The sequence below is a fragment of the Bos indicus genome, chromosome 3 (genome assembly GCF_029378745.1).
Source record: "Bos indicus isolate NIAB-ARS_2022 breed Sahiwal x Tharparkar chromosome 3, NIAB-ARS_B.indTharparkar_mat_pri_1.0, whole genome shotgun sequence".
NCBI classification, from domain to species: domain Eukaryota; kingdom Metazoa; phylum Chordata; class Mammalia; order Artiodactyla; family Bovidae; genus Bos; species Bos indicus.
This window is the reverse complement of record NC_091762.1, coordinates 56,838,712-56,910,800: the sequence shown is the minus strand read 5'-3', so window position 1 is coordinate 56,910,800 and position 72,089 is coordinate 56,838,712. Positions and strand designations below refer to the sequence as shown.

Below are 72,089 nucleotides of genomic sequence, written 5' to 3'. Positions count from 1 at the left end.
TCTAGACCACAGACTCGTTAGTGTGTCACACAGGCTTAGTTGACCTGCGGCATGTGGAATCCTCCTGGGCCAGGGGTTGAACCCGTGCCCCGTGCAATTGCAGGCAGATTCTTATCCACTGCGTTACCAGGGAAGTCTGTGACACATCTTAAGGAAGTAAAGAAAAAGGGCCTCTGACTCTAAAAAGAAACAAAAGGGCAAGAAGAATTGCTTCTATTAGGTAAAGCAGCTCTCAAAATAGAGCTAGAGACTTTGGTTATACAAATGGTCTTGCTACGGTCAGACCATCCTGGAGATTGAAGCGTCTTCTGATGCAGGGTTTTGGGTCTGGTATGCAGTGCTGTGGAGGGAGAATCCTGGAAGTTCTGCTTAGCAGTGTGGGAATTTTCAACCTGCCCCATGGAGACTCTCCAACTGAGGATGTGGGGTTTCTCCTGAGATATGTCAGGAGCTATGTAACAGGAGTGACTAGTCAGTTTTTGTAATGACTTATTAATGAGAAGGCAACCTGCTTCCTTTTTCCTCTTATTCCAATAGCTTCTCAAATCCCAAGGGAGCTTTGAATATCACTGAGTTACTCTGCAGCTTCATGTCAGGTCAAAATGACAAGAATTTGGTTTGGAAAGAGCAAGCTGTCTTCCTGGATGATAAGGAGTCCCTAGACACCAGTGCCTTCTCTTGAGAATGCAGCTGAAATCATACCCACCAAAATGCTTCTAACAGAGGGTATCCTGAGTCATTGAAAAGAGAAAGCAAAGGATGGAACTAACTGCTGATTCTGTTGGGCCCTGTAACTTGTTGTGAAATCTTGGTAGCAGTGAGATGGTAGACCATAAGATCCTTGAAGACAAGGACTGTGTCAGTAATTTTGTGTTGCCAGGGTCAAACCCAGAACTTGATATACAGGAGATGCTTAAGATATGATGTTATTCATGCCTTTTATAGTTAATTTTAGGGGGCAACTTGTTTAGGCCACTGTACCCGGATACTTGGTCAGATATGTCTGGATGCTGCTGCGGAAGTATTTTTAAAAGGATATTAACACTTATGGCTGTAAACTTTGAGTAAAGTAGATTACTGCTTAATCTGACGGGCTTTAGTGTGAGTAGGCATCATTCAATCAGTTGAAAGCCTTGGGAGGAAGATTGACCTCCCTTGAGAAAGGGAGAATTCTGCCAGTAGATGGCCTTCAGACTTCAACTGCAACATCAGTTCCTCCCTTGGTGTCCAGCCTGCCAACAGATCCTGCAGAACTTGAATTTGCCAGTCTCCATGATTTTGTGAGCTAATTCTAAATGAGTGAATGAAGGCCTCCCACATCTTTGCTTGACTCTGGGGCTCTTTTCCCCTTCAATTCCAGTGGGGAGAGACTACTTTGACAAGTTAAAACACCCAACCTTTGTCCTAAAATCCTAGTCTTTCCTCTAAATAGACAGTGAAAGCCCTAATACTGACAAGGATACCATGACAAGGGAAAGATGATTTGGGAACTCGAGGTGGTGGGGAAAGAAAGGAATTCAACAACCCTTCTCAGAATCCTTGATTTTCTATTTACTGCCAATGACCAGTGTAAAAATCGACTTGATTTAAGTGCCTTTGCTGGGTTCAAAGCCCCATCACCACTGCCACCAGTGGCTCACCCTGCTGTGGCCTGGAGAGGCTGAAGACCACTCTTCAGCCTGATGTGATTTCTAACAGCTGAGATATTAAAACACTGAAAAACGGGGTTTATAATGGAAATGCTGACAGACTATTAACTATAGCAGCACTGCTCTAATAAATGGAATGGCCTGTCATAATCTCTAGTTCATAAATATGCAAATACAAGACTGGGGATTTGCTCCAAAGGATGTCTCTATAATTTTAACTGACCTTTACTGATACCAAATGAGCCTGTTGCTTCTGTTTTTGTACACTGGATATAAAGTACAGGAAATCCAGCCGCCTGTCGGCTAAAGTATATAAAGTTGAAACTGCCAGCTACTAAACTCTGGGCTCCCATTCCATTTCTCTTTGCATTCGCACTCTTTATTGACATTTTCATTTTTCCCCCCCACCCAGGGGGTGGAAGCGAGTGGGGGTGATATCGAACATTGTTCATCCCTGCCCCCACCTCCCCCCACCCTATTACTTCCACATGTCATAGTGCCTGCCTGGCCAAAATTCATGGATCGCCTCAAGGACAAACAGGCCATCTACGCTGAATTATAAATTTGAGTTTTATCCAGTTTTCCGCTTTTTGGACCAAATGGGCAGCAAATCCAGTGACTTCATTTTTAATAACCTAGATGTCATTTGTCCCGTGTCTTTCAGCACAGAGTAAAGAGTTGGATGGCTAGCAGTTTTGCAGATTTTTTCCCCCTAATTATTTTAAGCTATTCAGCCTGGTATCCAAACTATTGATGCTGAGCCAAATTGCCAGCAGGGGAGAGATCTGTCCAATCCAGGAGCTAAATGAGTCACTGAGAGTCAATCTGTTTTTCCCTTGCTGCTGGGGTTTCCTCAGGCCCCCGGCCTCTCTGCTGAGGTCCCACACAGGGCCATAGGCTGGGCCTCAACAGCCTCCTAGCCTCCATCTCCTGCCTGGCTCACAGCAGCTGCAGATGCCGAGCTGGCCTTGAAAATCCAGGACCTCCATCACAGTGTAGCAGAGGCCTCGCTTTGGCAGAAAATGAAGACATCTCGACCTTGTTGTGTTTGTCACGCCAGTAGCAAGCATGTCGGATATCCAGAAAGGAAAAGGAGACTAAGAGACAGAATATGTCAGAGAGATGCCAAGCTAGCTCACTGCTTCCTGTGGCCCAGTTCTGCCAGAGTGCTCTTCTCCTTCCTAAGTGTCCAAATGGAATCCTCGGACACAGAATGCTTCAACTGGTGACCGAAAACAAAACAAAACAAAACAAGAATAGAGGTGGAACCAAAGGGGTGTGTGGTTCTGCTGGGGGTGGTGGCGGGAAGGAGAGCCACTAGCCTAAGCCAGAGACTACAGGAAAGGTAGTAGCACGTGAGAATTGGGGAGAAGACTCAGTGCCTAAAAAACGTTACTATTTTGTGTTCAATTGAGACATCTGATTTCTAACAGTATTTACTAAAAAGCGAAATCCTTGAATTCTTCCTAGTAGGGTCAGTATTCAATTGCACAAAAATATGCAGCCATTTAGGATTAAGATAACTGGTATTTCATGGTCAATGATTAAATTAGCTGACACAGCTCTATCCTGAACTTTGCAATCAGGACCGACATTTTTTGTGTGTTGTGCATTGAGGACTTGGGTTATCTAAACTGGGTTGAGCCTTTACTCTTTGAAAGTCAAATGCCATCAAGGAGTCATGTTCTCTGCAAATGTAGACAGGAGTTAATGTGGAATTCAGAAAACAATCACAGAACATTCTATTGTATAAGCTGAACTACCCTAGGAGTGTTCAGGAATTAGAGAACTCAGGAGTTCCCTGAGAAATAAGGGGACAGACAGAGAGTGAAAGAAAAGATTGATTGATTGATTTGCTATAATTTTCAGATAGAAGTATATCTGAGCTAAAAACCTTAAACCGAGTAAGTTGGTTTTTCTGTTTTGTTTCTGTTTTTTTTTTTCATTGTGAAGTCTCGGGAGACGGGGGAGGGGAGCTTTGTTTGTGATGGGGCAGTCAATTCTATTTCTGTAGTTCCAACAAAACTCACCTTTTTACATATTCATGTTGCTTTTTGATCTCCCTTTTCTCAGCTAGTAAGGTGACAAGGGCAGTTAGAGAAAAGAGATTTCTGAAACACAGAAAGATTTCTCACTGAAATCAGGCATGTACAATATTTGTGAATCGCTTTTCTTTTTTTTCCCCCTTCTGTCCCTCCTGTGATGGGGTCAATGGCTTCATTTAGGTTTTGTAGTGGGTTTCTGGATTCCAGTGATCCAGGAAGTTCTGGGAAGCGCTCTCACCATCTTAGTCAGAAGTAATTAACTAAAAAATAAAGGCCCCTCTTTTTCTTCACATTTTGAACCACAGATCATCGACTAATACCAAGCACGAAACACCAGTTTTCAGATCATTAGTACAAAGCATCTTCCGCAGGAGGCAATAAAATGTTACTTTATATAACTCAGCTACAGTTACACTGCTTTCAGAAAGCAAGAATCTCCCTGAAAAGAAATTTACATGGAAACAGTCCCATTGTTTGAGAACTTATGCAAATAATGTGCAAAAGGGTTTGATAGTGATTTAAAAAAATTAAATCTTTATCACTGCCTGAGAAACTTGGTTACCTATAAAGTACTCCATTGCACTTATTTTTTTAATGTGTACAATATAGAGTTTTAAATTTTTTTTTAAGCTTCAAACTTCTTCCTAAGCTTCAAAGTCTTCTATAATGACTGTTCTACAGAGAGTCTAGTGCTTTTTGGCTTAACATTTACGAGCATCACTCATTACTAGTTAAGAAAATTGAAGATAACAACCACAAAAACTGACATAGCTCTGAGTATTTTGAACAACGTAAAATGTTTCTCCCGTGGGTGTAGCTTTTAGGGACCACATGGGGATTCACACCCTTCAGTGCTCAATCAGCAGAAGATGAGACTCAATTCGTGTTGAGTGTCTCAATTCATGTTGATTGCCTCTCAACTCCCTGGTGTTAGGAATCTGGTTGGGTCCACTACGGCATGTTCAAACAATGGATTGCGTGTGCCAGGAATCTGATTTCCATAGAAGGACATGAAGGGGATGGGTGAAGAATAGGATGTTGGACCAAATGTTGTGACATTTCCCTTTGATTTTTACTTTCTGTGAATTCTTTTGCATTTACTACCTAGGGTTTGTCTGGCTTTGGTTCCTTCAGTTTCTTTTCCTTCTAATGCACTGTGGAAGATGATCAAAGTATGGAATTTCTTCTACCCCAGAGACTGGCATTTCTGCAGGCACAAATGAGATTGGTTTTCAGGCACCAGTGTCTGAACACCAAGAATTCCTTTAATGATCATGCCAGACAACATAGAGGTGGGAATCAGACACTTTGTTTCCAGTTCTGTCATTTACCAGCTATGACATTTTGGAGGAGTCATTTTAATGTTGTTATGCCTCAGTGTCCTCTTCTGTAAACAGAATCATCATCATCATCATCATCCTATCTCATCACTTAAAAAAAAAAAATAAGCAAACGATCATTCATGTACCTTTAACATATGTATACATTCATACATACTTCTTTTTTACACAAGTACCATTACATCATATGTTATGTAAAGTATGAAATACACAAACAAGGAAATTAAATAATGAAATTACAAAATAAACAGAAAGAAGTATTTTAATACTTCCTTGTCATCTTGCACAACTCGTGGGGTACATGACCCCACTTTGGAGAAGTAAAATACATATAACATGCTTAGTGAAGCTGAATCCCCCTTAAACCAAGTTTCCTTGCCTACTTTATGATTATCCTCTCTATCCAAAGCTTCATTCTCTTTCTTATTCCTCCTCTGTTTCCCTCAGGAGGAGGAGTGACAAAGAAAAGCAGGGATTGAAACAAATCAGGAAACTGCAGCATCCTCCCAGAAACAAAAGCCCCTCCATGTCTCCCATTTCTTTGTAGAGAAGGCTTTAGTATCCTAGACTTTCTCTGAGTTCCAAACAGCAGACTTAAGGAGTTACCAATTAGGGAAGTGAGAGAATGTGGAAACAAAGGAAAGACAGTTAAACAAGGTAGGTTGAATAATAGTTCAGCAAAAAAAGAGAGTCCTACTTCCTCCTCAAGGAATATACATAAATATCTGATGCATATATCTTTGAGCTGTTCTACAGAAATGAAACTCCCACCCAGGTGGAAGATGGTAACAACACGCTGAACACAAGCATGTAAATCCCAGACTGGTTGGAACCAGAAAGTTGGTGATTAAGTTTCCTGAACACCCTGTTACCTCACCACCAAAGGATCAGAAGAAAGTCATGAACTCTGTCCCCTCGCCCCCACTGTTCCCTGACAGCCATTGGGGAGTTTGGGTCTTTTGAGCGTGAGCTTCCTACTCTCCTTGTCTTGAGCCCTGAAAATAAACGCTGTACTTTACTTCACCACAACTGATGTCAGTAGATTGGCTTTGCTGTGTGGCAGGTGAGTGGACCCAAGTTTGGTTTGGTAACTTTAGAACACTGCCTTACATGAAGCAAAACTCACTATATACTATGTATGATTTATTTTTATGCCTAAGGTAAAGTCCAACTGAAATGAAGAATTTTCAACCTCATATTGGCTTCTTTTTCTGACATGACTACCATTTTATGTATGTAGCAGAGAATGGCTGAGTTGTAAGTCAAAGCTCTTCCAACATAGAAGAATCTTTTTGCACAATCCTGGCCAATATTTTCTTCTACCAAGAGAAGAATTACACAGTTATTTTCAACAACACCTTATTTCCAAGAAAGATTGGTGACTTCTCCCCTTCAGATGGGTACTGAAGACAGCACAGTTGTTTCTCTGGTGTGAAGCTGGCATGATATTACCTCCTTGATAAATGAAAACTATATCATAAGGATCTGTCCAAATGGGAAAGAGAATGGGGAGGGGGGAGATTCAAAATTGGAAGAAAACAGAAAAGTCCCTGTCTTTTCCCTAATCATCCTTTTACTATAATCAGCACTGTCCTTGACATTATTTATCATATACAATTGGTAAGACACACTGATTTTGAAATTTATTGTTTTGGCATTGAGTGTAAGTCTAGAAATTTGTATAAGTATATTCTTGGTATATTTTTTTCTATTTTCACACTCATTCTTTTGTTATTCCTAAGCATTGTTACATATATTGAGCATCCGCTCTAAGTCAGGTACTGTGCCAGGCATTATTTTGGGTATGAATTTGTCTTTTGAACAAAGAGAAGCAAATCATAGGATCTGATGGAAATAAATACTAAAGAGCCCAAATTCCCACTCAGGAACTTGGGACTTGCTGGGAATTTGATATGAAACACATGGTAACTGAACTTAAATTAGTGAGCATCAGTCTTTCTCTTTGGAAATTCTTTTATTGCCTAGAGTGTAAAACTTTGAAAAAAAAAAAAAATCTTACAACAAAGTATTGAAAAAAAAATCAGGGATCTAAAAGCAGAACATGAATTTGGATTCACCTTCCAATTGACAAGAGCACACAGGAAGTATTTTTAATTCTGTTTGGGTTATTCTGGATTCACTGGGTAGCCAGGCTTAGAGATTTGCTTTGTGTTCAAACTTTTTTGTTGGCTTCATTCTTCTTGTCTCAGTGTAGACAGTGGTAATATTTAGTGTGTATATGCTTGTGTTGGGGCTTCCCTGGTGGCTCAGTTGGTAAAGAACAGGCCTGCAATGCAGGAGACCTGGGTTCGATCCTTGGATCAGGGAGCTTCTCTGGAGAAGGAAATGGCAAACCACTCCAGTATTTTTGCCTGGGAAATACCATAGTCAGAGGAGCCTGGAGGGCTACAGTCCATGGGGTCCCAAAGAGTTGGACATGACTGAGTGACTAAACTACCACCAACCACCATGCTTGGTTTAGATATTTCTAGTTTCACCAATATCAGGTTCTCCTCTTATGTTTTGCACATAGAGAAGACCACATTTCCTGCAACTTAGGGGGATCTGTGACAAGTTCTAGCTAATGCATTGTAAACTGAAGCAGGATGGTGTCAGTTTTGAGTCAAGGCATAGAAAGGTGCCAGTGAGACACCCCTTGTCTCTTCTTCCTTCTGCTGTGGATGCCTGGCTAGGTTGGTGTAACCTCCTTCAACGTGGTCCCTGAGTAACCATATGAGTAGAGTTTCCCACTAACTTGTGATGAATATGAAATGGAACAAAAAGATAAAAGTTAGTCTTGATAATCCACTGGGAGTTCAGGGCTAATTTTGTTACCTCAGAATAACCTATTCTATCCTAACAGTTATAGGGTTTTAGGTTTGGGGGAGTTTTTGGAAGAAGAGGGGATACTTGGATCTTTCTCCAAAGATGTTCTACTCTGAGAAACTGTAAAAAAAGTACCAAGATTTGAAGACATCAGGTGACTGAAGTGAGAGTTACTTACTAAAACATCATGGAAAAGGACTTAAATATCCGGAATAAAGATAAATGTCTTGACCAAGTTTGTATCATCAGAACCGCATGGTGGTTCTTCAAGAGATTTATCCATGGAATTTGAATTGTGACAAGAATTTTCCTTTTTAAAGAGTGGTGAAGGTGTCCATTCAGGCTTTTAAAAGTGAGGGATTTTTTAAAAGTGAGGTGCTTTTCCATATGAGGTTTTTAAGATTTTACAAAATGAAGAGTTTGTACCATGAAAATTTCTAGGAATAATGACCACTTAGGTCTCTGAGAAAGACATTCAGAAGAAAGAACCACAAATGGAAGCAAACAGAACTTGTCACAAGCGGGTCCCAAGGGAAGAATAACATTTAGGGCAAGAGCTCTCATTAAAAGTATATTGAAAATCTCCTAGTATAACATTTTTCTTCATAGAGCTAATATGCCATTACACAAGGTGAAATAATCATCTTCAAATGCTAATGAAGAGACTTCATGCAATAAAACCCCTATGAGCAGAGTCTGTAATAAATATTCTGAGTTTGAAAGATAGTGACATTTCTTAGACCCCTAAAGGCCTGGGAGCAGCAGTAACATGGCAGAATCTCAAGCTGACTTGTTGATCTGTGAGGCTCTTTTAAATGTACTTTTAAGGCTGCTTTCTCCCTAATCCTAAACACTTGACCTTTCAGTCTGATATTCTTCTGTATTATTAGATTAGATGATTAGTTATTAAATATACTGTCTCCAGTAAATAGGTAATTGTATAATGCAATGGCCTTCAGCTTTTCCAGGCCATGTTCCCATGACATTTATAGTTAGAACACTAAGTCTTTTTGTAGTGGGAATGTTTAACCCTTTCTGTGGGTAGCAGACTGTACAGGATCTCGCATTCCTGTGGACTGAATGAAGGGCAGTCAAAAAATGTACAGCTTCACGTTTTTGAGAGCCGTAGGACTCAAAGATCACAGAATTCTTATACATTTATGTCCGCATAATAACAGTGAAAAAAAAGTACATAAGCCAACAATTTCCCTGTGATATGCTAGGTGTGAAGGACATGATGTAGTTAATTACCAGGCTTTAGGTTGGCTGCTTGAGAAAAGTTTATAGCTCTGTTCGGCAATCAAAATCACACAGGTGGAGAAGTTTTAAATGTCTCTATTGGTTTTTGGCAAATTTTGCTTGCTGAGAAAGAGTGGTGATAGAGGAGGAAGAATAGTGGGGAAGACAGGACCTAGCAGGTTTTGGTCCCTTATTACATGCCAAAGTACATTCACAGACTTATTTAACCATCCTGGAAACGGAAACAAGTTTGTATTATTAGTTCTCATTTTGCAATTCAGGAATGTAAGGCTCAGAAAAGTTAAACTAGCTTAAGATCAAACACGGAGTAGTTGAATTGGAATTTGAACTTGGATCTGTTTAATTTCAAAGTTCCTGTACTGTCTTATATCTCACTGTCTTCCTTTCATTGAGTGCTTACTATGTGTAGATGTGATATTACTTCTGTTAAGAAAGCAGGGGGAGGGAGGAGCGGAAATGGTCAGGAAAATCTAAGTATCAGTGATTCACCTGATGTCTTTTTAATTGTGTTTTTACTGTGTTCCTGGCAGAACACTATGAAGAATACAAGAGATGTATGCAGACACAGTTACAGACCCTCCAATTGGAAGTCAAACTTGATTTGAGAAGGCAAAGCAACACATACAAAACAACTTTTAAATTGGGTCCTATGAATGACAGTTCAATCTCTGCCTTAGGAAGATCCCCTGAAGAAGGAAATGGCAACCCACTCTAGTGTTCTTGCCTGGAGAATTCCATGGACAGAGGACCCTGGTGGGTTACAGCCCATGGACTCCAAAGAGTCGGACATGACTAAGTGACTGAGCGCACACACAATGATTAAGTCTCAAAGTTCACCAAGATTGAGATAAGTATGGTGTGCTGATGATTACTGGAACCCAAGGGCCTATGATCTCATAATGTAGCCAAGATTTGGATAAAAAGGACTTCAGGTGTGAAGTGTCAATGATGTGAGCCCAGGCTTGGTATTCATGTTGCAGAGGGGACATGAGCCTGGCGGAGGAGGAGAAGGTCTGATCACTTTCCTCTCCCTCTCTGGACCTCCAGAGCACTGGGGCTCCTCTCATAATACTTGTACCACACTGAAGTTATTGACCACACACACTGCGTACATATCCATCCACATTTTCACATGAGCTTCTTGAGAGTAGGGATATTTATTATCTATCTTCTTTTCCCCAATGCTTAAAGCAGTGCATGGTGCCCACAGATGCTCAATAAACACTTGTGAAATGGATGGATGGAAAGTGGTTGCTGGATGAAAGGTGGAATGATAGTAGGTAAAAGCTAGAGCCAGATTGGCACAGAGGGGAAAAAAAATGTAAAAAAGATCTTGATTAAGTTAATGAGATAATTGCAGTATTTCTGAAGGGGTTAGAATGGTGAGAAACAAGCAAAACCAAAGCAATTAGAGTCTGGAGCAGTAAAATTGAGAAAGGGGAAAATGAAGAATTAGAAGTCAAGGAGCAGTGAGCAACAATGGGCTTTGGTTAGAAGTCTGATGAAGAGAGAAGGGAAGGCAGGGATCCTACAGGAGGAAATGTGGGACGCAGGGGAATGATCTTGTTTTAGGTAATAGTGAGCTACTTTTAGACTCGCTATATTGCAGATTTTAAACATAAATAACTATATTGAATTTAGGGTGATTTTGGGTATTTGGACATGTTAGTATATATGAAAAGACTGTAGGGGTATGGATGAGGATGGATGCATAGGTTCAAGCCTCTACCTGTTGGAGGCAGAGTCCAAGTATGTCTGGGGGTGAATGATTGCCTCGTAAGCTCCCAGAGATTACAGTTTCTGCCTGGGAGCCACAGGCAGGATTTGAGGAATGAAGCGATCCACTTGATTTAGTTCACCATGAGATCTCCTAAGGCCTTGATGTGTGATTTCAATCTCCGATTAATCAAATTAAATTCATTTTTTTTGAAGCCTTTTGAACTGGTGGTTAGTGATCTGCAGACATTCTGATCGGCTCCCAGTGCATCGATTCCTATCCTGGTTGGTGGGACCTGCTTCCTGTATATCAATGGGGTGGGGCAGAGGAAGGTACACACACACACACACACACACACACACACACAACGTTCACACATCACCAGAGGATTCTGTGTACTCAGCACACGGCCAAGACATTGGTTAGTGTTCTTATCATACCACATCACACCTGTCTACAGACAAGGAATACAAACCACAAGACACTTGACTCTACTAACATCAGGAGCCAAGCCCAAACCATGACTCAGAACCTGAGACTTTAGTAACTTCTCCTGGTCATGAAGGCATTCCTTTTTTTTTTTTTTTTTTTGAGGGATGATTGACATAAAGTGATATTAGTTTCAGGTGTGTACAACATGATGCTTTGACAGTTGTATATATTGTGAAATGATCACTACAATAAGTCTAGTTAACATCTGTCACCATATTTAGTTATAAAAATCTTGTTTTCTGGGATGAGAACTTTTAAGACCTACTCTTTTAGCAACTTTCAAATATTTAATGCAGTGCTATTAACCACAGTCAGCATGCTGTACTTTACATGCCCCAGGGCAGCCCTTCTTCGAATTTGAAACAAACTCATAAATAAGAACCCCCTCCCTACCAACACCTCGAAACAATGTGGTGGACAGAGAGTTCTGTATTTCATAGGAGATGCCTGCAGAGATTGCAGTAAGTTTCCAAAAATAAAAGAACAAACAGTTCCCCTTACACTTATTTGTTATGATAGCTACAGGACCAAAAAGAAACTCATACCATCCTGGGGGGACAGAATGCACAAGGATTTGATTTTGCTCATTTTCATAAACATCATGGAGCATCGTTGGCTCTGAATCCTACAGAGTCATCTTGGCATATTTATAGGACTCAGACCCACATCGGTGCATCAGGAAGGTTTCAGGTTTGGAGAACAGGTTTCCCTACTGACAAATAGCATAATTAGGCATAATGTCTTAAGTGAACATATTAGCTTGGGCTTTTAACAGTGTGCAAGCCTTGGCTTCCGCAATAACCACCTAATCTTGTGTGGGAGCCATCCCAGGCTTCACTTGAACACAGGCGCTATGCGTACACCTGCAGACCAAGCTGGGAATGGGTTTATTTATATTGTCCTTGTTAGTCATGCAGCCTGTGTGCAAACAAAACAACATTATTCTTATCTCCTCAGAAAGTTTAATTCATTAATAATTAAAAGCTAGTGCAGAAAGAGGGCCAGACCTGGGGAGAGGTTCATCCTAGCACAGCAGCCCTGGTCAGAGATTTGCAGGGGCAACTCTCACAGATAACGGCACCGTGATGTTTGCTGGATTGTTTTTCATATAGACTTTACTCATGGAAGGATGATCTTCCTGTAACTTAATAAGATAATGTCGCCAACAATCTCTTCAAAAAACACCCTGTTGAAACTTGCTGTCCTTGGGCTCTTGCCAGAGCCCATTCCTGCCTCCTGCCTGCTGTCTGGCTTGTTTTTAGCAGTGGTTGCCTCTGGGCCGGGTTTGTGTTCTTGAAGAACTCAGTTCAGGATGGTCCTAGCAGCTGATGGAAGCCTCCAGAGCAAGTGAGTTCAATTTAAAACGGGTGGGCTTGAGCACATGCTCTGTCATCTGAAGGGCAGGGAACCAGAACTCCAAACCTGGATTGTTCTATCATAAGTCATAGTCAAGGCCACGTGTCATAACTGGGGAAACCGTGGAATAGAGGAGGGGCTGGGGAAGGGGACATGGGAACCGTTTGTTCTTTCTGCTCAGGTTTTCTGTAAACCTGAACCAGCTCTATGAAATTAAGTCCACTATTAAAAACAAACCAGGAGTCAGGCTCACCCATGGTTCTGGGCTGTGAGAGGCCAAGATTGATTTGAAAAGGATTTTTCTTCCTCACCATAGGTGCTAGAACAGGAAGAAGCCCAGAGATTCGCAGGGCTACACCCAGGACAGAGAATTAGCAATAAAAAATGCCCTCTCCTCTGAGTTTTGGAGGCCTCCATGGGTAGGATGGAAAGTGAGACTTTACCCGGCTGAGAGGGGTGACTGGGCTTAGTGCCACTTGAGTTTTGCCTGACCTTGGAGCAAACAATATATGCATTTATCTGTTTGGTATTGCATAGGTGGGTTTGACACTTGATTAAATGTTTTAGTTTTCAACTGCTTAGCTTTATATAGGTCAGCCTTTGTGCTGGAGAAAGAATTTGTACTAAAAACAATAAACAGCTTTGGAAATAGGTTGGATCTAAAATAAATTAGGTTAATATTGCAATATTATGTCTTAGGCTAAAGGGGACTTCAGTCATCATCTGGTGCAAACCTTGTCTGCTCTTAAATGGGCATGAAAGAGTTAAATAATAAAGCCCCAGCAGGGAGGGTAGTGGAACTTTTAATCCCAGCTGCTGCCCCTGGGGGTGAGAGGAGGAGATATTTGATAGTCCAAAGCAGAAAGTAAATATAGAGTAAATTACTTCCATGTAATTGGGGAGATTATTTCAAGTAGATTGCAACTTGGAAATGGATTGCTTCTTTTCAAAACCAAGGGTGACTTGTATATCTCCCACGGTGGCTTCAAGGTAGCACTGAAGGAGAGCACAATTCTCAGCTTTCAAGGGCAACTATAACTAGTATATTTTATAAAGTCAAAACAACACATCTTGGATCCTCGCATTACTCAGATCTGTGCAGTAGTTAAGAGGAACAGAAATATAGACACATATAGAAAAGTGGCCAACAGTAATATACCACCTTAAAAATCTGAACTATGAGTCTTACACAGAAAACAGAAAACTCTTTGCAATTAATATAATTGCCCTCGTTCAAGGAAATGGTCAATTTGACCTGAAATGGTGTGGAAAACCATGGGAGGGAATCTGTAGAGACACCTAAAAGAACTATTATACATTTTTTCATACATTGAGGCCAGTTTTCCTAGTAGTTTCCATGCTTTGGTTTCAGTGCTCTTTCTTGAAGCTAGTATGAATAGGTTCTAATTTTGTGTCCACGCAATAGTCTTTCCCATTTTTGTCTCCTCTTCTTAAATATGTAGACTCTAGAATCAGAGAAACCTTGTTGAGACTCAAGGCTGCCTTCATCTATTACCTGAGTTTGGGCAAACTGCCTGGCCTCTCTCAGCCTTTTCTTATTTGTAAGGGGGATAATACTGATATTTGCTTCACAGGCAAAATGTTGTGAGGATCTAACAAGAAAATTCATGTGAAGTGCTTGTCACCTAGTTCCTTTTATGATTATGATGATAAACCCATATTATTATTTCTCATATGATATCCTATTTAGCTTACTCACCATTCAATTTTTCTTTAACTTATTCAGTGTGTAGCATTCAGAATTGAACAAAATGCTCCAGATATGGGCTTATATCAAGAGTGCAAACCAGATGACCACCTTCTTCATTTTAGGTTCCTTACTTCTGTTGAATTATAATTGGTTATAACCCATTAGAGTATTAAATGTTTTTGTTTATGTTTTATCTTTTTTGTGGAGAGAGAGGATGGCTACCCCAGTCAAACTGCCTAGTAAACCCTCTCCTTTGCTGTTGTACTTCGGTAGCTTTAGACCCTGGTGCAGGACCTCACATTTATTTCATTACATGTGATCTATTATATGTTAGTTCTTCTTTTAAATCTATGCAATCCATTTGTTTATTCATTCATTTATTATTGAAACTTTAAAAAATATATTTATCATGGACCGGGCTCAGTACCAGTTTTTTTCCCTACTCTGTTATTTTTAAATTCATTGGAGTTTTAGTAGAGCACAGTTTTTATGTCTTCAGGCAAACTGTTGCATAACATGTTAGGCTAAGTGCTAGAGCACAGGCCTAAGGTATGTCTTAGAAACTCTCCTCAGGCTGACGGATGCTGTTAGGGTGCTGTAGTTTAACCATTATGAATCCATCTTACTGTGGTATCATTTGGCACAAATTACATTTCAACTTGACCAGCAGGAAATCTCGAGACCCTCTCAGAATTCTTGCTCAAGTCCAGATTCACTAGACCCACCTAGTAGACTCATTCAATACTCTTATCAAGATAAAAAGATTAATCTGATGTGATTTCCAAGTGAAATTAGTCTGGCTTGTATTCAAAAAGGGCTCAGAGGACATATTTTCACAACACATTCTAACATTTTGAAGAATTTAAATAAAATAGATCATAGTACCTAAAACATATGACAGCTATCTGTTTCAGATGCTCATCCTCACCAGCATAGAAAGTCGAGGATGTCAGTGAGAGAATTGGGCAGATAAACTAGGTTAAAAAAAATCCACCCTCAGATACTGCCCTTACCTTGGTTGTAGAGCACTTGCTTTATATTTACTAAGTTTTTTATATGTATTTCTCCCCTTTTGAGCTCTTATGGTCAGGGCCCTGCTTTTACTTCTCTCTTGTAATTTCTATTACAGTGTATGACAGAACATATGCTATGCCATGCTAAGTCACTTCAGTCGTGTCCGACTCTGTGTGACCCCATAGATGGCAGCTCTCCAGGCTCCCCCATCCCTGGGATTCTCCAGGCAAGAACACTGGAGTGGGTTGCTATTTCCTTCTCCAATGTATGAAAGTGAAAAGTGAAAGTGAAGTCGCTCAGTCGTGTCCGACTCTTAGCGACCCCATGGTCTGCAGCCTACCAGGCTCCTCCATCCATGGGATTTTCCAGGCAAGAGTACTGGAGTGGGGTGCCATTGCCTTCTCTGTGACACAACATAGGTGATCCTTAATTCTTTTAAAATTGATATACTCAAGGTTTATTTGTAAACCTAATGCCCAGCCAATTACAGGACATGGCAAACAAAGAAGAGTTCTATAGGTCCTAGGGCATTCCTAGAAACTTTTAGAGGCTTAGGAGACATGCTCCTTACATTCTATGAAACTGCCAAATGACTAGCAACCGAGTCCAATGAGTGAGAAGTAGTGAAATGGCCTCCTCTAAATATGGGGAACTTGGTGGTCATTTTTATTTTTTGTCATTACTAGGATTTGGGAATTCTAGGGGAAAAACTGCATGTTAAAAAATAATTTCCCCAGATCAGAAGGGGAAAGTGATTTTTTAACATGCAAGAGAGGAGCAACTAAAAAAAAATGTTGGTTAGATGAATAAATAGTGCTTGTGAAAGTGCACCTTACACTGTGAAACCTTTCATAAATGGAGAGATGATGCAAATGATGGCTTACTAGGCTCAGAAATTGAAATAGGAGTCTTGTCTTAATGTTCCACATACACATTTTCCCTTTGAATAATGTATTTGTTTCAATGGGAAAAGTATTGGGACACTGAATACTTTTTAAAAGATAAATCAAAATGTGCTTGCCCATTTTTTATTACTGCCTGCTTCATTTGACCTTCTGCCTTTTGTTGGTAAACATATATATGTGTACTTAATATTGTTGTTCTAGTTACCCTCTTACTTTCCCATCTTAACCAACTTCAGTCTGCTATTCTGATTTGACTTAGACTTTCCAGTTCTTAGACTGTCAGGATTTCAAAGATGCATTTTTATAAATCAGTTTCTTTGAAAGCACTTGAACCAGAAGTCAAATGGCATGACGTAACCAACAGTTTTTCAATGGAGAAATGAAAATTCTCAATAATGACAAATAAGGAATCTAACCTACTGACACCAATTTGGTTACACTGTATTGATTTCTATAAAAATATTATAAAAGAGAGTGCTACACATATTCTACTGATCAAATTATAAGTACACTTAGCAAAGAAAGAAATAGTGCCAGATACAAGAGTTTGTCTTAGCGTGTCACCTACTATTAGTTATCCCTCACTGATTCAAGTATTTTCCTGGATTCAGGTGGGTCAGGCTGTCAAGGTGGAACCCCGAGGCTGCATGTGGCTGTGGATACAGAATTGAGTGGGCATGATCTGGAGATACAGCAGGTGAGTTCAGTATGTCAAGAGCAGAAAAAATGGCCCTACTACTTTCTCAGTGATCATGATTACCAGGGTATAAAAACAATTCCAAAAGCTCCTGTAAGTGTCTCAGTTTCTTACTCAGAGCCTCAGGATCTTTTTTGTTTTTTTTTAAATAATTTTTATTATTATTATATATATATTTTTTTACTTTACAATATTGTATTGGTTTTGCCATACATCAACATGAATCTGCCACAGGCGTACACGTGTTCCCCATTCTGAAACCCCCTGACCTCCATCCCCGTACCATCCCTCTGGGTCATCCCAGTGCACCAGCCCCAAGCTTCCTGTATCCTGCATCGAACTTGGACTGGCGATTCGTTTCTTATATGATATTATACATGTTTTAATGCCATTCTCCCAGATCATCCCCCCTCCTCCCTCTCCCACAGAGTCCAAAAGACTGTTCTATACATCTGTGTCTCTTTTGCTGTCTCGCATAGAGGGTTATCATTACCCTCTTTCTAAATTCCATATATATGCGTTAGTATACTGTATTGGTGTTTTTCTTTCTGGCTTACTTCACTCTGTATAATAGGCTCCAGTTTCATCCACCTCATTAGAACTGATTCAAATGTATTCTTTTTAATGGCTGAGTAATACTCCATTGTGTATATGTACCACAGCTTTCTTATCCATTTATCTGCTGATGGACATCTAGGTTGCTTCCATGTCCTGGCTATTATAAACAGTGCTGCGTTGAACATTGGGGTACACGTGTCTCTTTCAATTCTGGTTTCCTCGGTGTGTGTGCCCAGCAGTGGGATTGCTGGGTTGTATGGCAGTTCTATTTCCAGTTTTTTAAGGAATCTCCACACTGTTCTCCATAGTGGCTGTACTAGTTTGCATTCCCACCAACAGTGTAAGAGGGTTCCCTTTTCTCCACATCTTCTCTAGCATTTATTGCTTGTAGACTTTTGGACCACAGATACATTCCAGAGTTGTTTTTTGGCTGTTTCACCTATTCATGTGTAAACTAATGAAAATGGGTGGTGGGTTGGGCAGACTGGATGAATCTCCTCAGGTCCTTCATTCCACCTGAGCTACATGTGCCAGGAAGAGCCCCTTATACCAAGTCAGCTTTGCTTATATATATTTTTTTGCTTTACACATGACAGCTTTGCACAGCTCAATGGGGACTTGACACTGTCATACACGTAGCTCTCACCCCTCTGTGCAGCTGGCAAATTGAGAATTTCTAGATTTAGGTGTTTAGGATGCCAATCTTAAAGAAGGAAAGGGGCCTTGTTTTGAGACTGCTTTGCCCGGCAAGCGCAAAATCTTTACTTAACTTGAATGCTTACTGTGGCATATTTTAGAGGTGGGCAGGTAGAGATACTAAAGAGGAATGCTAAGGAAACCCCAGGTCACCCCTAGATTCTTCTCATGGAACCCAGATTTAGTAAATACTACAAAGCCTTCACGCCTTCATAGTGTTGTAAGAAGCATGAGGGTTTTTTTTTTTTTTTTGAAAGTCTGAATTCACTCCAGGTAAGTGGTTTTCAAAGTGTTGTCCTATTGCACTAGAATATCAGGGTTGGTAGTGATGGTGGTAGTAGGGAGGATTTCCAGGAAGGGAGAGTCTGCATTTTTAATAAGCATCTTAGAGCTTAACCCTGAGTAAGGTTTGGAATTATCATCTATGAAAAGATTCACAAGATCTCTTGTTGCTCTGATGTATGGAATTTCTTCATTTTTGCACATTTTTCAGCTTTTGGTTTTGATTATCTCTTTATAGTTTCTTGGGATAGGAATGCCTCTCCTGGATTATTTTCCTCACTGGGTCTAGGACATCTTCTGCATCTTTCTGAATGAGTTGTACTGTCAGAGTCCCTAGAAACCTTTCATGGTCCATCTAAGAAGGAGATGACCTGCATTTATAGCACACAGAATAGGCAGTGGTGGGATTTCCAGGTGGCGGTAGTGGTAAAGAACACACCTGCCAATGCAGGAGACATAAAGAGATATTGGTTTGATCCCTGAGTTGGGAAGATCCCCTGGAGGAGGTAGTGGCAACCCACTCTGCTGTTCTTGCCTGGAGAATCCCTTGGACAGAGGAGGCTGGTGGGCTATAGTCTATAGGATCGCAAAGATTTGGACATGACTGAAGTGACTTCACATGCACACACGCATAGGCAGTGATCTTGGGCAACAAGAAAAGCATAATGTCAATAATATTTTGGGAGGGAAATAGCTCTAATACTATATAGTTGAATAATCTACAATTCACAGTTAAGTTCAATTAAATTGCATGAATTCATAAGTTACATAATCTCATCAATTCTCACAACTTGATGTGAAGCTAGGTACTGTTACTCCTGTTTTACAGATTAAGAAATTGAGGATGGCTCTCTACTCCTATCCTGCAAATAGGTTCATCTGTATCATTTTTCTAGAGAAGAGACTTGTGGACATGGGGTAGGGGAAAGGAAAAGATGGGATGAATTGAGGGAATAGGATTGACATATATACACTGAGGAGTTACCCCGCATCTGAGGTCAGGGGCGGCGGCCAGGACGAGCTACCCCACACCCCTAAACCCGAGGCCAAGGGCGGCAGTGAGGAGGAGCAACCCCACGACCGAGGCCAGGGGCGGTGGCCGGGAGGACCAATCCCATGTCCAAGGAGCTGTGGCTGTGTGGGCGCAGGACGGCCTAGAGGAGCTATCCCACTTTGAAGGTCAGGAAGGGCGGCCGTGAGGAGATACCCGTCATCCAAGGTAAGGAGCAATGGCTGCCCTTTGCTGGAGCAGCCGTGAAGAGATACCCCACGCCCAAGGTAAGAGAAACCCAAGTAAGACGGTAGGTGTTGCAAGAGGGCATCAGAGGGCAAACACACTGAAACCATACTCACAGAAAACTAGTCAATCTAATCACACTAGGACCACAGCCTTGTCTAACTCAATGAAACTAAGCCATGCCCATGGGGCAACCCAAGACGGGCGGGTCATGGTGGAGAGATTTGACAGAATGTGGTCCACTGGAGAAGGGAATGGCAAACCACTTCAGTATTCTTGCCTTGAGAACCCCATGAACAGTATGAAAAGGCAAAATGATAGGATACTGAAAGAGAAACTCCCCAGGTCAGTAGGTGCCCAATATGCTACTGGAGATCAGTGGAGAAATAACTCCAGAAAGAATGAAGGGATGGAGCCAAAGCAAAAAGAATACCCAGCTGTGGATGTGACTGGTGATAGAAGCAAGGTCTGATGCTGTAAAGAGCAATATTGCATAGGAACCTGGAATGTCAGGTCCATGAATCAAGGCAAATTGGAAGTGGTCAAACTAGAGATGGCAAGAGTAAACATCTACATTCCAGGAATCAGCGAACTAAAATGGACTGGAATGGGTGAATTTAACTCAGATGACCATTATATCTACTACTGCGGGCAGGAATCCTTCAGAAGAAATGGAGTAGCCATCATGGTCAACAAAAGAGTCCGAAATGCAGTACTTGGATGCAATCTCAAAAACGACAGAATGATCTCTGTTCGTTTCCAAGGCAAACCATTCAATATCACAGTAATCCTAGTCTATGCCCCACCCAGTAATGCTGAAGAAGCTGAAGTTGAATGGTTCTATGAAGACCTACAAGACCTTTTAGAACTAACACCCCCAAAAGATGTCCTTTTCATTATAGGGGACTGGAATGCAAAAGTAGGAAGTCAAGAAACACCTGGAATAACAGGCAAATTTGGCCTTGGAATACGGAATGAAGCAGGGCAAAGACTAATAGAGTTTTGCCAAGAAAATGCACTGGTAATAGCAAACACCCTTTTCCAACAACACAAGAGAAGAGTCTATACATGGACATCACCAGATGGTCAACATCGAAATCAGATTGATTATATTCTTTGCAGCCAAAGATGGAGAAGCTCTATACAGTCAACAAAGACAAGACCAGGAGCTGACTGTGGCTCAGACCATGAACTCCTTATTGCCAAGTTCAGACTTAAATTGAAGAAAGTAGGGAAAACCACTAGACCATTCAGGTATGACCTAAATCAAATCCCTTTTGATTATACAGTGGAAGTGAGAGATAGATTTAAGGGCCTAGATCTGATAGATAGAGTGCCTGATGAACTATGGACTGAGGTTTGTGACATTGTACAGGAGACAGGGATCAAGACCATTCCCATGGAAAAGAAATGCAAAAAGCAAAATGGCTGTCTGGGGAGGCCTTACAAATAGCTGTGAAAAGAAGAGAAGTGAAATGCAAAGGAGAAAAGGAAAGATATAAACATCTGAATGCAGAGTTCCAAAGAATAGCCAGAAGAGATAAGAAAGCCTTCCTCAGCGATCAATGCAAAGAAATAGAGGAAAACAACAGAATGGGAAAGACTAGGGATCTCTTCAAGAAAATCAGAGATACCAAAGGAACATTTCATGCAAAGATGAGCTCAATAAAGGACAGAAATGGTATGGACCTAACAGAAGCAACAGTTAGAACTGGGCATGAAACAACAGACTGGTTCCAATAGGAAAAGGAGTTCATCAAGGCTGTATATTGTCACCCTGTTTATTTAACTTACATGCAGAGTACATCATGAGAAATGCTGGACTGGAAGAAGCACAAGCCGAAATCAAGATTGCCGGGAGAAATATCAATAACCTCAGATATGCAGATGATACCACCCTTATGGCAGAAAGTGAAGAGGAACTAAAAAGCCTCTTGATGAAAGTGAAAGTGGAGAGTGAAAAAGTTGGCTTAAAGCTCAACATTCAGAAAACGAAGATCATGGCATCTAGTCCCATCACTTCATGGTAAATAGATGGGGAGACAGTGGAAACAGTGTCAGACTTTATTTTTCTGGGCTCCAAAATCACTGCAGATGGTGACTGCAGCCATGAAATTAAAAGACGCTTACTCCTTGGAAGGAAAGTTATGACCAACCTAGATAGCATATTGAAAAGCATAGACATTACTTTGCCAACAAAGGTCCGTCTAGTCAAGGCTATGGTTTTTCCTGTGCCCATGTATGGATGTGAGAGTTGGACTGTGAAGAAGGCTGAGCGCTGAAGAATTGATGCTTTTGAACTGTGGTGTTGGAGAAGACTCTTGAGAGTCCCTTGGACTGCAAGGAGATCCAACCAGTCCATTCTGAAGGAGATCAGTCCTGGGATTTCTTTGGAAGGAATGATGGTAAAGCTGAAACTCCAATACTTTGGCCACCTCATGTGAAGAGTTGACTCATTGGAAGACTCTGATGCTGGGAGGGATTGAGGGCAGGAGGAGAAGGGGATGCCAGAGGATGAGATGGCTGGATGGCATCACTGACTTGATGGACATGAGTCTGAGTGAACTCCAGAAGTTGGTGATGGACAGGGAGGCCTGACGTGCTGCGATTCATGGGGTCGCAAAGAGTCGGACATGACTGAGCGACTGATCTGATCTGATATACACTGCTGCTGCTAAGTCGTGTCCGACCCTGTGCTACCCTAGAGATGGCAGACCACCAGGTTCCCCTGTCCCTGGAATTCTCCAGGCAAGAACACTGGAGTGGGTTGCCATTTCCTTTTCCAATGCATGAAAGTGTAAAGTGCAAGTAAAGTCGTTCAGTCGTGTCCGACTCTTAGCGATCCCATGGACTGCAGCCTACCAGGCTCCTGCATCCATGGGATTTTCCAGGCAAGAGTACTGGAGTGGATTGCCATTGCCTTCTCCCATATATGCACTACCATGTGTAAACGAGATAGCTTGCGGGAACCCGCTGTAAAGCACAGGAAGCTCAGCTTGGTGCTCTGTGATGATCTAGTGTGGTGGAATGGTGCTGGTGGCAGGGAGGCTCAGGAGGGAGGGGATATGTGTATACACACAGCTGATTAACATTGCTGTACTACAGAAACTAACACAGCATTTTAAGGCAATTATCCTCCAATTAAAACAATCATAATAAAAGAAAAAAAATAAATTGAGAAGACAAGGCCCTACCATAGGTCAGCAGACTCGTCTATGGAAGAATGGGACCTGGAGTCAGGGTCTTCCCACAACTGGCCCTTGGATGCTGACACATGCCATACGATGGCCTCCTGAGTGGCTTTGGTGCGCATACATTGTAAGCTGATGCTGAGAACAAAGAGGTTGTGTCAGACCACTCAGTTTCTGATGTTTGTAATTTTGGTGGGGAAAACCTGCATTTAATTGCCATGGACATCCACTTGTTGAATGATCATTTTGTCTTGGGAAAGACGTTTCTGCGTTGGTCTAGCCTTCCCCGTCAGTGTCACCTGAGGCCTCACTATGTTTGAAACAGCTCTCACCCTTACTTAATTTGCCATTATATTACCCCAGGGAAGTCATGAATTAAGAATTCCAAAAACCTTTCTCCTCGTATCTGATTATGCTGTACTTACAGACACATCTAGTCACAGGTTTTTTAGACGTTTCCATGGCTTTATTTGGGGCTTCCCTGGTGGTTCAGAGGTTAAAGCGTCTGCCTGCAATGTGGGAGACCTGGGTTTGATCCCTGGGTCGGGAAGATCCCCTGGAGAAGGAAATGACAACCCACTCCCGTATTCTTGCCCGGAGAATCCCATGGATGGAAAAGCCTGGTGGGCTACAGTCCAGGGAGTCGCAAAGAGTTGGACACGACTGAGCGACTTCACTTAGACTTTCACTTTGAGGTGGCGCTAGTGGTAAAGAACTTGCCTGCCAATGCAGAAGACGTAAGAGACAAGGGTTCAATCCCTGGGTTTGGAAGATCCATTGGAGGGGGGCATGGCAACCCACTCCAGTATTATTTCCTGGAAAATCCCATGGACACAGGAGTCTGGTGGGCTACAGTCCATAGGATCACAAAGACACGACTTTGTGACTTAGCATGCACATTGCTTTATTTTGATCATCTTGATTTAATTCCTTCATTAAAGTCATCAAATTAAAGAAGAAAAAGATATCTTCTAGGCTCCTGCTAGATATCCCTGAAGACAGAAGCAGTAGGGAGTCCAGCCAGCTTCTGCCGTGACCTTCTGGTAATGGAGACACACTGTTAGGGCCTGCAGCCCCTAAGAACTAGATTCCTCTCATTGTCACACAATTCTTTATGTTGGGCTGAGACTTTCACACTTTAACTTCCGCACTCTGGTCCTTGTTCGGATCTCTTAGTAGAGACGTCTTGTCCCTTGTTTTCATGTGAGAGTTTTTCAAACACAGGAGCCAGTCATCATGTAGGTCCAGAGTCAGATGATTCAGAGTTGTTAGGGCTGAATTGCGTGTCCCTAAAGTTCACACACTGATGTCCTGACCCGAGAGATGGTGATGGATGGAGAAGCCTGGCGTGCTGCAGTCCTTGGGGATGCAAAGAGTCGGACACGACTTAGCGACTGAACAGCCTAACACTTCGGAATGTGACTGCACTTTTAGATGACGTCTTGAAAGAGGTAATAAATTAAAAGGAGGTGATTAGGATAGACCCTATTCCAACATAGCTGATGTCTTGATAGAAAAAATTAGGACAGCAAGACCTAGAAAGACACAGAAAAGAGACCAGGTGAAGGTCCAGGGAGAAGATGGCCATGTATAAGCCAAGGAGATGGGCCCCAGAAGAAACCAACCTGCCAGCATCTTGGCTAAGACTTCTAACCTCCAGGACTGTGAGAAAATAAATGTTTTTTAAGTCACCCAGTCTATGGTATCTTGTGGCAACCTGAGCAGACTAAGACAGGAGTTAAATATATATGGAGCTGGAGCCAAGGAGATAGGTTAGATCATCTAGAGAAATGTGTAGGGAGAGAGTGTAAGAGAACCATGGGGTAAAACCCTGCAGAGTAGTTACTGAGAGAAGAATTGTGAGAGGACAGTGAGAGAAGACAAGGGAAGAAAGGGTCCTTTGCTTCTTTTATATTGGGTTCTAAATTCCTTAACCTTGTGCCCACTTTTGTCAAAATTGTCTTTAGTGTTTAAAGACTCTCTTCTTTCCTTGCCCCCAAGCACCAGATTAAGAAGGTGTGGTTTTTAAATCGGAATGATTTTCATCACAACATTCAAAGTCATTGAATTAGGGGTTCATTCTCAGAAGCTACTTGAGGAATTTTTCAAAGTACACGTTTCTTTGACACAGCATATGAAATTCAATTTCAGTGTCATTTCATAGTGAGATACTAAAATATTTTATGAAGACAAACAAATAAACAAAACCCCAAGCCCCACATAACTCCCATGTGCTTCTGATGTGCCCATGGATTGACATACACTAATCCAGATGAAAGTAAAAATGAATTTCCTGAACATAAGTGGAAATAATGCCAGACCATTGTAGATTTCAAACTTCATGGAAAATTAAAAACTTCCCCTTTTTTGGAAGGATGTTTTATGAATCCAGTATATATAGCCTAAGTTTCCTATTCTTATTAGCTTATCACTTTCAGACTAATGTTGGAAATGATCATTGTCTGATGGCCTTTGGGGATGTTTATGTTCCTTTTCCCAGCAATGGGTTCCCTTGGCCAGCTGGCACTGTTCTTTTTCCATATTTCAGGATCTCAGTTTGAAACAAGCTATGATAGCTTTCAACAGTCAATCATATTGACCATTACATTATTCTTTGTGACTTGGGAGAATACTCCTGTTACCTCAAGTGCTCTATCTGCTGAGAATTAGGAACCATTTCTATGTAATAAAGAACTATCGATCACCGGGAAGTATACTCTTCCTTCTTGTGGAAGAAAACTTATGACATTGAACTTGATAAGAGCCATTATTTTCACAAGCTCAAATGAAACATGTCTTCTTTGTCTCCCCTCCCACCTCTGCAGGTTCAAGTATGCAGAGTAGACCAAATCGGAAAGAAGGCATCACTTTAGACTGAAACAAATCAGGGCTAACCAGGTAATCAACTTCTGTATAAAAACAATGAATTGTGCTACTCTGACTTAGCTGTTTCAAAGAAACTCCAATGTGCTCTTTATTCATTTCTGGATTGTTTCAAACCAGTGTCCAGTAGGGTCTTGAAAATAACCAGAATAGCTAGACTCTGTTACTTTAGTTCAGGTATTTAGGAATATTAAGTTCTGAGTAGGTTGGTGAAAGTGAAAGTGAAGTCCCTCAGTAGTGTCTGACTCTTTGTGAACTCATGGACTGTAGCCTAACAGGCTCCTCAGTCCATGGGATTTTCCAGGCAAGAATACTGGAGTGGGTTGCCATTTCCTTCTCCAGTGGATCTTCCTGACCCAGGGATCGAACCTGGGTCTCCGGCATTGTAGGCAGACGCTTTACCGTCTGAGCTACCAGGGATTGCAAGGTAGGTTGGTAGAGCTGACTATAAAGGACGCTTAAAACATCACAGTGGGACTGTAGAGGGGAGCCTGTCCTGAAATTTGCCAGGTCTGCATTGTGGATACTGACTTGACTGGTTCCTCTGATTTAAGGATGATGAAAGTATACTTTGCTGCCCCAAGTTATATTTTATCCATGTCTCTGACACTCCACCTCCAAAGAGTCATTCCTTTGTTTTTCTTTGCTTCACTCAAATTGAAAATTGTTTTGGTTTGTGCAAAATACAAAACTACCATATGCAAGCAAATACATTAAGGTAGTGATTAGCTTTGCTTTCCAGTGACTAAAAGGAACTAGTTGAGCTAGAAGAAACTTGCAATTTCATCATTGGGAAAGAAGGAAAGGTTTGCTAAGTAGGTGAAGGGAAAGCACAGAGAGAAGAAGAAGGGGCCAGCTGACATTTTTTGCCCACTTGGAAAATTTGAACGGGGCCAACTGCCCACTCGAGCTTCCCAGATGGTGCTAGTGGTAAAGATCCTTGCCAGTGCAGGAGCTGTAAGAGACACGAGTTCAGTCCCTGGGTTGGGAAGATCTCCTGGAGAAGGGCATGGCAGCCCACTCCCATATTCTTACCTGGAGAATTCCATGGCAGCTACAGTACATAGTCACACAGAGTTGGACACAAATGGAGCAACTTAGCACATATGAAAGTGCCCACTAAATACTGCTTAAAAACAAAACAAGCAACATATCTTTGAGAGCACTTTATTGCACTATTTCAGTAATTGTACTGGCCAGGACTCAGCAAGACTAGACTTAGGAAGGGTGGTTAACATTTCAGCTCTAGCATGACTTGTAAATCATGACATTGATTTGGGCACAGAGGCTAGAATATTTGAGGAGTTCCCTTCAAAGCTCAAACACAGAGGGCAGAAAAGAGAGTTGGTCTTTAATATCACATTCCCCGTTTTGTAAGTTTGAGCTTGAGTTATGAAGCATCAAAGATCATTTTGTTCCTGCATTCGATTTTCTTCTTTTCACTTAGAAAAGACCTTTTAGGCCAACGACCACTTGAGATGTCCCTGATTCCTCCGTGTTTCACTCACTGGCTCCTGGCTCCTGGAATCTGTTGGACCTGTATTTGCATTCATCATTTCTCAGGAGGGAAATGATTCTAGTGACCTCACTGTGGGGAGACAGGAGTTTCTGGTGAGTCATCAAACTGCCAGGCTGTTCTATGTAAGTGGGCTCTTGGCTCTGGATTAGGAAAGGAATGCCTTCACCGGGTAACACTGAAACATCTTGGTGAACTCGCTAAGTGCGTGGGGTACCCTAACCACCGTTTTTGGTGGGAAGATCAGGCTGTCACTTGTACTTCACCTTCAGAATTCTCCTCTGCTTGAATTAAGCTCTGCAGGCAGTGTCCTGGATTGTGAGAAGGATAGAGACCCTGAAGACATGCTGGCATTTATTCCTCACACTGCTCCTGAGGACACACAGGAGAGTGTTCTGGCCAAATTAACCAGTTATCGGTTCCCCGAATAACTTCGGTTTTGGACCCCTGACTTGCCTCTGTGAGTAAGTGAGAGGTTATCTTCCCTGCGTACTTTTGCCTCTTGGCTTTCCTGTCACTACACGAACATTCAGCCCACAGATTTCTGTTATCTAATCAGGTGCATCGGTCTGTGGTGGAGACAAGAAGGGAGGAACGCCCCTCTGACTCAGGTTTTGCACAAACAAAACTCATCCTTGTTAGCAAAGGCAGGAGGAGTACCCATGGCTGCTCAGATCAGATTTTCTCCCCACACTCTGTAGGGCAGTGCAGATGGGTGGGTTTTTACGGCAAGATAAGCAACTGGAGGGCTCCACTTGGGTATGCTAAAAAAAATTAAAATGTCAATATTTACACATGACCTTCAAGGCTCTTACACTCTTGCTTTCTTAGGATTCAGTACAGACTGCGTTTTCTTTAGCCTGTTACCAACAGCTTGGAAATTCAGTTAGAGGACATAACCCAAATGTTCTCCAAATGTTCCTCCCAAATGGTCATCGTGAAAAGTGCTGTTTTAAGGCGTGCAACCTTTCTGCACTAAGAGAGGGCTGTCGTCCTGCTTACCCAACTGCGGGGGAATTATCTGGAGATTAAAACCACCGATGATAAAGATAGTGCTGCCAAGCTGCTTTAATTTGTTGATAACTAAAGCACAAGAGGCCTCTTACAGGCTTCTCGAAGCCTCACTATTGTGTAGTGCACATTCAACCCTTGCTTGTGTGCTGACACAAACAAATAAATGCGATCATAACGGTTGAAATGTAGTTAGAAACACAATTGAGAACATCTGTATTGTAAGCAGAAATAAATTAGAAATACTGAAGTGTTGTGTAGCTGTGAAAACGAAGGAATAAAAAAATAACCCACAGTACCTGGATTAAGTGGTTATAAATAATGTATAAAGCAAAAATCTCATTACCCCCTGTGTAAACTCCCCCCTCAATGAAATATATTTTATGAATGTAGTAACACTGTAATAACCAAAGCATTTGTTTTTCCCCACAAACTTTCCATTTCATAACTGGGAGATTGTTTGGATTTACAAGTTCAGGACAAAACATCCCCGAATTTACTGGTTTTGCTTTCTTCCTTGTGACCTTCAGCCCCGGGACTCTGTGGGGCTCTGCACGCCTTATCAGAATGCTGCTTTGCACATGTGAAAGTTTTCCCCAAATACCTTTCTGTAAATATGTTAACAGAAGTGAATACAAATCCCCTCAGCTCTGGGGAAAGGGCCTTGAAACTTGCATTGCAGTGCCCGTGGGGAGGGTAGGAGGCGTGCTTCCTGCCCAGGCCTACGTCACCCATGTGACTCCTGGAGTCCAGGCCACTGTCAATAAACTCAATCATGTTGTCTGGATCACTAAATAAAGTGACAGTTGCCAGATTAGCGAGTTTGTCCAGCTGAGCTATGGGGCCATTACACGGGGGGCCAGAATTTTCCACCGGGCACTATCCTCAGCATAGCCAGGATCCAAGGGGAGCCTGATTCTCTGCACACTCACTCACCCCTGCAGCTCTTCCCTCTCCAGTTTCTTGGTTCTTTTTTTTTCTATCATAAACCCATAGTCAGACTCTGGAACATCATGAGACCCAGTGGCATGCTCAAGGGTTAAGCATGACTCTGGTGTCCTGTTGTTTATGAAACCCAGTTCTTCTGAGTCATGCAAGCTGAACCCTCATATCTTTAAGAGATGCTAGGGAGGGAGGTAAAGTGGAGGAAGCTGGCTCATTACAACCTTTTATGTAACAGGAGACACCCTAAGCCTAATCGGCTCCTACCTCAAATACCTTGTGATTCCTTCTGAGCTTTTAATTAATGAGTTAACGTACATCCTATCTGGCTCTCTTGGAGTCCTTGGAATGGTTCCTCAGTGAACCACAGATATCCACAAAGATAACTGTCTGATTTCTAGCCTGAAGCCTGGTCAGGTGCTGCTCCACTCTCATGACTTGTGACCATGTTCTATTTCTGCCTCACCCATTGGAGGTGGCTAAGCCACTAAGCAGAATGACCCCATTAGATTCCCTTCTGGTAAGAAGTCACTCATGGACTCATCTTTGGAGTCACATTGAGAAACATGTAATTTCTCCTTGTTCAGGTATGCAGCTAGTGGGGGAAATTACTAGGTTATGAGTCAGAAGATTGTTCTGATGTCTTCTTGAATCTACCTGAGTGACTTTGGATTCATCCACCTCGGAGCCTCACTTATTATTGGAAATGGGGATAGTATTACCTCACACTTTTCACTTCAATGTGACCTAAATAAGGTCACACACATAAAAGGGCTGTTTATGTGCTGTTATTGAATGGTTTAGAGCGTTACATGTTATTGAAGGGTATGGGGTTATTTGTCTTTGTTCAGGCTACCATAACGAAATACACCACACTGAGTAGCTTGTCAGCAAAAAAATTCATTTCTTTAAGTTCTGGAGGCTGGAAGTCTGAAATCTGGGAGCCAGCGTGGTTGTGTGAAGGCTCTTTTCTGGTTGTAGACTTCTCAGCTTCTGACTGTGTCTATGCATGCTGGAGTAGAAGGGAGGATCTTTCTAGAGCCTTTTCAAATTTAAATTTACTTATTTTTAATTGGAAGATGATTGCTTTACAGTATTTTTAGTTTCTGCCATATATCAACATGGATCAGCCATAGGTATACATATGTCCCCTCCTTGAACCTCTCCCCTGCCTCCCACCCCATCCCAGCCTTCTAGGTTGTCACAGAGCACTGGATTTGAGCTTCCTGTGTCATACAGCACATTTCCACTGGCTATCTAGTTGATGAAAGTGAAAGTGGAGAGTGAAAAATTTGGCTTAAAGCTCAACATTCAGAAAATGAAGATCATGGCATCCGGTCCCATCACTTCATGGGTAATAGATGGGGAAACAGTGGAAACAGTGTCAGACTCTATTTTGGGGGGCTCCAAATCACTGCAGATGGTGACTGCAGCCATGAAATTAAAAGATACTTACTCCTTGGAAGAAAAGTTATGACCAACCTAGATAGCATATTCAAAAGCAGAAACATTACTTTGCCAACAAAGGTCCGTCTAGTCAAGGCTATGGTTTTTCCTGTGGTCATGTATGGATGTGAGAGTTGGACTGTGAAGAAGGCTGAGTGCCGAAGAATTGATGCTTTTGAACTGTGGTGTTGGAGAAGACTCTTGAGAGTCCCTTGGACTGCAAAGAGATCCAACCAGTCCATTCTGAAGGAGATCAGTCCTGGGATTTCTTTGGAAGGAATGATGTTAAGGCTGAAACTCTAGTACTTTGACCACCTCACGCGAAGAGTTGACTCATTGGAAAAGACTCTGATGCTGGGAGGGATTGGGGGCAGGAGGACAAGGGGACGACAGAGGATGAGATGGCTGGATGGCATCACCGACTCGATGGACGTGAGTCTGAGTGAACTCCGGGAGTTGGTGATAGACAGGGAGGCCTGGCGTGCTGCGATTCATGGGGTCACAAAGAGTCGGACATGACTGAGCTATTGAACTGATCTAGTTTACATATGGTAATGTGTATGTTTCAGTGCTACTCTCTCAGTTTGTCCCAGCCTCTCCTTCCCTGTGTCCGCAAGTATGTTCTCTGAGGGCATTGATCTCATTGCAAGAGCTCTGTCCCCCTGACCTAATCACCTCCCATGGCTAGCTCCCTGATACATCAGCTTAGGGGTTAGAAGTTCAACATGTGAGTTTTGGGGGGACACCAAACATTCAGAATATAGCATCTTTATTAAAAGGAAATTTCTATCCTACCTCTATTACAATATAGTTGGTTTGAGGATCAAATTAAATGAAATATGTGCAAAAGGCTTTGCACATCACTATATCATGAATGGAGTGGCAGAGCGCTGTCAGCTGGGTGGCTTGTGGTCAGTAGGTTAATGTACGCATTTGCCAGAGCAGCACAGTTTTCTAAACCAAAAAGAGGAAGCATAGACTGGAGACTTTAAATCTGTCCTTACGGTTATCAAGACTTTTTTTTTTTTTTTTTTACTGTGAGCGCCTCAATCAATTGTTTTGAGAGTTTTGGCTCATTTCTTTTACTTCTAATATGAAGAAACAGCAGTCATCCCTTTACACGGTCTTTGGGAAAACATAACTGAAATGAATTCCAAAGATAGCTTTTAAGGACAAAGTTATGTGAAGGACAGAAATTGTGTGTGGACTCTCTCAGCAATGAATAGGCACGTCTCCACATACCCCTAGGATCTCAAGCTGATAATGTAACAACGAGAACCTATTGAATCAGGACAAGGGAATGGTTCTGCTCGTGTGACAATCTAGGTCTCAGAGTCTGGTATGCAGGCGGGGTGGAAAGAGCAGATTGCATTTTCAGGAGAAAGGTTAAGCTTGAATGTTTTGGACAGGAGGTGGTTTAGATGCATTTTTAAAAAGTCCTTGAATTTACCTGATGAGTTTTGTGTCCTTGTGATGGTTGTAGCCTATTGCAGGGTAGGAATAAATTTAGCAACACAAAAGAGGTCATTTAAAAATCTCTCCTTTCAGATGCCCCATTTCGTCTGGTGCCCCTTCTAGCTTTCTCTTCTTCACAAATTTGGCAGCCTGCGAAGCTGCCCTTCTGATCATGAGTTTACAATTAGTGGTATGTGGTTTCAGAAATGTTTCAAAACTTTTATAGAAGAGTTGTGAAAAGGTGGAGGTTTCCAGAAAACCTATAACAGAAGTTCAGAGATCCGTTTATTTATTTATTTAGATTTTAAAACAACATTTCAGTTTAAACTAATTTTAGGCTTGAAAATGTTGAAAAAAAAAATACTATGAAGTATTTCTTTATATCCCTCACTCTGCTTCTACTTATGTTAAAGTCTCTCATCACCGTTATAATTATCAAGAACAGGAGATTAACATTAGTACAGTGTTAGTAACCAAACTACAGACTTCATTAGAAATTCACAAAGTTTCCTACAAATATCGTTTTCCAGTTCCAGGATCGTATCCAGAACCTCACATGGCATTTTGCCTCCAATCTGTCACAGTTTCTCAGTCTTTCCTTGTCCCTTACGACTGGCTCTTTTAGAAGAGTAGTGATCAGTAATTTTGTAAAATATTCTTTAACTTAGCTCTGTCTAATGTTTTCTCATGATTGGGATAAGGTTATGCAGGTTTTGCAAAAATACCACAGAAATGAAAAGGTTCAGCACATCATATCATATACCAATATGCCAATATGTCTTATTCAGTTCAGTTCACTTCACTCACTCAGTTGTGTCTGACTCTTTGTGACCCCATGGACTGCAGCACGACAGGATTCCCTGTCCATCACCAACTCCTGGAGCCTATTTAAACTCATGTCCATCATGTGGTGATGCCATCCAACAATCTCATCCTCTGTCATCCCCTTCTCCTCCTGCCTTCAATCTTTCCCAGCATCAGGGTCTTTACTAATGAGTCAGTTCTTTGCATCAGGTGGCCGAACTATTGGAGTTTCAGCTTAAGCATCAGTCCTTCCAATGAATATTCAGGACTAATTTCCTTTAGGATTGACTGGTTTGATCTCCTTGTAGTCCAAGAGACTCTCAAGAGTCTTCTCCAACACCACAGTTCAAAAGCACCAATTCTTCAGTGCTCAGCTTTCTTTATAGTCCAAATCTCACATTCATACATGACTACTGCAAAAACCATAGCTTTGACTAGATGGACGTTTGTTGGTAAAGTAATATCTCTGCCTTTTAATATGCTGTCTAGGTTTGTCATAGCTTTTTTTTCCAAGGAGCAATTTCATGGCTGCAATCACCATCTGCAGTGATTTTGAAGCCTCCCCAAAATAAAGTCTCTCACTGTTTCCATTGTTTCCCCATCTATTTGCCATGAAGTGACGGGACTGGATGCCATGATCTTAGTTTTCTGAATGTTGAGTTTTAAGCCAACTTTTTCACTCTCCTCTTTCATTTTCATCAAGAGGCTCTTTAGTTCTTCTTCACTTTCTGCCATAAGGGTGGTGTCATCTGCATGTCTGAGGTTGTTGATATTTCTCCCAGCAATCTTGATTCCAGCTTGTGCTTCCTCCAGCCTGGCATTTCACATGATGTACTCTGCATGTAAGTTAAATAAGCAGGATGTCTTATTACTGGTGTGTCTTATTACTAGTGATATTTACTTTGATAACTTGGTTAAGTTGGTACCTGCTTGTTTCTCCACAATGAAGTTACTATCTTTCCCTTTGTATTGATAAGTACTTTGAGGCAGGTACTTTGAGTTTATTCAAATTTTCTATCATTCTTGAATTTTTTCTGCGTGAAATATTAAGCACTTAAGAAAAGGAAAAGCCATAACAAACCTAGACAACATATTAAAAATCAGAGACATTACTTTGCTGACAAAGGTCCATTGAGTCAAAGCTATTGTTCTTCCAATAGCCATGTATGGATGTGAGAGTTGGACCATAAAGAAAGCTGAGCACTGAAGAATTGGTGCTTTTGAATTGTGGTGTTGTAGAAGACTCTTGAGAGTCCCCTGGACTGCAAGGAGATCAAACCAGTCAATCCTAAAGGAAATCAGTCCTGAATATTCATTGGAAGGACTGAGGCTGAAGCTGAAGCTCTAATACTTTGGCCACTTGATATGAAGTACTGATTCACTGAAAAAGAACCGGATGCTGGGAAAGATTGAAGGCGGGAGGGGAAGGGGATGACAGAGGATGAGACAGTTGGCTGGCATCACTGACTTGATGGACATGAATTTGAGCAAGCTCTGGGAGCTGGTGATGGACAGGGAAGCCTGGCATGCTGTATGTAGTCCATGGTGTTGCAAAAAGTCAGACATGACTAAGCAACTTAACCGAATTGAAGAAAAGGAGATACACTCTTTGATGATTTGCTTCTTTTCACTTAATATATGTGAAACATCAGTTCTAGAGGTTTTGTTCATTCTTTTATACAGTTGCGTAGTATTCTATTACATGGCAATACCAGTTTATTCAAGCACTGTTCCACATATGGGCGTTTAAGTTGTTTCTAGTGTTTTGCAATTACAAACAATGAGGCAATGTATAAATTTGTGCATATGTCTACCTACATTGTTGGAGATATGTCCCCTAGAACTGAGATTGCTAGGTTAAAAAGAAAATGCATATGCAGTTTTGTTAGACATTGCCAAATGTTCCTCTAGAACGGTTGCAGTAATTTGCATTCTTACTAGAAATGTAGGTAAGTGCCTGTTTCTCCATAGTTTCAACAATAAGCTTAAGTAATAGAATTTGTTCTCATATTTTACATGTTTTGCCAGTCTGATAGGTGAAAAATGGATTTGTTGGAGTATGAATGAGTTTGAGCAGTTTTTCGCATGTTTGAAGGCTTTTTAAAAAAAATCTTTGGGATGTATGTGTGAATTTCCCTTCATTTTTCTATCAGGATTTATGTCCTTTGTCCATTAATAATTAATATTTCTTTGTATATAAAGAATAAAAGTTCTCTGGTATATATTACAAATATTTTCTTGCCATTCATCAGTTGTCCTGTGATCTTGTTTATGGTGCTTTTTGTCATGCAAAATTTTTTTCATTCAAATGCAGTCAAATTTATTAACTTTTCTGGTCTCTGATTTTAAACCATAGGTAGGAAGTCTTTTTCTTACCAAGGTTAAAGAATAGAATAATTTAGCTATGTTTTCCTTTATATGATTTGATTTCAATGTTTATATTTCGATATCTAATCCACTTGGAGTTCATTTACTATATGATGTGAGGTATAGATGTATTTTAACTTTTCCAAATGATTACATACTTGTTTCAGACTATTTATTTAAAAGTTCATCTTTACCCCAGTGATTTGAGATGCCACTTTTTTCATATACTAAATTTCCATGCGATTTGGAGGCTATATCTGGACTACTTTATTCTAGTCTATTTGTCTGTTTCTCTACTCATGTTCCACATTGCTTTAATTATCAAGGCTTTATAGAATATTTTAATTTCTGAGAAGAACTAGTCACCACACACAGTTTTTCTTTCTTAGTGTTTTTCTACCTAGCTTTGCATGCTTTTTTTTTTATTTGAATTTTAGTATCAAATTGTCTAACTTCAGAAAATAGCTTGCTGTTATTTTATTTTTATTAAATTCAATTTATTATTAACTTTGGGAGAATAGGTTTTTTTCCTTAATAATAACTACAATCCTATTAAGAATAAAGGATGTCTTTCCATTTGTTCTAACCTTAATTAGTGTCATTCAAGAGTGTTTAAAAATTTTTCCTTTTGGAGGTTTGTATACTTTTTGTTAAATTTACTTGTAAGTACTGCATTTTGATGTTGTTGTAAATGGGTTTTTATTTACCATGATTTCTTCTGTTTATTATTTCTTTATATGAAGGGATTTGATTTTAATGAGCTAATTTCATATCCTACTACTTCGGTAAATACTTTCATCATTTGAGTTAGTTTTACTATTGATTCTTTGAATTTTCCAGGTTTATTATATCATCTGCAAATATAGTTTCTTTCTTCTTTAGTCATTCTTATGCCTCTAGTTGATTTCTTTTGTCTAATTGTATTGTCCGGTAGTACTAATAGCAGTAGAGATCATGGGCACTTGTGTTCCTGATCTTAGTGGAGATGGCAGTAGTGTTTCTTCATTAAATAAGATATTGACTTTAGAACTATTCATTATTTCAAGAAGTATCTTTCAGTTCTTATATACTGGAGTAATTTTATCATGATTGTGTTGAATTTAGTCAAATGCTTTCTCATTGTCCATGGAAATTGTCATATCATTTTTTTCCTTTAGACTTATTATTTGTAGTAGGCTGAATAATGGCCATCAGGTCCTAATTTCCAAAAGCTATAAATGCTACCTTTTACAATAAAACTGTTGTAGATATGATTAAATTAAGGAACTTCAGATGAGGAAATTATCATGGATTATCTAAGTGGACCCTACATGCTATCACAAATGTGCTTGTAAAATAGAAGTAAAGTGAGATTAGACACCTATGTAGGGGAGAAGGTGGTGAGCAGATGGAGGCAGAGATTAGAGTGATGTAGTCACCAGATAAGACACTGATATGATTTAGTTGGATGAAGCTCCTTCTTTGGTAGATTCTTTATGAACAATGTATAGGTACAGAATTCCCTAAGTTCTTGTATATTAAAAATTGTTATTTGATATTTGAAGGATAGCTTGACTGTGTGCAAAATCTTTTGTTCACAATTTCTTTCACGAAACTTTAAAAAAATGCTACTTCATTGTCACCTTTTTTGTACATTGATTTGTTAAAACTCTGATGCCGGTTGAATTTTCTTGACATCATTAGTTTTGCCAAAAAAAAAGTTTTGAAAAAATTGTTTGTTCTTTTTGTCTGGAGGTCTTGAAGATTTTATCTTTGCATTTGAAATCTAAGAGTTTATAAGCATATGTCTCAGTTATTATTTACTTTTCTCAGACACCCAGTAAGCCTTTCCAACCTAGATTCATGTCTTTTTCTATTTCTGGAAAATTTTTTTGGATTATAATCTTAAAGACTAATTGCACATCGTTTGTTTTCTTTTTCTTCTCTATGACTCCAGTAATAAAGTATTATTCCTTTTTGCCTGTCTTCTATTTCCACCACTTTTCTCGGATCCACTTTGTATTTTCCTTTGTGTCATTTCATTCTTTGTTGTTTTCCTGCATTTCTTCAATGTCCCTTATTATTTTCCTTTGAGTCTGCTTTCTCTTGGGCACTACAATTTCTTCTTTATTTATAATATCATCTTTTTTCTTTCATTTCTTTCCTGAGTTCAGTCAACAATTTTTCATTCTCCCCCTTTTTGACCATTTCTGTTCTCAGTGTTTGAATTCATAATTTAAAGTGTATTTTTTCATATCTTTAAATCTTTGTTATGATATATTTAATTTGATTTGGAGTATAAGCATAAAGTTTCCTTCTGCTTCATGTTTTATTTTTGTTTTGTTTTTGTCTTTTTTTTTCTTTTGGAGGAGGGTGGTTGGATTTTCCTGTGTTGATTTCTGTGTAAATTCATTCTGCTGTAGTCCTTTTTGGATTTTATTGTTCTGAGTTTCCTTTTTGTGATACTGGAATATTTTACACAGTTCTAACTGAAAGGCACTCTTCACTGTTGTGTATTAAAATTCAAATACTTTAGCAGGTTTTGTTTGTTTTGGTGTGGAAGAGGGATTGTGAGTCCACTAATTTTGTTGATTTATTTTTTTCTTGCTGAACTCTACATTTTTCTTCATTTCTGCTTTACTACCTAATTGCTAAAGGACTCTTGTTCTTATTTCTTTCTCTTTTATTTTCTCTTCCAGAAACTATTGTTTGAAAGACAATTCCTTTAAATCATACTTGCTCATTTTAAACTATCCTTTTCCCTTTAAATTGTGTGCCTAGCCCTTTAAGGAGATGCCTACACCCTTTCAAAGGCACAACTTTGAAGTCTCCTTTAGGATATTCTGCTCTGTTTAATCTTTCTGGTGGTCTTTTTAACTTTTCTTAAGGTCCCCTTGTCTGTTCCCTCTTCTGTATTCCTAACAGTTTTTATTGACCTGTCTTTGCTTACAGCAAAGCTCTGTGGTGGGGGATGAAAGGGACAGAAAGGCATAGAATTTGTTTCTTTTTCTCTTTTTACTCACTATATATATTTAGCATTCTTAGCATTCTTTTAAAGTAATATTGAGAATATGATTTTGTAGAGAGATTTCAGGGTTCTTAAGTTATTGTGTTCTGTTCCATGGAGGGATGGATGTTGGGAGGTTATTTACAATATACCTGTCATTGTCTTCAGTTGCATAAAAGTCCTTATAGGATGCACATTTGCATGTTAAAAGAGCAATCTCATCTAGGCCAGTGGTTTTACTAACCACCTGTATAGCTGATGACACCCATATTTAGATTTTGAATTCAAACTTTTTCTAAGCTTGGATCCACATATCCACCTATAATCATACAACCTCAAATTCACCAAGATCAAAACCCAACAATCTTCTCCAGGAAGAATGATCTCCTCCCTCCTCTCACACACTCTGTTTTGGGTTGAAAAGTAGCATTCTCTACTGGGACACTCAAGATAGAAACTTGAGAGTCATTTAGAGTTGCCTATCTTCCTTGCCCACACATCCAATTGACACTTAATAAATGGCTATTGGATGAAAGTCCTCAAACTTTCTAGAAGAAGATGAGAAAGAAAACATTTCTGTCCATTGATAACACCTGGTATAGGGCTGGATCACTATTCTTTGCTACTCAGGGTTAGATATTGCTAGTGGTAGGAATAACAGCACAGAACACTTATAATTTAATAAGGAGTTTATAGGAGTGATAAACTTCTTATTGGAGCCCAAGATGTTAGAGGCAGGGACAATGTCTTAGTGAATCATTCACAATATTTGGCAGAAAGCTTAATAAAGTTCATTAGGGATATTTAAAAAATTAATAATAAAATGAATGAATGACTTTAATATCATCTGTGATTAAGGACATACCTCCTAATGCAAAGAAAAACTTTTCAAAAAGATCCTTAAACTTAAGCAATCCAACTCAAATTCCTACAAGCATTAGGAATGTTAAAAAATAAGTGACTAGGCCACTTTGACACTGGCAAACTTGAAGTCTGAAAGGGGCTTCTTACTTACATTTCTGTGTGTGCCATGAACCCCTTTGAAATCTGGTTGAAACTTATGGACGCCTCTCAGAATAATGCTTTAAATATATAACATTAAGATATATAGAATTACAAAGGAAACAAATTACATGGAAATATAATTATCAAAGTATTAAAAATACACAAATGTGTGAGATAGTAATATATGTGCTTCTTTATTAATGCATTAAATAACAAGATCTAACAGCCAAACTAATAACTAGCATATTTTAAGTGGTGGTGACTATAAGCAGTTTTTCAAGATATCTATAACAACTGTGATATATATGAAAACATCTGTGATTTCCATTGGTGATGCAGTGAAGGCATACCTGCCAACACCACAGTAGTTTTTTGCCTTTATACATACTTGAATAAAATGCTAAATTTCAGTTAGAAATTAATAAAAATAAAGATACAATGTTTTTTTCCCCAACCAAGTTTATAGCTATCTGAGTTCCATACACACAGCTGCATCTATGAAGTCCAAGTTAAGAACCCCTGGTTTAGAAGGTGCCACTGCTATCAAGTGTATCGGACTCTACCCAGACACAATAGTGGCCTTAAGGGCTTCAGTTTTTTTATGATCTCTGACCTAAACCCTTATGCAATTATGGATCCATCATTTCATAGTCCCTCTATAAGAGTTGTCCTTATGAAGGAAAAAAAAAAAAAGATTGGAATATGACAACTGAGTTGTCTCTTGACAGGCAGAAAGGTCTGTTTTGCCTGAGACAAAGTGGACTTGCATTTTTGCAAAGTTGAGATGATATTCATTAGTCATTCTCTGCAGACCCCAGTCTGAAGGAGCTCTCAGAAGCTGGGGCCATGACAGAGGAGGGTGTGGAAGGTGATGGAAGAGGGCTGGAACCTGGAAAACAAATTCTACAACTTGTAGATAATAAACGAAAAGGGTAAGAACTTCCCACTGGCTGATAGAAAGAAAATGTCACAAACACGAAAACATAATAAAGCTGGCTTTGAGTCCTGGTGCCTTCCCTTCATGATTAATGATTGGTCTCAAATAGGATGGGTAAGGGAAAGTGAAGTTCCTCTTGAAGTAGCTTTAAAAATGCCACAGCTTAAAAAAAATTATTGTAACATCAATTTAAGGAAAAAAAAACTCTGCTGAAATGTAAAGGTCAAGAAAGATTTGGGTGTTTTTAAATGCTGTCTAGAAGAAATTCTTATAAAGGTTAAGATGTCATGTAGTTTCAGAGTTATGGGCATAGAAGGGGGTTACTGCACAAAAGCCGTGCTACCTGGGGGACTTTGGTGACGGTGACCCATGCCGTGGGGTGGCTGGGCAGGCAGCGGGCAGCTGTTGGATCACACTGTGTCACTGTGTCTGTGGGGAAAACCAACCACGTCTCTCTCACAGCCTTTAAAGCCAGGGAACATTTCACGTCCAAAGCTATGTTCTGACTACACGCAGGCCTTAAGATGACCTGCCCCTGACCTCCCAACAGCACCGCTCAGAATTGCATTTAAAGACCCCCAGGGGAAGGCATGCCAAACCCCTGCTGCCCCTCTTGCCTTCTCTCACTCTGTGTGGAACCTCTTAGTCTTTCAGAGAAAGTTTCCACAGACAGAGCCAGGCCTGGTTTGTGAGTTTATGACATGTAGGAGAAAAATCTCCTGACCTCCACAGAGAAGGTGTCCTGTGAGCGCAGCAGAGGTTTCCATGACTTCACAGTGGTCTAGGGATAGGTGTCCACTTGGTCTCAGCTGTCCTAGTCATAAGCTTTTTGTTGCTGTTCAGTCACCAAGTCATGTCCAACTCTGTGACCCCACGGACTGCAGCACCCCAGGCTTCCCTGTCCCTTACTATCTCCCAGAGTTTGCCCAAGTTCATGTCCATTGAATCAGTGATACCATCCAACTGTCTCAATCTCTGTCATCCTCTTCGCCTTCTGCCTTCAATTTTTCCCAGTATTAAAGTCTTTTCCAATGATCCGGCTGTTTGCATCAGGTGGCCAAAGTATTGAAGCTTCAGCTTCAGCATCAGTCCTTCCAATGAATATTCAGGGCTGACTACCTTTAAGATTGGTAGTCAAAGGCTACCAGACTCCCAAGTGATATTTCCTGGCCATGGTGATCCTGCCAGGGGCATGCAGCGTCAAGCACCCACACACCAGTTCATCTGAGCAGGACTATTGCTCAAGGATACCTAGGGGAATCCAGGGCATCCCCTGGTCACTGGAGAGCACTGGTTCTCAATCAGTCTCTACAAGCCTGCCTTCCCAAACCACCTGGAAGGGGTCCACATGCTTTCAATCTGGTCTGTGAAGAGGCAGCTCGGGAAAAATGGGAATGCCCGGGAGCCTGTCAGAAAGGCAGAATTTCAGGCCTCACCTCAGACTTTTTGAACTAGAATCTGTGTGTTAACAAAATGTAATGTGTGCCCATAAAATTTTAAGGTGCTCTGCTTGCTCAAGACATATGTCTGCATGAGTAAGTGTGTGCACACATGTGGACACACACAGAGGCCAACTCTCCTCTGGGAAATCTCTGCTGAGTGATAAGAGTACGGCATAGCCTGCAGAAGAAAAGGATGGGAATGACCATTATAGAGAGTTCTAATTTGTCTTGCCAACACCTATGAAAGGCTCAAGAGTTAGACACTGTGCACTGGTTGTGGATGTTTATCTCAGTGAGCTTTACCTGGATGATACGGGCCATTAGCAGATCAAATCAGGTCATTTGACCCCTCACACCATCTCACCCTGAAGATAACCACTATGGTGGGATCACTCACCTAGAGCCAGACATCCTGGAATGCGAAGTCAAGTGGGCCTTAGGAAGCAATACTACAAACAAACTAGTGGAGGTGATGGAATTCCAGTTGAGCTACTTCAAACCCTAAAAGATGATGCTGTGAAAGTGTTGCACTCAATATGCCAGCAAATTTGGAAAACTCAGCAGTATCCGCAGGACTGGAAAAGGTCAATTTTCATTCCAATCCCATGGAAAGGCAATGCCAAAGAGTGTTCAAACTACCGCACAATTGCACTCATCTCACACACTAGCAAAATAATGCTCAAAATTCTTCAAGCCAGGCTTCAACAGTACATGAACCATGAACTTCCAGATGTTCAAACTGAATTTAGAAAAGGCAGAGGAACCAGAAATCAAATTGCCAACATCCATTGGATCATCAACAAAGCAAGAGAATTCCAGAAGAACATCTACTTCTGCTTTATTGACCACGGCAAAGCCTTTGACTGTGTGGATCACAATAAACTGTGGAAAATTCTGAAAGAGATGGGAATACCAGACCACCTGACCTGCCTCCTGAGAAATCTGTATGCGGGTCTATAAGCAACAGTTAGAATTGGACATGGAACAAAAGACTGGTTCCAAATTAGGAAAGGAGTACATCAAGTCTGTATATTGTCACCCTGCTTATTTAACTTTTATGCAGAGTACATCGTGAGAAATGCCGGGCTGGATGAAGCACAAGCTGGAATCAAGATTGCCGGGAGAAATATCAATTACCTCAGATATGCAGATCACACCACCCTTATGGCAGAAAGCAAAGAAGAACTAAAGAGCCTCTTGATGAAAGTTAAAGAGGAGAGTGAAAAAGTTGGCTTAAAACTCAACATTTAGAAAACTAAGATCATGACATTCATTCCCATCACTTCATGGAAAATAGATGGGGAAACAATGGAAACAATGAGAGACTTTATTTTTTTGGGCTCCAAAATTACTCAGATGGTGACTGCAGCCATGAAATTAAAAGATGCTTGCTCCTTGGAAGAAAAGCTATGACCAGTCTAGATAGCATATTAAAAAGCAGAGACATTGCTTAACAACAAAGGTCTGTCCAGTCAAAGCTATGGTTTTTGTAGTGGTCATGTATGGATGTGAGATTTGAACTATAAATAAAGCTGAGTGCTGGAAAATTGATGCTTTTGAACTGTGGTGTTGGAGAAGACTCTTGAGAGTCTCTTGAACTGCAAGGAGATCCGACCAGTCATTCCTAAAAGAAATCAGTCCTGAATATTCATTGGAAAGACTGATGGCTAAAGCTGAAACTACAATACTTTGGTCACCTGATGAGAAGAGCTGACTCATTGGAAAAGACCCTGATGCTGGGAAAGATTGAAGGCACGAGGAGAAGGGGACGACAGAGGATGAGATGGTTGGATGACATCACTGACTCAATGGACACGAGTTTGAGTAAGCTCTGGGAATTGGAGATGGACAGGGAAGCCTGCCGTGCTGCAGTCCATGGGGTCACAAAGAGTCAGACACAACTGAGTGACTGAACTGACTGACACCCTGAAGTGTTCTTTGTGACATTAACTGGTCTTTTGTGGCACAGCCAGACTTTGAGACAGGCAGGTAGATTGTTGCAAAGCAGAATTTGCAAGACATCAGGAAGCGACTCTCAAAATGCAATCCACGTGTCTCATTAATTGAGTCTGGAATCTACCATCAAAGATCCAATCAGTTGGGTAAATGGAGAGTTTCTTGTTAAATATATAAGCCTCACCATTGCTGCTCAAACCACTTACTCTGGAGTGGGCAAAATATGTCTCCTCTAGTGTCTGTCTCAAACTCTTTCCCAAAACCACCTTAATTTCCCTGACACTTCTACTTATTACTGTTGTTTCCTACTTCTGTACTATTTTGTGTTCTATTCACTTAGCACTGAAAATATACTCTTTTGCTATTTCATGTAACCTAGCTTTCCAACTAGATTTTTAAGCCTGTCAGGAGCACATATGTATCCTATTTCTTGTATGCCAGCCCCAGCCCAGGGCACTATATCCAAGTGGGGTCTAATAAGCTTAAAAAAAATTAAAGTATCATCATCAGCTATTAATAGTTCTGCATGCCAATGCTTTCCAGATGTTAGGCATTCACACACAACAGCTTACACGTCCTTACAATTACCCTTGGATCCCCAATCTAAGAGGAAGAGACCAAGGCCTGGGGACTTTGCAAAGTCACACAGCTAGTGCGTGGCCAGGCTGGATCTGAACTCAGCTTTATCTGTAGCGTGCGTCCCTTCTTCATTAATTCTGTTGTGGGAATGAGGTTGTCTCTTGCTGTTTGCTGAAAACCAAACACATAAGAGCTCTGGGAGGTGAAGACTGCTAATTTAGAGGCAAGACCAGGTCTCCGTGAGCAATCATGACATGTATGGTCCTGGCAAAGTTGTTTCTTTTTTGGTATCCCAGAGTCTCCCTCTCTAGCATGGGAGTGGTTATCTTTAATTCTCTAGGTTACTGAAAACTTCAACACTCACTAAGTGTCAAGGAAGGGAAAGGGTGCTGGTTGTGAGAGCTGACCTCTGGGACAGTCACCAGAAGTTGGGATCCTTTGACACTCCTGAGGAGGGTGATTCTGTGTGCAGCCACCCCAGCTGCAGAGTCTTGCTTTTCTTCCCATTCCTTGTGTCTGATTTCTTAAAGGAGTGACAGCAGATCTCTGGATAGTGGCCTTCATATTGTGAATGAGATTGCAGAGGTCCATCTCCTACCTTATGACATCAGAAAGAGCAGTTCTATTCTTCACATTCAGGGCATGGAAGCCAGAAATTGCGCATTTATGAACCTACTCACAGAGAAACAATTCTTGCTGAAGGAGCTTGGATTAGTTTGTTGACATTTACCACAAAAACCTTTGCATTTACTCATATCCAAGAAACAAAACCAAATCAAAACCAACCCCCTACAGTGCCCTGGATTCAGGAAGAAGTGGACATATCTTCCTAATCAAGAGTCAATGAAGATAGTGCGTTTCAGGTCTACTATATCCTTCTTCTTCTCTGTATATTCATTTTATTAATTTTGGGGAGTTTGATATTGAAACTCCAGCTAAAAATCTTGATGTAGCTACTTAAAAAATAATTGTAATATATAGTGGAGTTTCCCTGATAGCTCAGTTGGTAAAGAATCCTCCTGCAATGCAGGAGACCCCAGTTCTATTCCTGAATTGGGAAGATCCTCTGGAGACCGAATAGGCTACCCACTCCAGTATTCTTGGGCTTCCCTTGCGGCTCAGCTGGTAAAGAATCCACCTGCAATGCAGGAGACCTAAGTTTGATCTCCGGTTTGGGAAGATACCCTGAAGAAGGGAAAGACTGCTGCTGCTGCTAAGTCGCTTCAGTCATGTCCGACTCTGTGCGACCCCATACAGCCCACCAGGCCCCCCCGTCCCTGGGACTCTCCAGGCAAGAACACTGGAGTGGGTTGCCATTTCCTTCTCCAGTGCAGGAAAGTGAAAAGTGAAAGGGAAGTCGCTCAGTCGTGTCCGATTCTTTGCGACCGTATGGACTGCAGCCCACCAGTCTCCTCCGTCCATGGGATTTTTCAGGCAAGAGCGCTGGAGTGGGGTACCCACTCCATTATTCTGGCCTAGAGAATTCCATGGACTGTATAGTCCTTGGGGGTCCCAAAGAGTCGGACATGACTGAGCGACTTTCACTTTCACTTTCACAGTGAAGCTATATGTAACCTGGTTCTGTATTTTCCAAGTCTCACGTAAATGTATTGTAATACTTTCATAATGTAAAAAATAAAAAAGAAACAGAAAAAAAGAATCGATGAGGAATTTTAATTTCTGAACACAATTATGATGATGACTGGGACCTCCATGGAGTCATTGCATTTTGCTGTTCTTCCAGGGCACTGGGTTTCCATGTCTGGGAAGGAAAGCATGACACAAGGAATCTTACATAGCAACACAAAATTCTTTCCAAAATATGCAGTGCTTTTCTAAGAACCCTTTCAAACTAAATGATTCAGCCCAATAGCAAAACATTCTATCATGTGATCTAGCAATCCCACTCCTGGTCATATATCCAGAGAAAATTGTAATTTGAAAAGATACATTGCACATGCATTCATTGCAGCACTATTTATAATTGCCAGGACATGAAGATGACTTAAATGCCCACTGAGAGAGAAATGAATAAAAATGATGTGGTATATATACACAATGGAATATTACTCAACCACAAAAGGAATGAAATAATGCCATTTTCAGCAACATGGATAGACCTAGAGATTATCATATTAAGTGAAGTAAGTCAGACAAAGGCAGATATTATATGGTATCACTTATATGTGGAATCTGAAAAAATACTAATGAACTTATTTACAAAACAAAAACAGTCTTACAGATATAGAACACAAACTTATAGTTACCAAAGGGGAAAGATGGGGGTGGGGAGGGATAAATTAGGAATTTTGGATTAATATATATACACTGCTGCTGCTGCTAAGTCGCTTTAGTCGTGTCCGACTCTGTGCGATCCCATAGACGGCAGCCCACCAGGCTCCCCCATCCCTGGGATTCTCCAGGCAAGAACACTGGAGTGGGTTGCCATTTCCTTCTCTAATGCATGAAAGTGAAAAGTGAAAGTGAAGTCGCTCAGTCGTGTCCAACTCTTAGCGACCCCATGGACTGCAGCCTACCAGGCTCCTCTGTCCATGGGATTTTCCAGGCAAGAGTACTGGAGTGGGGTGCCTATATATACTACCATATATAAAATAGATAAACAACAAGGACCTACTGTATTGCACAAGAAACTCTACTCAATATACTATAATAACCTATATAGGAAAAGAGTGTGAAAAAGAACGAATACATGCATATGTATAACTGAATCACTTTTCTGTATATCACTTTTCTGAAACTAACACAACATTGTAAATCAACTATACTCTAATATAAAATAAAAATTTTAATTCAGTTAAAAAACATTTTATGGACACGTAATTCACCAGCCCAGTTAAGACGAATGTTGAGTAAAAAAAGGAATAAAGTTAAGATGTCCAAGGTTTCTATCAGAGCAGCTCCTGCTACATGTGTTCTCTCTGAGCTGCCATCATGACTGAGATTCTCACATTTGAGCAGTTCTTACCATTAAACTGGGACTTCCCAGGTGGCTCAGTGGGTAAAGAATCTGCCTGCAATGTAGGAGATGCAGGAGACACAGGCTCAACCCTGGGTTAGGAAGATCCCCTGTAGGAGGGCATAGCAACCCACTCCAGTATTCTTGTCTGGAGAATCCCATGGAGCCTGGTCGGCTGCGGTCCCCAGAGTCACAAAGAGCTGGGCATGACTGAAGCAACTGAGCATGTGCTATTAGACCAACGTTATTTGGTTAAAGCCATTGTCTTTGGAAGGAACCTATTAAAAGTACAGGTTACTTGGGCCTAGAAACACAATTCCCACAAAAAATCGTTGTTCTAGCTGTGTGAATTACTTATCATATTAATTAGTTGTCAGCTCCCAGACAATATGGCTCTGAGGAAATAAGGCCTATTTTAAAAGATATCATTGTCTTAAATATGAAACATTATATGGGGCCCTATGGTGGGAGTCTGGGAGGCTAGAAGACAGAGAAAGACACTGATTAAGAAGGGAGAACAGAGTAGAGATCTGTCAGGGGAACATGAAAATCACACTTCTGTCCCCTTTGCAGTATGGCCTCTGATCCATGCAGTTTTGTTTTCTGCTGACATGTTTCTAATGTACAAGTGACCAATATACTCTCTTCTTTGTACATGCCTCCAAAAAATAAGTCCTTCCTGTATGAAAATTAAAAGTGAAATGAATTCCCTGATCTTTTCTAACAATGTTCACCCACACCTACTCTTCCCCTCTTTTCTGGACACACAGCTAACAGCATCTCCCAGCCCCGTGTGTCTAGATGGGAGTCACATGACCGAGGGCCAGACACCAGAATGCTGGTGACCGTAGGACATGGACTTCTAGCTCCTCTCCCTCCTCCCTCAAGTGACTGAAAACCAAGAACTGGAAGACACAGGGAAATGGAAGAAGTCTGTTGGCAGTAGATGACTTGTTCCCTGAGTCACCAACTGAAGAAGGACAACCCAGAAGTGGGTCTGATCAGGAACCTCCACTTTGGACTTGCCATTGGTGAAAAGCAAAATGACTATGCTGAGACATTGAGATCTTCCCTTGTGGCTCAGCAGCAAAGAACCTGCCTGCAGTACAAAAGATGAGGGTTTGATCCTCTGGAGATCAGGAAGTCCTCTGGAAAAGGAAATGGCAACCCACTCTAGAATCCTTACCTGGAAAATCCCACGGACTGAGGAGCCTGGAGGGCTGCAGTCCGTGGGGTCATAAGAATCAGACGCTACTTAGTGACTAAACCACCACCACCACCACAAAACATTGAGATCTGGGTGTCCTTTTATTATGTCACAGTGATCATTTATCTAGACTGCTAAAACTTACTATCTATATTAATATTTATCATCACTAGATTGCAGGATATTTAAATAAACTGAGCAAACCAGGACTATTGAAATGATTTTTTAAAAAAGAGTATTGTATAAATTGTTAGCTCTAGTTTGCTAAGGACTTTCTATCAGGCACATTAAGTGTTTTGGATTCTTATTTAATCCAATAACAATCTTTTGAGGTAGATTTATTATCCCCATTTTGGAGATGGGGAAATGGACTTAGAAAGTCTGCTGAAGAACTTGCTTTAGGTCAAGCCATTAATGAGAGGCAGTATTGTGACACTGATCCCAGTCATTCAGTGTTTGCACTGAGCGCTTTACCGATGTGTGATTATATTCTTAGAATTGCTGAGGGAAGCAGGATCAGACCACGGAATGGCACAGCAAGGTCACACCATGAACCAAGGAGAAGTCTTGGCCTCAAAAAGGAAAACAATTATCGTATCTCTCTGACCACAAAATACTTGAGAGAACATTTCCTTTATTTCTCTTCCACACCTCAAAAATACTGAATTGATTTTCGGTGATTTCCCTTTTCTACTCTTCATTGAAAGCCTTGATTATGCCCCAGTTTTCAGCAAAGAGAAAATTCTTGCTGCTGAGTTATAAATTCTGCAGGTTCTAACTAGGTTTCAACTGAGGGAGTTTTATTCTTTCATTGATACGTGCATGTCACTCCCATCAGGGGAACACTTTGCTTACAGGAAACAACATTCTGTTTCTATAGAGGCGGAATAGAGAGAGAGGGGCACAATGTGTGAGAGAAGCCTGCACCCTGAAGGGAGAGGAAAAAAGAACGAAGCTAAGTAGATGTCTTTATTGGCTGTTCTTGTGGATGGGGAATGTTGAATTTCTAGTTTTCTTTTTTAAGCTGAGAAGGCAGACTCGTACCTGACAGATCCCTATTGAAATTGTTGCCATTCGAATTCAACAAGAGGATGCATGTGGAAGGGGCTGTGTCAATGTATGGGGCACCTCACATGGAAGATATTAAGACTGCAGTCTTTATTAGTAGGGGATCTATATATGGCTGTTATAGATGGTTCCCCAGGAGACCACAGCCTGATAAGGCAGTGGAAGGCAGAAGTATGTGGTGGTTTAGAACACAAACTGAGGAGGCAGATTCTTGGGTTATATCTGCCAGTGCTGCCCTGTCTAGCTGTAGAATAGTTACTAAATCTTTCCAGGTTACAGATTCCTCCTATGTAGAATGGGGATAATGGTGTCTCCCTCGTTGTGTTTGGAGAATGGCACAGGATAATGCATATAAACACTCACTGATTGTCACTTGTTTTGAGGAGGATAATAATAATGATGTTGACTCATACAAAAAGATAGAAGAGAGAAGTCGACCGATAACAAGAGCATATTTGCTTATCTGCTTTTCTTTTGTTAAGTTAGTATCCATTTTATGGATTGGAAAGATAAAAAATTGGACTAGAAGGAATCCTAGTGAAATTTGGCCAGGCAATAATGACACAGATGTAGATATGGCAGGAATTGAAACTTGAATTGTGCTATGGTAGAAGGAATCCATGAGTGAATCTAGAAATTTTTGCTTGAGACTCATTGTAATTTGAGATCTGGTCCAGGTCTCAGTAAGCACCTGCTCATCAGAGAGGCAGTGAGGTTTCCACAAAACACAACTGGAAGCAGAAGTGGACTTGTAGGAGAAGAAGGGGCTCAGAGTTGGCAGAGAGAAAGAGAAACAATTTTGAGAACAGTCTAGTAAGATCTCTTGTGGGTTTAGGGAGAGTCTGGACCCCCCCATGCTCTATAGGCTAATCCTTCATCTTCCAGTCACTTAATGTCCATCCTGTGGGAAGGACAAATCCTGGTTCAGAAAACACAGTTTCCAAGTTGTTTGTTCTGAAATTACTTTAATCCTTTCAATATTCTCCAAGTTTCCCACCAGCCTTCTACAGAATATCACTTCTCTGTGGAACAGAATGCTCTGCTCTGATACTAAAAGTAAGGTGTTTGTTTTGGAAGCAACATAGATTCAAATAGTGACAACAATTCTTTGTGGAAAAGAAAAGCTTCTTTATATTTATTTGAGTAAACAGAAAAATAGCACCATTGAAATGATTTCCCACCTGCCAAACAAAGCAGTTTCCTTTTGTGAACCGTGTTCCGTGTACGAGGGGGTTAGAAGCACAACACTGCACAAAGGGAATGGTGATGGTTCCAGCTAGTGCGGCTGCTGCACCTGTCCACGGGGGCTCACCTGGCTCCATTATCTCCCACCTCAGCCGAAAGGCAGTCATCTTGCATGTGCTGGACTGAGGGCCGTGCTCTTTTGCAAAAGATGTCAGTTCTTTCCTCAAATGCTTGTGTTTTCCCTGAGAGTTAATTTGTGGGGATTCATGCCTATTGAGGAGAAGGAAATGGCAACCCACTCCAGTACTCTTGCCTGGAAAATTCCATGGGTGGAGGAACCTCATAGGCTACAGTCCATGGGGTCACAAAGAGTTGGACACAACTGAGCGACCTCATTTTCCTTTTGCGTTATGCCTGTTGAATTGGGCCTAAAGTCAAAGCAAAACTTCAGAGAAGCTGTTCTCTGTCCTGTAAACCAGGTTAAACCAGAAATATTTATTGCAGCTTCCTTCTGTAGTCAGGTAGCTCTTGTCTTAGCCAGAAGGTTGGGATTTCCCACTGGCAGGTATGCTTCCATCTTGGAAGGCTGGTATTGAGGATCCACAACCTTTTTTTCTTCTCTGGTTCTCTTTAGAGATCTGGCCAAGCTGACCCACCAGTAGCCCACAGAATCAAGGAGGCAAAATTTGGAAGGACATGAAGGTTGCTTCTGACAGCCTCACACTATTTTCACTTTTTTCAATTCTTAGGGTTTCTCAGATCTATTCAGGAGCTTTTAGCTGTCTCCTGGCTCCCTGAACCCTCTGCTGTGACTGTAAGCCTGTATGTATGTATGCTCAGTCGCTCAGTTGTGTCCGACTCTTAACGACTCCATGGACTATACTCTATCCATGGGATTTTCCAGGCAAGAATACTGAAGCTGGTTCCAATTTCCTTCTCCAGGGAATCTTTCAGGGACTGAATCCTTGTCTCCTTCATCTTCTGCATTGGCAACTGAATTCTTTACTACTATGCCACCTGGGAAGCCCACCTTAATGTAAAAATGTAGCAATAATGACAATAACAACAATTGCCATTTACTGGCTCTTTATTACATGCCTTGTGTTATGCTAACCATCGTATCCACACTATCCTCTGTGACTTCCTGCATCAGCTATATGAAGCGGCTCTTTGTGTAACACAGTTGATGCCCATCTCCACTCCTTGCTCTACCCTTGGAAGCCTCCTGCCAGCAGTCTGGTCTCCTGTGCGACAGCAGTGTCTCTCCCTAAGGTGTGCTCTGGTCTCAAGGGAAGATCCTCAGCCCAGTGAGGGGCTAAGCTGGAAATACCCAGGAATCCCTGGCCCAGGAATCCCTGGCCCAGGAATGACTCTCAACATTTGAGGAATGGGAGTTCCTGCGTGAATTTCCCAACTTCCTCTCACTTTGCTGGGACAATTCTAAGGCAGTTTCCCAGTTTCCTTCTAGGTCCTCACAGAGCTTCAGAGCAGTGACCACAGTGGAAACCCCTCATTGAAGCCACTGGAATGATTTTCCCCTCCTCCCATCCCACTTCTCCAGTAATCCCTGGCATTACCATCCAAACTTATTCCCCACCCTTAACTCCGTATTTGCCCTTGGGGGAATCCAAACCGAGAATGATTATTCTCACATAACAAAGGAGAAGTGAAGGCTTAGCGAGGTTGACTTGTGTGCTGCTGTGTAGCTGGTGAATAGCCAGGCAAGACTTGGACAAGAATTATTATTATTCTCTCACTGAGTCATTCTGCTTCCATCAGAAATAGTCTGGACCATTTTTTTCTAGTTAACTAATTGCATTAATTAATATATAGCTTCTTTGCAAGAATGACTTGAATTTGCAGAACATGACTGATACTCCTTCCTTCCATTTTGCCCTGCGTCTAGTTCCACTGGGACTCAGGATTCAGCTAACAATATAATTAGAGACAAATTTCATAAATTAATTAATATTGCAATGCTATTGTCTGAGAGTGGCTAAATGTAGTATGCCTCTAGAGCTATTGACACTTTACAGAGGGCTTTTGAGGTTCCAATGCAATCACGTAAAGAAAGGACTGTGTGGAATTTTCAGCATTGACTGTCAAGGAGACCTCCCCTCCGCATCCTGAGATGGGGCTTTTCCTGAACTCCCTATTTCATTCATCTATCCATTGGTTCCCTGCTCACTGATGCCAAATGCACTATCTAATCCAGATTCCTCTTGAACAGGAAGGCAAATTCAGTCCTTCCTGTGTGCTAGCCTGGTTCCTTCTGAGTAACAAAAAATGTGCAGCCCTCCCTTCTTTAACTCCCTGTCTCACCAGGGGACACAGAAGATCTGTTTACCTGCTCTGGTTCCCCAGCCTGTGAAAAGAAGATAGCACCTGCTCCACCTTACTTTTCGGTCGGGATGTGAAAATAAATGTGAAGAAGTCTACCAAATCCTGGAATTCTTGTGATGAAAGTGGCCATGTAAATAGAACATGGCCTTGTAAATGGTCTTAGTATGATTAAACTTTAATGCAGCCCCTCTCCAGCCCATAAAGTGAGCACAGTCCGGCTGGAAGGTAGGACTGCAGGGCTGTCCCCTCTCATCATTGCTCACATGTATTCACCATCCAGCAGCCCCATCTTAGAAGTGCCCATCCTTTCTGCTCATTCAATTTGGCTTTTATTTTCAAGAGGCCAGTTACACAGCTATGTTTTTGCCCTTCACATTCTTCAGATTTGGGGTCAGCTTTTAGAAAACATATATATACAAACATACACGCATCGTCTAATAGATGACCCAACTCCTGGAGGGCCTGGGGGCTAGATCAGTAACTAGACATTTAGATATAAATTCTACTCTGAAAACACTATTCTCGACCCTCTCTGTGTTTGTCTGTGGCCTGATACACACTCAAGCATTGCCGATTTTCAAAATAACAAACTATATGATTTTCCTTATTGTGACAGAATTGGAACTGCTGGATTTCTCAGCAAAAGCAAAACAAAACAACCATAGAAAACCACTACCTTTTCCTTCCCGAATTAATTCTTTCAGTTTATGCTCCTAACTCCATAAAAATGTGGCTTAGCTTTTGAAGTTTTTATTAATATTTATAATGCCCGTTTGGTGCCCTTGAACCTCACAGAAACAGAGCCCTGAAATAAATACCCAGCTTCTAGGTGGTAGGCTACCCAAGCCCACCCATAAACTTTAACGTTTACACATATATATTTGGCTTTGCTTTGTTTTTCCTGTCTCTTGATGTAGAAGATTTAAAAAAGCCCACTTTTTAAAATGCAAATTTTAATGGCTTATATTTTAATTTCAAAAGTAATGTGTGCTTGTAAAGAAAATACAGATGTGCATATAGAAACAAAGGGAAAGTCTCTCTTTCCTGGCCCATTTCTAAAATCTCAGTGCCAAGAAGTAAACCGTATACTTTAAATCCTTTTAAATTAGAGTATTGTTGGTTTGAGAAATTGAAATTGTCTGAAGAAGCCAGTAACCAGTCATATTTCTCTCCTTTATTTCTGAATAAGAATGTAATAAAAACTGAAGAAAGTTTCAAAAATACAGTGAACTATAAGAAATTAAAATTGCCTATAAGCTCACTACCCATCAAATAACCAATTTTTGAAAACATTTTATTGTTTTTCTTACTGAATTTTCCTCTGCAAATATGAATAAATAATGGGACTCTGCTCCACACTGCCCCTCAACATTGTATTATGACAGTTTTCCAATGTCCAAAATACTTCTGAACAGTTGTAAAGCATCCCATTGCAATTCCTTCATTTAAAATTATTTCCAAATAATAAGGTGGGGTGAAATGGCAAATGCTTATCCCTCTCACCTCATGTTTCTATGGCTGAAGGTGGAGAGGATGTCCTTTCCGCTGACCGAGAAAGAGACATGTAAGCAGAACACTGACTTGTCACCTCTCTGGATGCCAAGGTGGGGTGAGTTCCTTGGTTGGTGATGATGGAGAAGTCATAAAGACTCAGTCATTACCACCATGATCCTGTGAAATCCCCAGGCTTCTTGGTTCAGCCCCTTCTTCATCTCCTTGGAGCTCCTGGTTTCTAGAGTGCAGCCAACTTCTCTTTCTCTTATTCTGCAAATAAGACTCATTTCTTTGGGCCACAGATTGAGTTACTTCTCTAATCTGGTTTAATCAGCAATTAGATTATGCATAGATGCCCATCAGTTAGATTCCTGTGTTTATCTCTCATGCATTTCCTGACACAGATGGGAGATTCGAGTGGGTCAAGAGTGAAAGTCTAAGTGATTATATCTCATACGGCAACTAATACTCCTCTAGTTAACATTTATCCAGTGTTTTCTCTGTCCCAAGCTGCATTTTCTCATAACTCTCCCAACCACCCTGTGAGGTTTGGTATTATTATTCTCATTTTAGGGATAATAAAACTGAGGCATGGTAATATCTCTAGCAATAGCTGGAACTGGGATTTACTCCCATGCTCCTAATCACTTGATTATATCACCTTTTATTTATTTTATATCATAAATAACACATGAACATTTTTTGTATGTAAATTGGAGCTTGAACTTGTAAACTACCCAATGCTGTCTCCATTGTACAATAAATCTAACATTACTTTTGTAATATTTTATTATTGTTATAGAATGCCTTTTAATACTATATTAAAGTGACTTTTTATTGAAAAAATTTCTATTCAGCTAAACCTATTCTCATTTTTCTTCATGACTTATTCCATCTTGGCTTTTGTCCTTGCCTTCCCCAAAGATTTCACCTGTCACTCTAGATTCCTATGGTTTTATTTTAAAAATATAGCTTTTAGCATCCAGATATTATTTCATGTAAGAGAGATTTTTTTTTTTTCAAGAAAAAAATCAGTTGACTCAGTACCATCCTTTCTCTACTGATTTATGATGTGTATACACTTTTTCTGGTCTCTGTTTTCCTCCATTGCACTGTAGGCTTATTTTTCTATAATTCACTCTTTGTTTGCTTAAGTTTTTACTGTAACTTTATGATATACTTTAATGTTTCGAAGGATAAGTTCCTTCTCATTTCTCTATTTTTAGAAGCTTGCTTGTCATCATCATATGATATTCTTCTATATACATTTAACATTTATTTTTTTTATCAAATCGGATCCCAAAATTATTACTGGGAATTTAATTTGATATAGTTATTTTTACAGCTCAACTTGGAAATATTTAATAACTTTCAAAATTCCTTTTACCACATAGGAACATGTGACTTTTTTGAATACTTTCTTTTGAAAGCCTCAACAGTGCTGAATTTATATTTGTATAGGAGGCAGTCTTTCTTCTTCAGGTTATTTCTATTTTTAAAAAAATTTTGAGGCTACCAGAAATGGAGTCTTATGTAACCAGTTATTATGGTTTAACATTGTTTAAAATAACTCATTATTGCTTGCACTGGACATTTTTTAAATGTTTATTTTGCTGTGGCTTCTCTATTGAACTCAGTGTTTTTAAAGTTTTCCTTTGATCTTCTTGCATTGTCTACATATAACTGTGTCACCTAAATAATGATGACTTTTGTTACTTATACTTCTTATATATGTTTTATTTTCATTTCTTTGACTGGAACTTCCAGAATAATGTTAGATAATCGCAGTTATAATGGCCATCCTTATTTTGTTTCTGATTTTATTGTGAATGCCTGTAGGGTTTCACTGTAAGGATGTTGCTTGTTGCTTTAGGATAAATATTTAACATATTTGCATAGATTTTAACAGATAGATTTAAACAGATTTAAATTAGACATTTAAAGAAGTAATATTTCTATTTATAAAAAAAGTTTTCTTTCTAACCCCCAAGACTAGATGTTGAATTGTATTATATTGTTTTCCTTTGCTTTATTTTTATTTTTAAATATTAAACCATCCTTGCATTTTTAGAAAACTACCCACTAATGATGTACTGGGAGGTGATTCTCCATGGATCTCTTATATTTCTGTGTATTGTGTAAGCAGAGGCACTGACTGCTCTTTGTTTCAGAATGTCTTTTCAAAGACAGAGATAGTCTTTCCCGCCAAAGTAAAGGGCAGGTTTGCTTATAGCCTTGAAGATATAGTGTCTCCCTCTGGAGCAAACAGCACTCATGCTTACTGTCCACTATAAAAAAGATAATGTCTCCCTCTGGGGCAATGGGAGGATTCTTATTGTCCACTTTTAAAGATTTGAGTTTCCTAAGCTCAGGGTTCCTCTCCTGTAATACAACCCACTGAATGTGCCGGCATCTATATGGGTCCATGTAGCTTCACCCCTCTGAGAATTGAGGGCAAGGGGCACTGACATACATACTGATGCTCAGGCTAATTTCCGTGTTATAAGTAATAAAATCCTTCATCTGTGACCCCAAAGTCTTGTTTCTTCTGCCTCATGAAACTATGGCAGGCTAACTTATCAGCTTGTAAATAGGATAAAAGCTCACAGTCTTCATTATTTAATTAAGAGATCCCAATTTCAAGAAGTTTCCTTATGAGTTTATATCTATACTCAGAAATAGCATTGGTTTGTAATTTTTCCCCATGTTATCTTCATTAGGTTCTTGTGAATATGTTCACTATGAAATATGTTCCCATCTTTTTCTGTGCTAAAATGTGTAGGTGATGAACAGATGATTTCTTTAAAGACGTGCAAAGACTGGTAAAATAGCTTTGACTTAGAAATCTTATTGGAATTAATTTTTTTTCCACTGACAAAGAATTATTCAATTTACTAGCTCTTTTTGAATTAATTTTAGCCATTTCTATTTCCCCAGAACATTAGTGAATTTTGAAAATTTCACAGTATATGGTATTGTATAATTTTAAGAGTGTCTCTCATATCTCTAGTTCTACCTCATTTCTCATCTTTTGTAATTGTCCTAAGTTCTTTTATATATTTATATTTTTTTCTGAACTTTCCAGAATATGCTTGACTATTATGTTTTCTATGTTTGCTTTCATTATTATCTGCTTTAATTTTTGTTATTTATTTCCATCTGCTTTCAAAAATTACTTTTACTTTCTAACTTCCTAAATTCAATTAAGCTTAAGTCTTTTACTTGAATTACTTCTGCTCTAATAAAGCAAGTATAGAGATCTCCTATTTCTTCTGACTAGTTTTAAATATATTATTTAGTTTTAATATGAAATATTCTAATATACAATTTTCTAATATATATGTAGTTTATAATAAAATTTTTATTTTTTCTCTGATCCAAGAGTTACTTATGTATTTTTCTAATTTACAAATAAAGTTTCCTTTTTTACCAACTCCTATTTTCCAGTTTATTTCATTACAGTTGCAGGATGTAGACTGTATATTTTTCCTTTATAGAATTTATCAAAGTTTAATTTTTTTTGGTACATGATCAACTTCTAAAAATATTCTACATATTTTAAAAGTCTATGTACTCTGAGAGGTTCATAAACTTTAAACTAAAACATTATATTATTTAAAAATTACTGGTTAAATATAATTTCTATTAGGTCTACTGATTTATTGAAGAAGGAAAACTGTTTCAAGGTCTCCGTTGTGTATCTGGCTAGTTCTCTCGCTTCGTGTAAGAGCTGTGCGCTTTATATAGCTTAATACCAGTTACTAGGTATATAATGGCTCCTACTTATACTTCTGTTGTCAAGTCTATCTTTTTTATTCTAAATTAAAATTTTTTATCTAGTGTCTTTTGTGTACTTTTTGTGTCATTAATCTTTTGTTTTATATAAACCCGGTAAATCTTTACTGATCTTTTTAATTTAGATGTATATTTTTCAGTCCAGCATATAGTTGGATTCAGACTTCCCTGGTGGCTCAGATGGTAAAGCGTCTGCCTACAATGCGGGAGACCTGGGTTCAATCCCTGGGTTGGGAAGATCTCCTGGGGAAGGAAATAGCAACCCACTCCAGTACCCTTACCTGGAAAATCTGATGGACCGTGCTTTTTAACACAATTTTAGAGTCAATCTTTTAATAAAGAACTTTATTTATATTTATTTTCATAAAAATATTTTTGCTTTATTTTTTTCATCTTGGTTTTGTGCTTTTCTCTCTCTCTCTGCTTTTTTTGCTGCCTTTTTTCCTCTCATTTGGTATTTGGACTAGGTTTTCTTTGCTCTTTTTTCCTATTAAGATTAGAAGAAATGTTTTCCTGTGTTTCCCTGAAGTTTTAGATAATATGTGCAATCCTATATTTCTCCAGTCATGCCAAGAACGAAACAATGTACTGACCTCTTTTTTTGTAGGTGATTAAGCTAGGTGTTTTCCTATTGTGATAAAATAATTTTGTTTTCAGGTATCGACCATGGGATAGTTCTGAGACCTTTGCTTAATTTCAAAAGCTAGTCAATGTTGCTAACATTATAGAAAATGTTAATAGAAAACTTTCTTAGAGAGTCTTAGATCTTCAATATTGTCTGGTCCAAATGTATTATTATAATAATGAAACCACTAAAATCTCAGGGCATTTATGTGTTAATTCTTAAGTCCCCAAACTAGTTCATGGCAGTATTGTAAAGTGAAGTGAAAGTTGCCTAGTCGTGTCCAACTCTTTGTGACCCCATGGAATTCTCTAGGCCAGAATACTGGAATGGGTAGCTTTTCTTTTCTCCAGGGGATCTTCCCAACCCAGGGATCAAATCCAGGTCTCCTGCACTGAGGGCGGATTCTTTACCAGCTGAGCCAAAACAGAAGCCCACGAATACTGGACTGGGTAGCCTATCCCTTCTCCAGTGGATCTTCCCAACCCAGGGATTGAACCTGGGTCTTCTGCATTGCAGGCAGATTGTTTAACTGAGCTATCAGGGAAGCCCATGGCAGTATTAGGCAATTATAAACCTAAGACTTACGTCTCTTGCTCCTTGGAAGAAAAGTTATGATCAACCTAGACAGCATACTAAAAAGCAGAGACATTACTTTGCCAACAAAGGTCCATCTAGTCAAAGCTATGGTTTTCCCAGTAGTCATGTATGGATGTAAGAGTTGGACTATAAAGAAAGCCACGCTAGTAAAGTAATTCTCAAAATTCTCCATGCCAGGCTTCAGCAATACATGAACTGTGAACTTCCAGATGTTCCAGCTGGTTTTAGAAAAGGCAGAGGAACCAGAGATCAAATTGCCAACATCTGCTGGATCATGGAAAAAGCAAGAGAGTTCCAGAAAAACATCTATTTCTGCTTTATTGACTATGCCAAAGCCTTGGACTGTGTGGATCACAATAAACTGTGGAAAATTCTGAAAGAGATGGGAATACCAGACCACCTGACCTGCCTCTTTAGAAATCTGTATGCAGGTCAGGAAGCAACAGTTAGAACTGGGCATGGAACAACAGACTGGTTCCAAATAGGAAAAGGAGTACATCAAGGCTGTATATTGTCACCCTGCTTATTTAACTTAAATGCAGAGTACATCATGAGAAACGCTGGACTGGAAGAAGCACAAGCTGGAATCAAGATTTCCGGGAGAAATATCAATAACCTCAGATATGCAGATGACACCACCCTTATGGCAGAAAGTGAAGAGGAACTCAAAAGCCTCTTGATGAAAGTGAAAGTGGAGAGTGAAAAAGTTGGCTTAAAGCTCAACATTCAGAAAACGAAGATCATGGCATAGGGTCCCATCACTTCATGGTAAATAGATGGGGAGACAGTGGAAACAGTGTCAGACTTTATTTTTTTGGGCTCCAAAATCACTGCAGATGGTGACTGCAGCCATGAAATTAAAAGACGCTTACGCCTTGGAAGGAAAGTTATGACCAACCTAGATAGCATATTCAAAAGCAGAGACATTACTTTGCCAACAAAGGTCCTTCTAGTCAAGGCTATGGTTTTTCTAGTGGTCATGTATGGATGTGACAGTTGGACTGTGAAGAAAGCTGAGCTCTGAAGAATTGATGCTTTTGAACTGTGGTGTTGGAGAAGACTCTTGAGAGTGCCTTGGACTGCAAGGAGATCCAACCAGTCCATTCTAAAGGAGATCGGTCCTGGGTGTTCTTTGGAAGGAATGATGGTAAAGCTGAAAGTCCAGTACTTTGGCCACCTCATGCAAAGAGTTGACTCATTAGAAAAGACTCTGATGCTGGGAGGGATTCGGGTCAGGAGGAGAAGGGGACAACAGAGGATGAGATGGCTGGATGGCATCACTGACTTGATGGGCATGAGTTTAAGGACTGGCGTGCTGCAGTCCATGTGGTCACAAAGAGTCGGACACGACTGAGTGACTGAACTGAACTGAACTAGGTCTCTTGATCTACAGCTTGTACTCTTTACAGTACATTATATGCTTTACTATAAGCAACTGAGACATGCCTGAAGTTATTTAGGATTGGAAAGAAGTGGGTAGGGGAAGAGAGCTCTGAAGTTTAGAGAAAGGAATGGTGCAGGATAATAAGAGTGTCTGATTAGAAAATATACTGCTATGACTTAAAAGAAATATAAAACAAAAATAGAAACTGCTTCTGTCATTTCATTAGGAGAGGACTTAACCTATGGATTAACTGCTGCTCCTGTGTGCTGTATTTTCCTTTTATTCTTTTCTTGCATTTTAATAAGAATCCATCTGGTAAAATATTTTGGACTTAGATTGATATTTAACATGTAAAAAGGGCTTTACTTCCTCTGAATAAAATTTTAGAAATAACAGAGGTATTAACGAAACTATAACCAAACAACATCTCATTTTAAAATTTGTTGGTTGACATGAAGTTTCTGGCCAATTTTCTTTTAGTCTTGAAATGTAACCTTTTGGGACATCAGTCCAGAAAAGCTCTGATATGAAGAAATATGTTTTTTTTTTTTTCTCCTGATACCAAATACCTGATGTCTTTTCCAACACCACTTCCAGATTTGTCAGACACAGCTGTGTATCCAACAGTTCAATTCAATTCTGACACTGCCTACCTGGAGCTAGCCTCAGATCCCAGGAGTTAAAGGGTTCAGTCCCACAAGACTGTTCCCACTTCAGAGGCCAATCTCAAGTCCTAGGCTACCTGTACTTCTGACTCCCTAACTCTAAATGGGGGATTTCCATGACAGTCTCCTCAAGTTTGATAATTTGCTATAATGGCTCTCAGAACTCTGGAAAGTCTTTTACTTACTACATGGAAGAGAGGCATAGGTTAAGGCATTGGGGAGTAGAGGAGGGCCAGAGAATGGAGTTTCCATGCCTTCCTAGGCACATCACCCTTGCAGCACCTAGAGTTGTTCACCAAACTGGGAGCTTTCTGAATTTCACTGTTCATGATTTTCTATAGAGCTCAAGGTCCAGCCCCACCCTTCCCTTCCTGGAGGTTGCTGGGTGGGGCTGACACTCTAATCATTTGGTCTCTCTGGTGACCAGCCCCATCCTGAGATTATCTAGGGGCCCTTGCCCTAAGTCATATGACTAGCATAAACTCTGGAATAACAAAAGATACTCCTATCACTCAGGAAATGCCAAGGGTTTTAGAAGCTCTGTACCAGGAACTGTGGGCAAAGACCAAATATATTTTTGTATTATGCTGGGTGGCTTAGTGGTAAAGAATCCACCTGCCAATGTAGATTCGAGTTCATGTAGATTTGAGTTTGATAGACTTGAGTTCGATCCCTGGGTTGGAAGATCTCCTGAAGAAGGAAATAATAGCTCACTCCAATGTTCTTGCTGGGAAATCCTATGGACAGAGGAGCCTGGAGGGCTATAGTCCATGGGGTCACAAAAGAGTCAGACATGACTTAGTGACTAAATAACAAATTGTGCCTCAGATTCCAATGTCTTCATATATCCCCCCTGGGCAGAGCAAAGAGGCTGTCTACACAGGACTCAGTTTATTGATGAAGGATTTACTTGACTGATTATAAATGATTTCATTCATGAATACCTGATGAAATATTGAGATTAGAAGATCTAGAAGATAGATGTAGCATGTAGATTATAGAGGAGGGTGTCAGGGTGTTTTTAAGGACTATTTTGCTCTTATCCATTTTACATATTTCTTCACGTATCTTTTTCTGCCAAAGAGTTTAGTGTACTTTGCAGGTTGTAATTAAATAATTGTCAAATACTCTTAGACAGTCTTATTAACTCTATTTTGAAGATAACACTCAAACAAGAAGTACTTAAGGTCATATGCAAAATATCTCTCCAAATAGACAATAGATCTATGTGTATTTACCTGCTGGCTTGCATGATCCTTGAGTTTTGGAAATGGTGACGGTGGGTATGTGCCAACTTGACCTTCAGTCTTTTATGTACAGTATCACTGGTCCTTGGGTAAATATTTTTATTTACTATGATGGTCTGAGTAGTATTAATATTTATACTTTAAAAAATGACCCATTTCTTTCTAGGTGGTGACATCCTTTCCAGCATGACTTCAGCTGGCCTTGACAATAGTAAAGAGCTATGACTCATTTCTTGATATTGGGTGCCACTGTGTTTGGATTCTCTTCAATCTACTTTTCTCAGTCATATTCATTTTTATTAATGGTTTTGGTATCATGTCATAATCCTAGCTCAGCAAACCCAGGTACTAGATAACAGGTTTTGTGCTCAGGTACTGACTGTATCCTTGGGCTTTATTGACCACACTTTCTCTTGACTTTGGGTGATTCTCAAGTTGAATGTGACACCACAACTATGTGAGTCAATCCTATTGCTTTCTAGATCTTTGCTTCAGATTTAAAATTGATGCTATAATGGCAATATGGATTTTTTTTAATAGGAAAATCATTTGTAAAGGTTTCTCCCTCCATCTATCCACCATGTGATAATACATGGACAATACCATCAAATTTAGAAGAACTAAAGAGCCTCTTGGTGAAAGTGAAAGAGGAGAGTGAAAAAGTTGGCTTAAAACTCAACATTCAGAAAACTAAGATCAAGGCATCTGGTCCCATCACTTCATGGCAAATAGATGGGAAAAAATGGAAACAGTGAGAGACTTTATTTTGGGGGGGCTCCAAAAATCACTGCAGATGGGACTGCAGCCATGAAATTAAAAGACACTTGCTCCTTGGAAGAAAAGTTATGACCAACCTAGACAGCATATTAAAAAGCAGAGACATTACTTTGTCAACAAAGGTCCGTCTAGTCAAGGCCATGGTTTTTCCAGTAGTCATATATGGATGTGAGAGCTGGACTATAAAGAAAGCTGAGCACCGAAGAACTGATGCTTTTAGATTGTAGTGTTGGAAAAGACTCTTGAGAGTCCCTTGGACTTTAAGAAGATCAAACCAGTCAATCCTAATGGAAACAAGTCCTGAATATTCTTTGGAAGGACTGATGCTGAAGCTGAAACTCCAATAATTTGGCCACCTGATGCGAAGAACTGACTCATTTGAAAAGACCCTGATGTTGGGAAAGATTGAAGGTGAGAGGAGAAGGGGATGACAGAGGATGAGATGGTTGAATGGCATCATCAACTCGATGGACATGAGTCTGAGTAAGCTCCGGGAGTTGGTGATAGAAAGAGAGGCTTGGCGTGCTGCAGTCCACAGGGTCGCAAAGAGTCGGACATGACTGAGAGACTGAATTGAACTGAACTTTACCTCAACAGTAAGTTTGCTCCCCTGGGCTGAGGCCTTGGTGCAGGATTTGGTCATCCTTATGTTCTCAGAGCATAGTGATTTTGCACCTATCAAAGGATTCTAAAGCATTGCTTCTGGAGCCTGATTGCTCACCTGAAAAAGCTGAGCAGTGTTTAAAAAATATATACAGATTTGATCTCAAGCTTCAATCAGATCAATGGAATCATAATCTCAAGGGTCCTAATATATGAGTTTTGAAACAGCTCTTTAAGTAATAATAATGTTGCTGGGTTCCTACTGAGAAGAATTGGTTTAGAGGCTTTTGACTGCTACATGTGTATGCATACATGTATGTGTGTGCATGCGTGCTCAGTCACTTCAGTCATGTCTGACTGTTTTCAATCCCATGGACTGTAGCCTGCTAGACTCCTCTGTCCATGGGATTTCCCAGGCAAGAATATTGGAGTGGGTTCCCACGCCCTCCTACAGGGGATTTTCCTGACACAGGGATCAAACCCACATCTTCTGCATCTCCTTCATTGCAGGCATATTTTATTTACTGCTGAGCCACTGGGGAAGCCCATACATGTATGTATGTCAGTCCAGTTCTGTCGCTCAGTCATGTCCGACTCTTTGCGACCCCATGAATTGTAGCACGCCAGGCCTCCCTGTCTATCACCAACTCCTGGACTTCACTCAGACTCACGTCCATCAAGTCGGTGATGCCATCCAGCCACCTCATCCTCTGTCGTCCCCTTCTCCTCCTGCCCCCAATCCCTCCCAGCATCAGAGTCTTTTCCAATGAGTCAACTCTATGCATGAGATGGCCAAAGTACTGGAGTTTCAGCTTTAGCATCATACCCTCCAAAGAAATCCCAGGGCTGATCTCCTTCAGAATGGACTGGATGGATCTCCTTGCAGTCCCAGGGACTCTCAAGAGTCTTCTCCAACACCACAGTTCAAAAGCTTCAATTCTTCGGCACTCAGCTTTCTATGTAAGAGGTACTAAATAGTAGCACTTTAGAATTATAATGAACACTTTGAACTCATCTTTCATTTCATGGGGAGAATGTAGAGGTTCTGAAGTTACATGTCTAAGTATACACAGTTTGTCATTAGAGTGTTGATAAAAGTAAATCAAAACAAAAACCAAATGTCTTGATCCTCAGTCCAGGCTCGTTTTCTCTAAATTAAGCTAACTTTGAATATTTTGTATAAAGTGCTACTGTTTATAAGTTTAGTATTTTCCTCGGGAGAGATAAGTTAAATATCTTCCTCCCTTGAGCGTTAGAGTAAAAGTGGAATTTGAGAAGCAACAAGTTCAGTGAACAAAGCAGCTGCACCACCTTAGTTGCTGACAAACATTAGTTGATTATTCAAAATGTTACTTGTGGTCCAGGGTGATCTCAGCCTAGGCTGCTATGCTGAGAGAAGTAGAGGAATAGTATGCAACTAGCAAAGCTTTTGTAGTCATATAGGCCTAGGATCAAATCTTGACTCAACTATGTAATTCTGGGCAATTCTAGGCTTCAGTTTCTGGGTCTATAAAATGGATAAAATACTTTCCTTTCATGGCTGTTATTAGGTTGTTCATAATATATAAATGGTATTTGGCATATAGGAACTACTAATAATCTGTTTCTCATTTTTTGAGTGCTTATTAAATTCTAGCTACTGAACAGATCATTAAAACACACACTAACCTTTATGAGTGTATTGTAATTATGTCTATCTTAAAGAAGTTCAGGCTTTGCTGGTGGCTCAGAGGATAAAGAACCTGCCTTCAATGCAGGAGACCAGGGTTTGATCCCTGGTTTGGGAAGATCCCCTGGTGAAGGGAACAGCTACCCACTCCAGTATTCTTGCCTGGAGAATTCCATGGACAGAGGCGCCTGGCAGGCTACAGTCCATGGCGTCACAAAGAGTTGGACACAACTGAGCAAATTTCACTACACTAAAGATGTTCACTCACCTCTCTGGGGTCATGGAGGTGTTAAGAGGTTGAGACTGGAATTCAGCCTGTCTTAAAAGCCCCAGGTTTCCTGCCTCTATCACCTTTTGATAAATGATAACTATCATTATTGCCCCATCCTCACTTGGAAGCCAGTATAAACAGTGATTAAGCATAGGGTTAAGGAACCAGACTCGGGTTTTAATCCAATTCCTTTCTTTCCAATAAATGGCAGCTATGTAACTGTGGTGTTGGAGAAGACTCTTGAGAGTCCCTTGGACAGCAAGGAGATCAAACCAGTCAATTCTAAAGGAAATCAATTCTGAATATTCATTGGAAGGCCTGACACTGTGGCTGAAGCTCCAATACTTTGGCCACCTCATGCAAAGAACTGACTCATTTGAAAAGACCCTGATGCTGGGAAAGATTGAAGGTGGAGGGGAAGGGGATGACAGAGGATGAGATGGTTGGATGGCCTCACCGACTCAAAGGACATGAATTGGAGCAAGCTCTGGGAGTTGGTGATGGATAGGGAAGCCTGGTGTACTTCCTGGGGTCGCAAAGAACTGGACACAACTGAGCGACTGAATTGATGTCATATCAGTGAATTCCTTAATCTCTCTATTCCTTACTTTCCTCATTTTTGTAAAATGAGGGTCTAGTCTATAGGGTTGTTGTGAGGGTACTTGGTAAGTAAGCCTCAATATTTTTGCACTTTACACACTAGTCAGTCTATCGTACCAAGTTAGAGTGAATGCTAGGTCTTATCTTGGCCATGTTGTAGAAGATTATATGAAAGAGTTTTTTTCTTTTTTAGTACTTTCCCTGAATCTAAGTTTCTGTTGCAGGAAAGGTGAAGAGCAATGGAAACAAAGGTTAGTTATGCCTTCAAGGTTCTTCCGGCCCAAGTTGGTCTTTCCTTTAAAAGGAAGTAGACTCTCTCAAGTTCTCCAGCTCCCAGAATCTCTGAAATTTCCTAAGTTGAAGGAGAAGATGGGCCAGTGTCTGAAGAGTACCTTATCAGGCTCTTGTGATATGCTTGGCTAGCATGCTTTTGGAGAGGCACTCAGTTTTCTGGTGTTCTAATTGCTCTAAAGAAGAAAGCCCAATGCTAATAAGGCATTGGTAATGTAATGTCATGTGATGGGAAAACTGAGGAAATGTATGCTGTTGAGGTATTGTATATCATTGTATATTGTTTATTTGAAAGAAAGATTTTAAGGTATAAAAGCAGATAATGCTAGCTAAACTAATGAACAATTGTGTGCATGTGTGTGTGTGCATGCAGGTGTGTGTGTGTGTGTATGTGTGTTAAATGCTTTTAGCTCTTTTTTTGATACTAAATCTGAGGAATGACCTTTTAAAGACCATTTTTATATATTTTATCTTTCTGAAGGGGAAAAACTGTCATTAAAAACATGAAATATAACTTACTATATTTGAGTTCAGTAACTCTGTTAACAGAAGCAATTCATGGGTCTACTTCTAGGCCTTCATAAGACTTCATTCTTTGTTATGGAAGAAAGTATTTGAATGCTCCGTTCTCTGTCTCCTTCATGCTTACTGTGCATAAATTGAGCACAAGTGCTAACGCGAGACCGAAGAAGGTGATGGCACCCACTCCAGTACTCTTGCCTGGAAAATCCCATGGACGGAGGAGTCCATGGGGTCGCGAAGAGTCAGACACGACTGAGCAACTTCACTTTCACTTTTCACTTTCATGCATTGGAGAAGGAAATGGCAACCCACTCCAGTGTTCTTGCCTGGAGAATCCCAGGGACGGGGGAGCCTGGTGGGCTGCCGTCTATGGGGTTGCACAGAGTCAGACATGACTGAAGCGACTTAGCAGCAGCAGCAACAGCCAACACGAGGCAGAACCACAGCTTGGGGTAGACTTTCTATCTCAAGCTACTTCTTTCGTGCTTCTTCTACCTCTACCAAGAGTTGTATTCTTGACTGAATGAGCTAATACCAGTTGGGCTTTACTTATCTGATGTAAAGTATGTCTGCTACAGGTCAACATTGTACTAAAATATAGTTTTATTAATAACCATGGCTTTAATGTAGTACTGAATAAAGTCTACATAGATAGGACAGAGATTTTACGTGCCTATAAAAGAGTATATAGAAAAACCAGACCTGTGATGAGCTGAACTTACAAAATTGATTAAAAACTGTATGATTATTTGAATGGCAAAGGAACCCTTCACTTTATTAAAATGTGCCTTTAAAAAGTAATAGTCAGATCAGATCAGATCAGATCAGTCGCTCAGTCATGTCCAACTCTTTGTGACCCCATGAATCGCAGCACCCCAGGCTTCCCTGTCCATCACCAACTCCCAGAGTTCATTCAGACTCACATCCATCGAGTCAGTGATGCCATCCAGCCATCTCATCCTCTGTCATCCCCTTTACCTCCTGTCCCCAATCCCTCCCAGTATCAGAGTCTTTTCCAATGAGTCAACTCTTCGCATGAGGTGGCCAAGTACTGGAGTTTCAGCTTTAGCATCATTCCTTCCAAAGGAATCCCAGGGCTGATCTCCTTCAGAATGGACTGGTTGGATCCATTGGGTCCAAGGGGCTCTCAAGAGTCTTCTCCAACACCACAGATCAAAAGCATCAATTCTTCGGTGCTCAGCCTTCTTCACAGTCCAACTCTCACATCCATACATGACCACAGGAAAAACCATAGCCTTGACTAGAGGAACCTTTGTTGGCAAAGTAATGTCTCTGCTTTTGAATATGCTATTTAGGTTGGTCATAACTTTCCTTCCAAGGAGTAAGTGTCTTTTAATTTCATGGCTGCAGTCACCATCTGCAGTGATTTTGGAGCCCAGAAAAGTAATAGTAATGTCATATATTTATAAATTGGGAAAGGCTTTGCAGATGAGATACATATTATCTCATTTGCTTCTCTCAGTGTTCCTGTGAGCTAAGTGCAGTAGTGACTGCATGTCTTATGGATGAGAAAAATGCAAATCATTCTTAGCAATTTGAAATGTGGTTACCTTTACAAAAAGTCAACTCATCACAACTTTAGGGTGTATAGTCTATTGTGAAAAATGTGCCTACATGTATTTACTTATTATATGAATAGTTAGTGTTCTGGTTATTTCTTGCTGTGTAACAAGTTACCCTCAAACATAGGGGCTTAAAGCACCATGTTATTATATCTCACGTATTTTTGGTTAATGGTTTGAATAGGGCTCAGCTGGATGATTGTTTCATGTGGGGTCAATTGAGATCACTGGGGATTCTCAGCTGGCAGATGAACTGGTCTGGAGATTCTAAGATTCATTTACAAATTTAGTTCCTAGGCTAGATGCCTGATCTTGGCTTCTGGAGTACTTCTTGTCAACATATGACAACATATGAATCTCTTCAACATAGCATGATGTAGTCGAGGATTTAGGGCTCCCAGAAATGGCATTCCAAGAGAATGTGAGGTGAGGTTGTCAGTACCTTAAGTCTGGGTCCAAAAACTGGCTCACTCTCACTTCTGCCATATTCTGTTGACCAAAGCAAATCACGGAGCTCACCCAGATCCAAGGGGAGGGAATATATACTCCACTTCTTCATGGAAGAGCAGAGAATTTGTGGCAACATTTAATCTGTCACAGTATATTCTTTGATCATTGATTATTTACATTCCTTCCCTATGCAAAAACACCTTCACTCTCTCCGAAGTACTCCCCAGTTCTCATCTCATAACAATATCAGGACCCAGGCATCATCAACAACAGACTTAAGATCCAGGTTCTTGTCATTCAAATCAGGTACAGGGATGAATGAGACACTTGACATCTGTTTCTAGGAGTATGGGTCCTCTCAGTCTGAAAACCTGAGAACTAAAGAAACAGGTTATTTCCCCTGACATACAATGTTGAGATGGAGGTAAGACATAGGCAATAGGTGTTCCTATGAAAAATGGAGAGACTAGAAAGCACAGAGCAGTCTCTAGTCTACAGCATTTCTGAAGTCTTACTGGCCACATATAGGCATTCTTCGACTAAGCTTCAGTCCTGCTTCCTAGGAATTAGGCAGAATATAATAAAATAATATAAATAATTATTTAATTATAATAATTAAGCAGTTCCTATTTTTTCACCTCACCTTTATTTATCTATATCATATCATGTGCCTAAAAACAAATCATTTGGCATTCCTTTTGGAAATTCAAATCCAGCTCAATCCAGTTCATTATGTCTATTTTATATCATGTATATTACCATAGGCAAAAACACTGCCAAAATTTCTGCTACTTCATAACCAGGATCAACTTTTCTCCAGTTTCCGATAACAGTCACTGCACTATTCCAATAACAGTCACTGCACTATCTTCTACGTATTCACCAACATTCTCCTTCAGGTCCTCCCGGCTTTCACTAACAAAGTCCTCAAAGTCTTTTCTGTTCTGCCCATTGTCTGCTTCCCAAACCACTACTACATGGTTTCACTTATTGTTATGATAGCACTCTACTTCCAGATAGAAAATTCTATTCACTATCTCTTGCTGCATAATATATTATTCCAAGACTCAGTAGTTAACATAACAACCATTTCTCATATATCAGGATTTTATTGCATAGGAATTCAGGCATGGCTCAGTTCAGCGATACTTCAGCTTTGTGCTGAATTAGGTAAGGTTGTTTAGTGACCTTCAGCAGGTGAATGGGCCTGTCTGGAGGGTTCAGGATGTCTTCATTCACAGGAGCATCACCATGGCAGTTTTACCTGAAAGGTGGACTGTTGGCTGGAATGCTGATTGCATTGCCTTTCTAACATGGTGGGTCCAAGGCAATAGCACTTCTTACATTCTGATCCTGGGTTTCCAGAGAGAATATTCTAAGAGACAGGAAGTGAGAGTTGCCAGTTTCTTAAAGCCTAGGCCTGGAATCTGGCCCAGCTTCACTTCTCTATTCTATTGGCCAAACAGTCATAGATTCAAGGGCATGCAATATAGAGTCAATCTCTCCATGAGAAGAATGTCCAAATATTTAGTGCTACAGGAGATAATGTTTAGTTTATTTATTTTGAATTATTTACTCATACTTATGGTGCTGACTGACTCAATGGGAAAACTCAGGATTAGGAATTAGATGTTCAAGCTTCTGCTTCCATTTCTCTTACTACTTAGCTACATTTGAGCTGAGGTAAATCATCTTTGGATTTCAGTTTCCAGCACAGAGTAAATGGAGATGAGGATAACTGTTGGCATCCACTAACTCAATGATATGTTGTGTCTGTGTAAAAGGAGGAATTACTCAGGAAGTAAAATAATAAATTATTATAACTAGTTGGACCAAAACAAATTCACCAAATTTTTCTACTAAGAGTGAAAATTGAGTCTTGGTATTATGTACAGTAAGGCCACATGGGAACTCTGGTAATACACAACACTCACACTTTAAACACCTAACTCCATGCCATGGCATGTGTTTTTTCTGTCTCCCCTGTATGCCAGGCAATGTACATTTTCCCATTGAATCTTCGCAACACTCTTTTGAGGTAGATGTTATATTAACATTTTAATCACGTTTTCTGAAACATTTTTGTTCTGGAGTTTAAATTCTAACACATCTTTTGCATATTTATACATAATACATCTTAAAAGAATCTAATGAAAAGTTTAGCAGAGTCTGTAGGGGTTTTGTTTAAATTCTATGAAAATCTTCCCTTTTCATTTTGCACAAATATTCTTGCAAAATGAGATAAAAGCAGATTTATGAAGATATCAAAATGATATAACTAAGGGGAGGGAGAAAAAATAAAAGAGGCAGAAGAATTAAAAGAAGCTAGTTTTACTTACAGAAGCCAGAAGGAAGATAAAGTGGTTGGTACTATGGGAGGGAAGTGACCCTGCTATGCTATTAACTAGGAACTAGGTGTGCAATCTTGAAG

At 40.3% G+C, this 72,089-nt stretch overlaps 1 long non-coding RNA gene across 1 annotated transcript; it reads left to right on the top strand.

The window, feature by feature from the left end:
- The first annotated feature begins 12,337 nt into the window (after window positions 1-12,337).
- LOC139182203 (uncharacterized) lies at window positions 12,338-29,034 on the top strand. The gene is made up of 4 exons (XR_011565815.1): window positions 12,338-12,676; window positions 16,927-17,012; window positions 25,802-25,874; window positions 27,307-29,034. It is a non-coding gene; the product is annotated as an uncharacterized lncRNA (long non-coding RNA).
- Window positions 29,035-72,089: the final 43,055 nt, after the last annotated feature.